This window comes from Salmo salar, chromosome ssa26, assembly GCF_905237065.1.
Source record: "Salmo salar chromosome ssa26, Ssal_v3.1, whole genome shotgun sequence".
Lineage (NCBI taxonomy): Eukaryota > Metazoa > Chordata > Actinopteri > Salmoniformes > Salmonidae > Salmo > Salmo salar.
The window spans coordinates 42,206,894-42,276,654 of record NC_059467.1 but is presented as its reverse complement, the minus strand read 5'-3'; positions in this window follow the sequence as shown (position 1 = coordinate 42,276,654).

The following is a 69,761-nucleotide window of genomic DNA, read 5'->3' as shown; positions in this document are numbered from 1 at the left end:
CAGAAGAGAAGAGGGAGACTGGGCTTTAAGGTTAGTTACAGCCAGACCAGAAGAGAAGAGGGAGACTGGGCTTTAAGGTTAGTTACAGCCAGACCAGAAGAGAAGAGGGAGACTGGGCTTTAAGGTTAGTTACAGCCAGAAGAGAAGAGGGAGACTGGGTTATAAGGTTAGTTACAGCCAGACCAGAAGAAAAGAGGGAGACTGGGCTTTAAGGTTAGTTACAGCCAGACCAGAAGAGAAGAGGGAGACTGGGTTATAAGGTTAGTTACAGCCAGACCAGAAGAGAAGAGGGAGACTGGGTTATAAGGTTAGTTACAGCCAGAAGAGAAGAGAAGAGGGAGACTGGGTTATAAGGTTAGTTACAACCAGACCAGAAGAGAAGAGGGAGACTGGGCTTTAAGGTTAGTTACAACCAGAAGAGAAGAGGGAGACTGGGCTTTAAGGTTAGTTACAACCAGAAGAGAAGAGGGAGACTGGGCTTTAAGGTTAGTTACAGCCAGAAGAGAAGAGGGAGACTGGGTTATAAGGTTAGTTACAACCAGAAGAGAAGAGGGAGACTGGGCTTTAAGGTTAGTTACAGCCAGACCAGAAGAGAAGAGGGAGACTGTGTTATAAGGTTAGTTACAGCCAAACCAGAAGAGAAGAGGGAGACTGGGCTTTAAGGTTAGTTACAACCAGAAGAGAAGATGGAGACTGGGTTATAAGGTTAGTTACAGCCAGACCAGAAGAGAAGAGGGAGACTGGGTTATAAGGTTAGTTACAGCCAGACCAAAAGAGAAGAGGGAGACTGGGCTTTAAGGTTAGTTACAGCCAGACCAAAAGAGAAGAGGGAGACTGGGTTATAAGGTTAGTTACAGCCAGACCAGAAGAGAAGAAGGAGACTGGGCTTTAAGGTTAGTTACAACCAGAGGAGAAGAGGGAGACTGGGTTATAAGGTTAGTTACAGCCAGACCAGAAGAGAAGAGGGAGACTGGGTTATAAGGTTAGTTACAGCCAGACCAGAAGAGAAGATGGAGACTGGGCTTTAAGGATAGTTACAACCAGAAGAGAAGAGAAGAGGGAGACTGGTTTATAAGGTTAGTTACAACCAGACCAGAAGAGAAGAGGGAGACTGGGTTATAAGGTTAGTTACAGCCAGACCAGAAGAGAAGAAGGAGACTGGGCTTTAAGGTTAGTTACAGCCAGACCAGAAGAGAAGAGGGAGACTGGGCTTTAAGGTTAGTTACAACCAGAAGAGAAGAGAAGAGGGAGACTGGTTTATAAGGTTAGTTACAGCCAGAAGAGAAGAGGGAGACTGGGTTATAAGGTTAGTTACAGCCAGAAGAGAAGAGAAGATGGAGACTGGGCTTTAAGGTTAGTTACAACCAGAAGAGAAGAGGGAGACTGGGCTTTAAGGTTAGTTACAACCAGAAGAGAAGATGGAGACTGGGCTTTAAGGTTAGTTACAGCCAAACCAGAAGAGAAGAGGGAGACTGGGCTTTAAGGTTAGTTACAACCAGAAGAGAAGAGGGAGACTGGGCTTTAAGGTTAGTTACAGCCAAACCAGAAGAGAAGAGGGAGACTGGGCTTTAAGGTTAGTTACAGCCAGACCAGAAGAGAAGAGGGAGACTGGGTTATAAGGTTAGTTACAGCCAGAGGAGAAGAGAAGATGGAGACTGGGCTTTAAGGTTAGTTACAGCCAGACCAGAAGAGAAGAGGGAGACTGGGCTTTAAGGTTAGTTACAACCAGACCAAAAGAGAAGAGGGAGACTGGGCTTTAAGGTTAGTTACAACCAGACCAGAAGAGAAGAGGGAGACTGGGTTATAAGGTTAGTTACAGCCAGACCAGAAGAGAAGAGGGAGACTGGGTTATAAGGTTAGTTACAACCAGAAGAGAAGAGGGAGACTGGGCTTTAAGGTTAGTTACAGCCAGACCAGAAGAGAAGAGGGAGACTGGGTTATAAGGTTAGTTACAGCCAGAAGAGAAGAGGGAGACTGGGTTATAAGGTTAGTTACAACCAGAAGAGAAGAGAAGAGGGAGACTGGGTTATAAAGTTAGTTACAGCCAGACCAGAAGAGAAGAGGGAGACTGGGTTATAAGGTTAGTTACAACCAGACCAGAAGAGAAGAGGGAGACTGGGCTTTAAGGTTAGTTACAACCAGACCAGAAGAGAAGAGGGAGACTGGGTTATAAGGTTAGTTACAGCCAGACCAGAAGAGAAGAGGGAGACTGGGCTTTAAGTTTAGTTACAGCCAGACCAGTAGAGAAGAGGGAGACTGGGCTTTAAGGTTAGTTACAGCCAGACCAGAAGAGAAGAGGGAGACTGGGTTATAAGGTTAGTTACAGCCAGACCAGAAGAGAAGAGGGAGACTGGGTTATAAGGTTAGTTACAGCCAGACCAGAAGAGAAGAGGGAGACTGGGCTTTAAGGTTAGTTACAGCCAGAAGAGAAGAGGGAGACTGGGCTTTAAGGTTAGTTACAACCAGAGGAGAAGAGAAGAGGGAGACTGGGTTATAAGGTTAGTTACAGCCAGAAGAGAAGAGGGAGACTGGGTTATAAGGTTAGTTACAGCCAGACCAGAAGAGAAGAGGGAGACTGGGTTATAAGGTTAGTTACAGCCAGACCAGAAGAGAAGAGGGAGACTGGGCTTTAAGGTTAGTTACAACCAGAAGAGAAGAGGGAGACTGGGCTTTAAGGTTAGTTACAGCCAGACAAGAAGAGAAGAGGGAGACTGGGCTTTAAGGTTAGTTACAACCAGAAGAGAAGAGGGAGACTGGGCTTTAAGGTTAGTTACAGCCAGACCAGAAGAGAAGAGGGAGACTGGGCTTTAAGGTTAGTTACAGCCAGACCAGAAGAGAAGAGGGAGACTGGGCTTTAAGGTTAGTTACAGCCAGACCAGAAGAGAAGAGGGAGACTGGGCTTTAAGGTTAGTTACAGCCAGACCAGAAGAGAAGAGGGAGACTGGGTTATAAGGTTAGTTACAACCAGACAAGAAGAGAAGAGGGAGACTGGGTTATAAGGTTAGTTACAACCAGACCAGAAGAGAAGAGGGAGACTGGGTTATAAGGTTAGTTACAGCCAGACCAGAAGAGAAGAGGGAGACTGGGTTATAAGGTTAGTTACAGCCAGACCAGAAGAGAAGAGGGAGACTGGGCTTTAAGGTTAGTTACAGCCAGACCAGAAGAGAAGAGGGAGACTGGGTTATAAGGTTAGTTACAGCCAGACCAGAAGAGAAGAGGGAGACTGGGTTATAAGGTTAGTTACAGCCAGACCAGAAGAGAAGAGGGAGACTGGGTTATAAGGTTAGTTACAGCCAGACCAGAAGAGAAGAGGGAGACTGGGCTTTAAGGTTAGTTACAGCCAGACCAGAGGAGAAGAGGGAGACTGGGTTATAAGGTTAGTTACAACCAGACAAGAAGAGAAGAGGGAGACTGGGTTTTAAGGTTAGTTACAGCCAGACCAGAAGAGAAGAGGGAGACTGGGTTATAAGGTTAGTTACAGCCAGACCAGAAGAGAAGAGGGAGACTGGGCTTTAAGGTTAGTTACAACCAGACCAGAAGAGAAGAGGGAGACTGGGCTTTAAGGTTAGTTACAGCCAGACCAGAAGAGAAGAGGGAGACTGGGTTATAAGGTTAGTTACAGCCAGACCAGAAGAGAAGAGTGAGACTGGGCTTTAAGGTTAGTTACAACCAGAAGAGAAGAGGGAGACTGGGCTTTAAGGTTAGTTACAGCCAGAGGAGAAGAGGGAGACTGGGTTATAAGGTTAGTTACAACCAGACAAGAAGAGAAGAGGGAGACTGGGCTTTAAGGTTAGTTACAACCAGACAAGAAGAGAAGAGGGAGACTGGGTTATAAGGTTAGTTACAACCAGACCAGAAGAGAAGAGGGAGACTGGGTTATAAGGTTAGTTACAGCCAGACCAGAAGAGAAGAGGGAGACTGGGTTATAAGGTTAGTTACAGCCAGACCAGAAGAGAAGAGGGAGACTGGGCTTTAAGGTTAGTTACAGCCAGACCAGAAGAGAAGAGGGAGACTGGGTTATAAGGTTAGTTACAGCCAGACCAGAAGAGAAGAGGGAGACTGGGTTATAAGGTTAGTTACAGCCAGACCAGAAGAGAAGAGGGAGACTGGGTTATAAGGTTAGTTACAGCCAGACCAGAAGAGAAGAGGGAGACTGGGCTTTAAGGTTAGTTACAGCCAGACCAGAGGAGAAGAGGGAGACTGGGTTATAAGGTTAGTTACAGCCAGACCAGAAGAGAAGAGGGAGACTGGGTTTTAAGGTTAGTTACAGCCAGACCAGAAGAGAAGAGGGAGACTGGGTTATAAGGTTAGTTACAGCCAGACCAGAAGAGAAGAGGGAGACTGGGCTTTAAGGTTAGTTACAACCAGACCAGAAGAGAAGAGGGAGACTGGGCTTTAAGGTTAGTTACAGCCAGACCAGAAGAGAAGAGGGAGACTGGGTTATAAGGTTAGTTACAGCCAGACCAGAAGAGAAGAGTGAGACTGGGCTTTAAGGTTAGTTACAACCAGAAGAGAAGAGGGAGACTGGGCTTTAAGGTTAGTTACAGCCAGAGGAGAAGAGGGAGACTGGGTTATAAGGTTAGTTACAACCAGACAAGAAGAGAAGAGGGAGACTGGGCTTTAAGGTTAGTTACAACCAGAAGAGAAGAGGGAGACTGGGCTTTAAGGTTAGTTACAGCCAGACCAGAAGAGAAGAGGGAGACTGGGCTTTAAGGTTAGTTACAACCAGAAGAGAAGAGGGAGACTGGGCTTTAAGGTTAGTTACAGCCAGAAGAGAAGAGGGAGACTGGGTTATAAGGTTAGTTACAACCAGAAGAGAAGAGGGAGACTGGGCTTTAAGGTTAGTTACAGCCAGAGGAGAAGAGAAGATGGAGACTGGGCTTTAAGGTTAGTTACAGCCAGACCAGAAGAGAAGAGGGAGACTGGGCTTTAAGGTTAGTTACAACCAGACCAGAAGAGAAGAGGGAGACTGGGCTTTAAGGTTAGTTACAGCCAGACCAGAAGAGAAGAGGGAGACTGGGTTATAAGGTTAGTTACAGCCAGAAGAGAAGAGGGAGACTGGGTTATAAGGTTAGTTACAACCAGAAGAGAAGAGAAGAGGGAGACTGGGTTATAAAGTTAGTTACAGCCAGACCAGAAGAGAAGAGGGAGACTGGGTTATAAGGTTAGTTACAACCAGACCAGAAGAGAAGAGGGAGACTGGGCTTTAAGGTTAGTTACAACCAGACCAGAAGAGAAGAGGGAGACTGGGTTATAAGGTTAGTTACAGCCAGACCAGAAGAGAAGAGGGAGACTGGGCTTTAAGTTTAGTTACAGCCAGACCAGTAGAGAAGAGGGAGACTGGGCTTTAAGGTTAGTTACAGCCAGACCAGAAGAGAAGAGGGAGACTGTGTTATAAGGTTAGTTACAGCCAGACCAGAAGAGAAGAGGGAGACTGGGTTATAAGGTTAGTTACAACCAGAGGAGAAGAGAAGAGGGAGACTGGGTTATAAGGTTAGTTACAGCCAGACCAGAAGAGAAGAGGGAGACTGGGTTATAAGGTTAGTTACAGCCAGACCAGAAGAGAAGAGGGAGACTGGGCTTTAAGGTTAGTTACAGCCAGACCAGAAGAGAAGAGGGAGACTGGGTTATAAGGTTAGTTACAGCCAGAAGAGAAGAGGGAGACTGGGCTTTAAGGTTAGTTACAGCCAGACCAGAAGAGAAGAGGGAGACTGGGTTATAAGGTTAGTTACAGCCAGACCAGAAGAGAAGAGGGAGACTGGGCTTTAAGGTTAGTTACAACCAGACCAGAAGAGAAGAGGGAGACTGGGCTTTAAGGTTAGTTACAGCCAGACCAGAAGAGAAGAGGGAGACTGGGCTTTAAGGTTAGTTACAGCCAGACCAGAAGAGAAGAGGGAGACTGGGCTTTAAGGTTAGTTACAGCCAGACCAGAAGAGAAGAGGGAGACTGGGCTTTAAGGTTAGTTACAACCAGAGGAGAAGAGAAGAGGGAGACTGGGTTATAAGGTTAGTTACAGCCAGAAGAGAAGAGGGAGACTGGGTTATAAGGTTAGTTACAGCCAGACCAGAAGAGAAGAGGGAGACTGGGTTATAAGGTTAGTTACAGCCAGACCAGAAGAGAAGAGGGAGACTGGGCTTTAAGGTTAGTTACAACCAGAAGAGAAGAGGGAGACTGGGCTTTAAGGTTAGTTACAGCCAGACAAGAAGAGAAGAGGGAGACTGGACTTTAAGGTTAGTTACAACCAGAAGAGAAGAGGGAGACTGGGCTTTAAGGTTAGTTACAGCCAGACCAGAAGAGAAGAGGGAGACTGGGCTTTAAGGTTAGTTACAGCCAGACCAGAAGAGAAGAGGGAGACTGGGCTTTAAGGTTAGTTACAGCCAGACCAGAAGAGAAGAGGGAGACTGGGCTTTAAGGTTAGTTACAGCCAGACCAGAAGAGAAGAGGGAGACTGGGTTATAAGGTTAGTTACAACCAGACAAGAAGAGAAGAGGGAGACTGGGTTATAAGGTTAGTTACAACCAGACCAGAAGAGAAGAGGGAGACTGGGTTATAAGGTTAGTTACAGCCAGACCAGAAGAGAAGAGGGAGACTGGGCTATAAGGTTAGTTACAGCCAGACCAGAAGAGAAGAGGGAGACTGGGCTTTAAGGTTAGTTACAGCCAGAAGAGAAGAGGGAGACTGGGCTTTAAGGTTAGTTACAGCCAGACCAGAAGAGAAGAGGGAGACTGGGTTATAAGGTTAGTTACAGCCAGACCAGAAGAGAAGAGGGAGACTGGGTTATAAGGTTAGTTACAGCCAGACCAGAAGAGAAGAGGGAGACTGGGTTATAAGGTTAGTTACAGCCAGACCAGAAGAGAAGAGGGAGACTGGGCTTTAAGGTTAGTTACAGCCAGACCAGAGGAGAAGAGGGAGACTGGGTTATAAGGTTAGTTACAGCCAGACAAGAAGAGAAGAGGGAGACTGGGTTTTAAGGTTAGTTACAGCCAGACCAGAAGAGAAGAGGGAGACTGGGTTATAAGGTTAGTTACAGCCAGACCAGAAGAGAAGAGGGAGACTGGGCTTTAAGGTTAGTTACAGCCAGACCAGAAGAGAAGAGGGAGACTGGGCTTTAAGGTTAGTTACAGCCAGACCAGAAGAGAAGAGGGAGACTGGGTTATAAGGTTAGTTACAGCCAGACCAGAAGAGAAGAGGGAGACTGGGCTTTAAGGTTAGTTACAACCAGAAGAGAAGAGGGAGACTGGGCTTTAAGGTTAGTTACAGCCAGAGGAGAAGAGGGAGACTGGGTTATAAGGTTAGTTACAACCAGACAAGAAGAGAAGAGGGAGACTGGGCTTTAAGGTTAGTTACAACCAGAAGAGAAGAGGGAGACTGGGCTTTAAGGTTAGTTACAGCCAGACCAGAAGAGAAGAGGGAGACTGGGCTTTAAGGTTAGTTACAACCAGAAGAGAAGAGGGAGACTGGGCTTTAAGGTTAGTTACAGCCAGACCAGAAGAGAAGAGGGAGACTGTGTTATAAGGTTACTTACAGCCAGAAGAGAAGAGGGAGACTGGGCTTTAAGGTTAGTTACAGCCAGAGGAGAAGAGAAGATGGAGACTGGGCTTTAAGGTTAGTTACAGCCAGACCAGAAGAGAAGAGGGAGACTGGGCTTTAAGGTTAGTTACAACCAGACCAGAAGAGAAGAGGGAGACTGGGCTTTAAGGTTAGTTACAACCAGAAGACAAGAGGGAGACTGGGCTTTAAGGTTAGTTACAGCCAGACCAGAAGAGAAGAGGGAGACTGGGTTATAAGGTTAGTTACAACCAGAAGAGAAGAGAAGAGGGAGACTGGGTTATAAAGTTAGTTACAGCCAGACCAGAAGAGAAGAGGGAGACTGGGTTATAAGGTTAGTTACAACCAGACCAGAAGAGAAGAGGGAGACTGGGCTTTAAGGTTAGTTACAACCAGACCAGAAGAGAAGAGGGAGACTGGGTTATAAGGTTAGTTACAGCCAGACCAGAAGAGAAGAGGGAGACTGGGCTTTAAGGTTAGTTACAGCCAGACCAGTAGAGAAGAGGGAGACTGGGCTTTAAGGTTAGTTACAACCAGACCAGAAGAGAAGAGGGAGACTGGGTTATAAGGTTAGTTACAGCCAGACCAGAAGAGAAGAGGGAGACTGGGTTATAAGGTTAGTTACAGCCAGACGAGAAGAGAAGAGGGAGACTGGGTTATAAGGTTAGTTACAGCCAGACCAGAAGAGAAGAGGGAGACTGGGTTATAAGGTTAGTTACAGCCAGACCAGAAGAGAAGAGGGAGACTGGGCTTTAAGGTTAGTTACAGCCAGACCAGAAGAGAAGAGGGAGACTGGGTTATAAGGTTAGTTACCAGACCAGAAGAGAAGAGGGAGACTGGGCTTTAAGGTTAGTTACAGCCAGACCAGAAGAGAAGAGGGAGACTGGGTTATAAGGTTAGTTACAGCCAGAAGAGAAGAGGGAGACTGGGCTTTAAGGTTAGTTACAGCCAGACCAGAAGAGAAGAGGGAGACTGGGCTTTAAGGTTAGTTACAGCCAGACCAGAAGAGAAGAGGGAGACTGGGCTTTAAGGTTAGTTACAGCCAGACCAGAAGAGAAGAGGGAGACTGGGCTTTAAGGTTAGTTACAGCCAGACCAGAAGAGAAGAGGGAGACTGGGCTTTAAGGTTAGTTACAACCAGAGGAGAAGAGAAGAGGGAGACTGGGTTATAAGGTTAGTTACAGCCAGAAGAGAAGAGGGAGACTGGGCTTTAAGGTTAGTTACAGCCAGACAAGAAGAGAAGAGGGAGACTGGACTTTAAGGTTAGTTACAACCAGAAGAGAAGAGGGAGACTGGGCTTTAAGGTTAGTTACAGCCAGACCAGAAGAGAAGAGGGAGACTGGGCTTTAAGGTTAGTTACAGCCAGACCAGAAGAGAAGATGGAGACTGGGCTTTAAGGTTAGTTACAGCCAGACCAGAAGAGAAGAGGGAGACTGGGCTTTAAGGTTAGTTACAGCCAGAAGAGAAGAGGGAGACTGGGCTTTAAGGTTAGTTACAGCCAGAAGAGAAGAGGGAGACTGGGTTATAAGGTTAGTTACAACCAGAAGAGAAGAGGGAGACTGGGCTTTAAGGTTAGTTACAGCCAGACCAGAAGAGAAGAGGGAGACTGTGTTATAAGGTTACTTACAGCCAGAAGAGAAGAGGGAGACTGGGCTTTAAGGTTAGTTACAGCCAGAGGAGAAGAGAAGATGGAGACTGGGCTTTAAGGTTAGTTACAGCCAGACCAGAAGAGAAGAGGGAGACTGGGCTTTAAGGTTAGTTACAACCAGACCAGAAGAGAAGAGGGAGACTGGGCTTTAAGGTTAGTTACAACCAGAAGAGAAGAGGGAGACTGGGCTTTAAGGTTAGTTACAGCCAGACCAGAAGAGAAGAGGGAGACTGGGTTATAAGGTTAGTTACAGCCAGAAGAGAAGAGGGAGACTGGGTTATAAGGTTAGTTACAGCCAGAACAGAAGAGAAGAGGGAGACTGGGTTATAAGGTTAGTTACAGCCAGACCAGAAGAGAAGAGGGAGACTGGGTTATAAGGTTAGTTACAGCCAGACCAGAAGAGAAGAGGGAGACTGGGCTTTAAGGTTAGTTACAACCAGACCAGAAGAGAAGAGGGAGACTGGGTTATAAGGTTAGTTACAGCCAGACCAGAAGAGAAGAGGGAGACTGGGCTTTAAGTTTAGTTACAGCCAGACCAGTAGAGAAGAGGGAGACTGGGCTTTAAGGTTAGTTACAGCCAGACCAGAAGAGAAGAGGGAGACTGGGTTATAAGGTTAGTTACAGCCAGACCAGAAGAGAAGAGGGAGACTGGGTTATAAGGTTAGTTACAACCAGAGGAGAAGAGAAGAGGGAGACTGGGTTATAAGGTTAGTTACAGCCAGACCAGAAGAGAAGAGGGAGACTGGGTTATAAGGTTAGTTACAGCCAGACCAGAAGAGAAGAGGGAGACTGGGCTTTAAGGTTAGTTACAGCCAGACCAGAAGAGAAGAGGGAGACTGGGTTATAAGGTTAGTTACAGCCAGACCAGAAGAGAAGAGGGAGACTGGGCTTTAAGGTTAGTTACAGCCAGACCAGAAGAGAAGAGGGAGACTGGGTTATAAGGTTAGTTACAGCCAGACCAGAAGAGAAGAGGGAGACTGGGTTATAAGGTTAGTTACAGCCAGAAGAGAAGAGGGAGACTGGGCTTTAAGGTTAGTTACAGCCAGACCAGAAGAGAAGAGGGAGACTGGGTTATAAGGTTAGTTACAGCCAGAAGAGAAGAGGGAGACTGGGCTTTAAGGTTAGTTACAACCAGACCAGAAGAGAAGAGGGAGACTGGGCTTTAAGGTTAGTTACAGCCAGACCAGAAGAGAAGAGGGAGACTGGGCTTTAAGGTTAGTTACAGCCAGACCAGAAGAGAAGAGGGAGACTGGGCTTTAAGGTTAGTTACAGCCAGACCAGAAGAGAAGAGGGAGACTGGGTTATAAGGTTAGTTACAACCAGAGGAGAAGAGAAGAGGGAGACTGGGTTATAAGGTTAGTTACAGCCAGACCAGAAGAGAAGAGGGAGACTGGGTTATAAGGTTAGTTACAGCCAGACCAGAAGAGAAGAGGGAGACTGGGCTTTAAGGTTAGTTACAGCCAGACCAGAAGAGAAGAGGGAGACTGGGTTATAAGGTTAGTTACAGCCAGAAGAGAAGAGGGAGACTGGGCTTTAAGGTTAGTTACAGCCAGACCAGAAGAGAAGAGGGAGACTGGGTTATAAGGTTAGTTACAGCCAGAAGAGAAGAGGGAGACTGGGCTTTAAGGTTAGTTACAACCAGACCAGAAGAGAAGAGGGAGACTGGGCTTTAAGGTTAGTTACAGCCAGACCAGAAGAGAAGAGGGAGACTGGGCTTTAAGGTTAGTTACAGCCAGACCAGAAGAGAAGAGGGAGACTGGGCTTTAAGGTTAGTTACAACCAGAGGAGAAGAGAAGAGGGAGACTGGGTTATAAGGTTAGTTACAGCCAGACAAGAAGAGAAGAGGGAGACTGGACTTTAAGGTTAGTTACAACCAGAAGAGAAGAGGGAGACTGGGCTTTAAGGTTAGTTACAGCCAGACCAGAAGAGAAGAGGGAGACTGGGCTTTAAGGTTAGTTACAGCCAGACCAGAAGAGAAGAGGGAGACTGGGCTTTAAGGTTAGTTACAACCAGAAGAGAAGAGGGAGACTGGGCTTTAAGGTTAGTTACAGCCAGACCAGAAGAGAAGAGGGAGACTGGGCTTTAAGGTTAGTTACAGCCAGACCAGAAGAGAAGATGGAGACTGGGCTTTAAGGTTAGTTACAGCCAGACCAGAAGAGAAGAGGGAGACTGGGCTTTAAGGTTAGTTACAGCCAGAAGAGAAGAGGGAGACTGGGCTTTAAGGTTAGTTACAGCCAGAAGAGAAGAGGGAGACTGGGTTATAAGGTTAGTTACAACCAGAAGAGAAGAGGGAGACTGGGCTTTAAGGTTAGTTACAGCCAGACCAGAAGAGAAGAGGGAGACTGTGTTATAAGGTTACTTACAGCCAGAAGAGAAGAGGGAGACTGGGTTATAAGGTTAGTTACAGCCAGACCAGAAGAGAAGAGGGAGACTGGGTTATAAGGTTAGTTACAGCCAGACCAGAAGAGAAGAGGGAGACTGGGCTTTAAGGTTAGTTACAGCCAGACCAGAAGAGAAGAGGGAGACTGGGTTATAAGGTTAGTTACAGCCAGAAGAGAAGAGGGAGACTGGGCTTTAAGGTTAGTTACAGCCAGACCAGAAGAGAAGAGGGAGACTGGGTTATAAGGTTAGTTACAGCCAGAAGAGAAGAGGGAGACTGGGCTTTAAGGTTAGTTACAGCCAGACCAGAAGAGAAGAGGGAGACTGGGCTTTAAGGTTAGTTACAGCCAGACCAGAAGAGAAGAGGGAGACTGGGCTTTAAGGTTAGTTACAGCCAGACCAGAAGAGAAGAGGGAGACTGGGCTTTAAGGTTAGTTACAGCCAGACCAGAAGAGAAGAGGGAGACTGGGCTTTAAGGTTAGTTACAACCAGAGGAGAAGAGAAGAGGGAGACTGGGTTATAAGGTTAGTTACAGCCAGAAGAGAAGAGGGAGACTGGGCTTTAAGGTTAGTTACAGCCAGACAAGAAGAGAAGAGGGAGACTGGGCTTTAAGGTTAGTTACAGCAGACCAGAAGAGAAGAGGGAGACTGGGCTTTAAGGTTAGTTACAGCCAGACCAGAAGAGAAGAGGGAGCCTGGGCTTTAAGGTTAGTTACAGCCAGACCAGAAGAGAAGAGGGAGACTGGGCTTTAAGGTTAGTTACAGCCAGACCAGAAGAGAAGAGGGAGACTGGGCTTTAAGGTTAGTTACAGCCACCAGAAGAGAAGAGGGAGACTGGGTTTTAAGGTTAGTTACAGCCAGACCAGAAGAGAAGAGGGAGACTGGGCTTTAAGGTTAGTTACAGCCAGACCAGAAGAGAAGAGGGAGACTGGGTTATAAGGTTACTTACAGACCAGAAGAGAAGAGGGAGACTGGGCTTTAAGGTTAGTTACAGCCAGACGAGAAGAGAAGATGGAGACTGGGCTTTAAGGTTAGTTACAGCCAGACCAGAAGAGAAGAGGGAGACTGGGCTTTAAGGTTAGTTACAACCAGACCAGAAGAGAAGAGGGAGACTGGGCTTTAAGGTTAGTTACAACCAGAAGAGAAGAGGGAGACTGGGCTTTAAGGTTAGTTACAGCCAGACCAGAAGAGAAGAGGGAGACTGGGCTATAAGGTTAGTTACAGCCAGAAGAGAAGAGGGAGACTGGGTTATAAGGTTAGTTACAACCAGAAGAGAAGAGAAGAGGGAGACTGGGTTATAAGGTTAGTTACAGCCAGACCAGAAGAGAAGAGGGAGACTGGGTTATAAGGTTAGTTACAGCCAGACCAGAAGAGAAGAGGGAGACTGGGCTTTAAGGTTAGTTACAGCCAGACCAGAAGAGAAGAGGGAGACTGGGTTATAAGGTTAGTTACAGCCAGACCAGAAGAGAAGAGGGAGACTGGGCTTTAAGGTTAGTTACAGCCAGACCAGAAGAGAAGAGGGAGACTGGGCTTTAAGGTTAGTTACAGCCAGACCAGAAGAGAAGAGGGAGACTGTGTTATAAGGTTAGTTACAGCCAGACCAGAAGAGAAGAGGGAGACTGGGTTATAAGGTTAGTTACAACCAGAGGAGAAGAGAAGAGGGAGACTGGGTTATAAGGTTAGTTACAGCCAGACCAGAAGAGAAGAGGGAGACTGGGTTATAAGGTTAGTTACAGCCAGACCAGAAGAGAAGAGGGAGACTGGGCTTTAAGGTTAGTTACAGCCAGACCAGAAGAGAAGAGGGAGACTGGGTTATAAGGTTAGTTACAGCCAGACCAGAAGAGAAGAGGGAGACTGGGCTTTAAGGTTAGTTACAGCCAGACCAGAAGAGAAGAGGGAGACTGGGTTATAAGGTTAGTTACAGCCAGACCAGAAGAGAAGAGGGAGACTGGGTTATAAGGTTAGTTACAGAGCCAGAAGAGAAGAGGGAGACTGGGCTTTAAGGTTAGTTACAGCCAGACCAGAAGAGAAGAGGGAGACTGGGCTATAAGGTTAGTTACAGACCAGAAGAGAAGAGGGAGACTGGGCTTTAAGGTTAGTTACAGCCAGACCAGAAGAGAAGAGGGAGACTGGGCTTTAAGGTTAGTTACAGCCAGACCAGAAGAGAAGAGGGAGACTGGGCTTTAAGGTTAGTTACAGCCAGACCAGAAGAGAAGAGGGAGACTGGGCTTTAAGGTTAGTTACAGCCAGACAAGAAGAGAAGAGGGAGACTGGGCTTTAAGGTTAGTTACAGCCAGACAAGAAGAGAAGAGGGAGACTGGACTTTAAGGTTAGTTACAACCAGAAGAGAAGAGGGAGACTGGGCTTTAAGGTTAGTTACAGCCAGACCAGAAGAGAAGAGGGAGACTGGGCTTTAAGGTTAGTTACAGCCAGACCAGAAGAGAAGAGGGAGACTGGGCTTTAAGGTTAGTTACAGCCAGACCAGAAGAGAAGAGGGAGACTGGGCTTTAAGGTTAGTTACAGCCAGACCAGAAGAGAAGAGGGAGACTGGGTTATAAGGTTAGTTACAACCAGACAAGAAGAGAAGAGGGAGACTGGGTTATAAGGTTAGTTACAGCCAGACCAGAAGAGAAGAGGGAGACTGGGTTATAAGGTTAGTTACAGCCAGACCAGAAGAGAAGAGGGAGACTGGGTTATAAGGTTAGTTACAGCCAGACCAGAAGAGAAGAGGGAGACTGGGCTTTAAGGTTAGTTACAGCCAGACCAGAAGAGAAGAGGGAGACTGGGCTTTAAGGTTAGTTACAGCCAGACCAGAAGAGAAGAGGGAGACTGGGTTATAAGGTTAGTTACAGCCAGACCAGAAGAGAAGAGGGAGACTGGGTTATAAGGTTAGTTACAGCCAGACCAGAAGAGAAGAGGGAGACTGGGCTTTAAGGTTAGTTACAGCCAGACCAGAGGAGAAGAGGGAGACTGGGTTATAAGGTTAGTTACAGCCAGACAAGAAGAGAAGAGGGAGACTGGGCTTTAAGGTTAGTTACAGCCAGACCAGAAGAGAAGAGGGAGACTGGGCTTTAAGGTTAGTTACAACCAGACCAGAAGAGAAGAGGGAGACTGGGCTTTAAGGTTAGTTACAGCCAGACCAGAAGAGAAGAGGGAGACTGGGTTATAAGGTTAGTTACAGCCAGACCAGAAGAGAAGAGTGAGACTGGGCTTTAAGGTTAGTTACAACCAGAAGAGAAGAGGGAGACTGGGCTTTAAGGTTAGTTACAGCCAGAGGAGAAGAGGGAGACTGGGTTATAAGGTTAGTTACAACCAGACCAGAAGAGAAGAGTGAGACTGGGCTTTAAGGTTAGTTACAGCCAGACCAGAAGAGAAGAGGGAGACTGGGTTATAAGGTTAGTTACAGCCAGACCAGAAGAGAAGAGGGAGACTGGTCTTTAAGGTTAGTTACAACCAGAAGAGAAGAGGGAGACTGGGCTTTAAGGTTAGTTACAACCAGAAGAGAAGAGGGAGACTGGGCTTTAAGGTTAGTTACAGCCAGACCAGAAGAGAAGAGGGAGACTGGGTTATAAGGTTAGTTACAGCCAGACCAGAAGAGAAGAGGGAGACTGGGCTTTAAGGTTAGTTACAGCCAGACCAGAAGAGAAGAGGGAGACTGGGCTTTAAGGTTAGTTACAGCCAGACCAGAAGAGAAGAGGGAGACTGGGTTATAAGGTTAGTTACAGCCAGACCAGAAGAGAAGAGGGAGACTGGGTTATAAGGTTAGTTACAGCCAGACCAGAAGAGAAGAGGGAGACTGGTCTTTAAGGTTAGTTACAGCCAGACCAGAAGAGAAGAGGGAGACTGGGCTTTAAGGTTAGTTACAGCCAGACCAGAAGAGAAGAGGGAGACTGGGTTATAAGGTTAGTTACAGCCAGACCAGAAGAGAAGAGGGAGACTGGGTTATAAGGTTAGTTACAGCCAGACCAGAAGAGAAGAGGGAGACTGGGCTTTAAGGTTAGTTACAACCAGAGGAGAAGAGAAGAGGGAGACTGGGTTATAAGGTTAGTTACAGCCAGACCAGAAGAGAAGATGGAGACTGGGCTTTAAGGTTAGTTACAACCAGAAGAGAAGAGGGAGACTGGGCTTTAAGGTTAGTTACAGCCAGACCAGAAGAGAAGAGGGAGACTGGGTTATAAGGTTAGTTACAGCCAGACCAGAAGAGAAGAGGGAGACTGGGCTTTAAGGTTAGTTACAGCCAGACCAGAAGAGAAGAGGGAGACTGGGTTATAAGGTTAGTTACAGCCAGACCAGAAGAGAAGAGGGAGACTGGGTTATAAGGTTAGTTACAGCCAGAAGAGAAGAGGGAGACTGGGCTTTAAGGTTAGTTACAGCCAGACCAGAAGAGAAGAGGGAGACTGGGCTTTAAGGTTAGTTACAGCCAGACCAGAAGAGAAGAGGGAGACTGGGTTATAAGGTCAGTTACAGCCAGAGGAGAAGAGGGAGACTGGGTTATAAGGTTAGTTACAGCCAGAAGAGAAGAGGGAGACTGGGCTTTAAGGTTAGTTACAGCCAGACCAGAAGAGAAGAGGGAGACTGGGTTATAAGGTTAGTTACAACCAGACAAGAAGAGAAGAGGGAGACTGGGTTTTAAGGTTAGTTACAGCCAGACCAGAAGAGAAGAGGGAGACTGGGCTTTAAGGTTAGTTACAACCAGACCAGAAGAGAAGAGGGAGACTGGGCTTTAAGGTTAGTTACAGCCAGACCAGAAGAGAAGAGGGAGACTGGGTTATAAGGTTAGTTACAGCCAGACCAGAAGAGAAGAGTGAGACTGGGCTTTAAGGTTAGTTACAACCAGAAGAGAAGAGGGAGACTGGGCTTTAAGGTTAGTTACAGCCAGAGGAGAAGAGGGAGACTGGGTTATAAGGTTAGTTACAACCAGACAAGAAGAGAAGAGGGAGACTGGGCTTTAAGGTTAGTTACAACCAGAAGAGAAGAGGGAGACTGGGTTATAAGGTTAGTTACAGCCAGACCAGAAGAGAAGAGGGAGACTGGGTTATAAGGTTAGTTACAGCCAGACCAGAAGAGAAGAGGGAGACTGGGCTTTAAGGTTAGTTACAGCCAGACCAGAAGAGAAGAGGGAGACTGGGCTTTAAGGTTAGTTACAGCCAGAGGAGAAGAGGGAGACTGGGTTATAAGGTTAGTTACAACCAGACCAGAAGAGAAGGGGGAGACTGGGTTATAAGGTTAGTTACAGCCAGACCAGAAGAGAAGAGAAGAGGGAGACTGGGCTTTAAGGTTAGTTACAGCCAGACGAGAAGAGAAGAGGGAGACTGGGTTATAAGGTTAGTTACAACCAGAGGAGAAGAGAAGAGGGAGACTGGGTTATAAGGTTAGTTACAGCCAGACCAGAAGAGAAGAGGGAGACTGGGTTATAAGGTTAGTTACAGCCAGACCAGAAGAGAAGAGGGAGACTGGGCTTTAAGGTTAGTTACAGCCAGACCAGAAGAGAAGAGGGAGACTGGGTTATAAGGTTAGTTACAGCCAGACCAGAAGAGAAGAGGGAGACTGGGTTATAAGGTTAGTTACAGCCAGAAGAGAAGAGGGAGACTGGGCTTTAAGGTTAGTTACAGCCAGACCAGAAGAGAAGAGGGAGACTGGGCTTTAAGGTTAGTTACAGCCAGACCAGAAGAGAAGAGGGAGACTGGGCTTTAAGGTTAGTTACAGCCAGACCAGAAGAGAAGAGGGAGACTGGGTTATAAGGTTAGTTACAGCCAGACCAGAAGAGAAGAGGGAGACTGGGTTATAAGGTTAGTTACAGCCAGACCAGAAGAGAAGAGGGAGACTGGGTTATAAGGTTAGTTACAACCAGACGAGAAGAGAAGAGGGAGACTGGGTTATAAGGTTAGTTACAACCAGAAGAGAAGAGGGAGACTGGGCTTTAAGGTTAGTTACAACCAGAGGAGAAGAGAAGAGGGAGACTGGGTTATAAGGTTAGTTACAACCAGAGGAGAAGAGGGAGACTGGGTTATAAGGTTAGTTACAGCCAGACCAGAAGAGAAGAGGGAGACTGGGCTTTAAGGTTAGTTACAGCCAGACCAGAAGAGAAGAGGGAGACTGGGCTTTAAGGTTAGTTACAACCAGACCAGAAGAGAAGAGGGAGACTGGGCTTTAAGGTTAGTTACAGCCAGACCAGAAGAGAAGAGGGAGACTGGGCTTTAAGGTTAGTTACAGCCAGACCAGAAGAGAAGAGGGAGACTGGGTTATAAGGTTAGTTACAGCCAGACCAGAAGAGAAGAGGGAGACTGGGCTTTAAGGTTAGTTACAGCCAGACCAGAAGAGAAGAGGGAGACTGGGCTTTAAGGTTAGTTACAGCCAGAGGAGAAGAGGGAGACTGGGTTATAAGGTTAGTTACAACCAGACCAGAAGAGAAGGGGGAGACTGGGTTATAAGGTTAGTTACAGCCAGACCAGAAGAGAAGAGAAGAGGGAGACTGGGCTTTAAGGTTAGTTACAGCCAGAGGAGAAGAGAAGAGGGAGACTGGGTTATAAGGTTAGTTACAACCAGAGGAGAAGAGAAGAGGGAGACTGGGTTATAAGGTTAGTTACAGCCAGACCAGAAGAGAAGAGGGAGACTGGGCTTTAAGGTTAGTTACAGCCAGACCAGAAGAGAAGAGGGAGACTGGGCTTTAAGGTTAGTTACAGCCAGACCAGAAGAGAAGAGGGAGACTGGGCTTTAAGGTTAGTTACAGCCAGACCAGAAGAGAAGAGGGAGACTGGGTTATAAGGTTAGTTACAGCCAGACCAGAAGAGAAGAGGGAGACTGGGCTTTAAGGTTAGTTACAGCCAGAGGAGAAGAGGGAGACTGGGTTATAAGGTTAGTTACAGCCAGACCAGAAGAGAAGAGGGAGACTGGGTTATAAGGTTAGTTACAGCCAGACCAGAAGAGAAGAGAAGAGGGAGACTGGGCTTTAAGGTTAGTTACAGCCAGACCAGAAGAGAAGAGGGAGACTGGGCTTTAAGGTTAGTTACAGCCAGAAGAGAAGAGGGAGACTGGGTTATAAGGTTAGTTACAGCCAGACCAGAAGAGAAGAGGGAGACTGGGTTATAAGGTTAGTTACAGCCAGACCAGAAGAGAAGAGGGAGACTGGGTTATAAGGTTAGTTACAGCCAGACCAGAAGAGAAGAGGGAGACTGGGTTATAAGGTTAGTTACAACCAGACCAGAAGAGAAGAGGGAGACTGGGCTTTAAGGTTAGTTACAGCCAGAGGAGAAGAGGGAGACTGGGCTTTAAGGTTAGTTACAGCCAGACCAGAAGAGAAGAGGGAGACTGGGCTTTAAGGTTAGTTACAGCCAGACCAGAAGAGAAGATGGGACTGGGCTTTAAGGTTAGTTACAGCCAGACCAGAGGAGAAGAGGGAGACTGGGCTTTAAGGTTAGTTACAGCCAGAGGAGAAGAGAAGAGGGAGACTGGGCTTTAAGGTTAGTTACAGCCAGACCAGAAGAGAAGAGGGAGACTGGGCTTTAAGGTTAGTTACAGCCAGACCAGAAGAGAAGAGGGAGACTGGGCTTTAAGGTTAGTTACAGCCAGACCAGAAGAGAAGAGGGAGACTGGGCTTTAAGGTTAGTTACAGCCAGACCAGAAGAGAAGAGGGAGACTGGGCTTTAAGGTTAGTTACAGCCAGAGGAGAAGAGGGAGACTGGGTTATAAGGTTAGTTACAACCAGACCAGAAGAGAAGAGGGAGACTGGGCTTTAAGGTTAGTTACAACCAGAGGAGAAGAGGGAGACTGGGCTTTAAGGTTAGTTACAGCCAGACCAGAAGAGAAGAGGGAGACTGGGCTTTAAGGTTAGTTACAGCCAGAGGAGAAGAGGGAGACTGGGCTTTAAGGTTAGTTACAGCCAGACCAGAAGAGAAGATGGAGACTGGGCTTTAAGGTTAGTTACAGCCAGACCAGAAGAGAAGAGGGAGACTGGGCTTTAAGGTTAGTTACAGCCAGACCAGAAGAGAAGAGGGAGACTGGGTTATAAGGTTAGTTACAGCCAGACCAGAAGAGAAGAGGGAGACTGGGTTATAAGGTTAGTTACAGCCAGACCAGAAGAGAAGAGGGAGACTGGGCTTTAAGGTTAGTTACAGCCAGAGGAGAAGAGGGAGACTGGGCTTTAAGGTTAGTTACAGCCAGACCAGAAGAGAAGATGGAGACTGGGTTATAAGGTTAGTTACAGCCAGACCAGAAGAGAAGAGGGAGACTGGGCTTTAAGGTTAGTTACAGCCAGACCAGAAGAGAAGAGGGAGACTGGGCTTTAAGGTTAGTTACAGCCAGACCAGAAGAGAAGAGGGAGACTGGGTTATAAGGTTAGTTACAGCCAGACCAGAAGAGAAGAGGGAGACTGGGTTATAAGGTTAGTTACAGCCAGACCAGAAGAGAAGAGGGAGACTGGGTTATAAGGTTAGTTACAGCCAGACCAGAAGAGAAGAGGGAGACTGGGTTATAAGGTTAGTTACAGCCAGACCAGAAGAGAAGAGGGAGACTGGGCTTTAAGGTTAGTTACAGCCAGAGGAGAAGAGGGAGACTGGGCTTTAAGGTTAGTTACAGCCAGACCAGAAGAGAAGATGGAGACTGGGTTATAAGGTTAGTTACAGCCAGACCAGAAGAGAAGAGGGAGACTGGGCTTTAAGGTTAGTTACAGCCAGACCAGAAGAGAAGAGGGAGACTGGGCTTTAAGGTTAGTTACAGCCAGACCAGAAGAGAAGAGGGAGACTGGGTTATAAGGTTAGTTACAGCCAGACCAGAAGAGAAGAGGGAGACTGGGTTATAAGGTTAGTTACAGCCAGACCAGAAGAGAAGAGGGAGACTGGGTTTTAAGGTTAGTTACAGCCAGACCAGAAGAGAAGAGGGAGACTGGGTTATAAGGTTAGTTACAGCCAGACCAGAAGAGAAGAGGGAGACTGGGCTATAAGGTTAGTTACAGCCAGACCAGAAGAGAAGAGGGAGACTGGGTTATAAGGTTAGTTACAGCCAGACCAGAAGAGAAGAGGGAGACTGGGCTTTAAGGTTAGTTACAGCCAGACCAGAAGAGAAGAGGGAGACTGGGCTTTAAGGTTAGTTACAGCCAGAGGAGAAGAGGGAGACTGGGTTATAAGGTTAGTTACAACCAGACCAGAAGAGAAGAGGGAGACTGGGCTTTAAGGTTAGTTACAGCCAGAGGAGAAGAGGGAGACTGGGCTTTAAGGTTAGTTACAGCCAGACCAGAAGAGGGAGACTGGGCTTTAAGGTTAGTTACAGCCAGAGGAGAAGAGAAGAGGGAGACTGGGCTTTAAGGTTAGTTACAGCCAGACCAGAAGAGAAGAGGGAGACTGGGCTTTAAGGTTAGTTACAACCAGACCAGAAGAGAAGAGTGAGACTGGGCTTTAAGGTTAGTTACAACCAGAAGAGAAGAGGGAGACTGGGCTTTAAGGTTAGTTACAGCCAGAGGAGAAGAGGGAGACTGCGTTATAAGGTTAGTTACAACCAGACAAGAAGAGAAGAGGGAGACTGGGTTATAAGGTTAGTTACAGCCAGAGGAGAAGAGGGAGACTGGGTTATAAGGTTAGTTACAACCAGACCAGAAGAGAAGAGGGAGACTGGGCTTTAAGGTTAGTTACAGCCAGAGGAGAAGAGGGAGACTGGGCTTTAAGGTTAGTTACAGCCAGACCAGAAGAGAAGAGGGAGACTGGGCTTTAAGGTTAGTTACAGCCAGAGGAGAAGAGAAGAGGGAGACTGGGCTTTAAGGTTAGTTACAGCCAGACCAGAAGAGAAGAGGGAGACTGGGTTATAAGGTTAGTTACAGCCAGACCAGAAGAGAAGAGGGAGACTGGGCTTTAAGGTTAGTTACAGCCAGAGGAGAAGAGGGAGACTGGGTTATAAGGTTAGTTACAGCCAGACCAGAAGAGAAGAGGGAGACTGGGCTTTAAGGTTAGTTACAGCCAGAGGAGAAGAGGGAGACTGCGTTATAAGGTTAGTTACAACCAGACAAGAAGAGAAGAGGGAGACTGGGCTTTAAGGTTAGTTACAACCAGAAGAGAAGAGGGAGACTGGGCTTTAAGGTTAGTTACAGCCAGACCAGAAGAGAAGAGGGAGACTGGGTTATAAGGTTAGTTACAGCCAGACCAGAAGAGAAGAGGGAGACTGGGCTTTAAGGTTAGTTACAGCCAGACCAGAAGAGAAGAGGGAGACTGGGCTTTAAGGTTAGTTACAGCCAGACCAGAAGAGAAGAGGGAGACTGGGTTATAAGGTTAGTTACAGCCAGACCAGAAGAGAAGAGGGAGACTGGGTTATAAGGTTAGTTACAGCCAGACCAGAAGAGAAGAGGGAGACTGGGCTTTAAGGTTAGTTACAGCCAGACCAGAAGAGAAGAGGGAGACTGGGTTATAAGGTTAGTTACAGCCAGACCAGAAGAGAAGAGGGAGACTGGGCTATAAGGTTAGTTACAGCCAGACCAGAAGAGAAGAGGGAGACTGGGCTTTAAGGTTAGTTACAACCAGAGGAGAAGAGAAGAGGGAGACTGGGTTATAAGGTTAGTTACAGCCAGACCAGAAGAGAAGAGGGAGACTGGGCTTTAAGGTTAGTTACAACCAGAAGAGAAGAGGGAGACTGGGCTTTAAGGTTAGTTACAGCCAGACCAGAAGAGAAGAGGGAGACTGGGTTATAAGGTTAGTTACAGCCAGACCAGAAGAGAAGAGGGAGACTGGGCTTTAAGGTTAGTTACAGCCAGACCAGAAGAGAAGAGGGAGACTGGGTTATAAGGTTAGTTACAACCAGACCAGAAGAGAAGAGGGAGACTGGGTTATAAGGTTAGTTACAGCCAGAAGAGAAGAGGGAGACTGGGCTTTAAGGTTAGTTACAGCCAGACCAGAAGAGAAGAGGGAGACTGGGCTTTAAGGTTAGTTACAGCCAGACCAGAAGAGAAGAGGGAGACTGGGTTATAAGGTCAGTTACAGCCAGAGGAGAAGAGGGAGACTGGGTTATAAGGTTAGTTACAGCCAGACCAGAAGAGAAGAGGGAGACTGGGTTATAAGGTTAGTTACAACCAGAGGAGAAGAGAAGAGGGAGACTGGGTTATAAGGTTAGTTACAACCAGAAGAGAAGAGGGAGACTGGGTTATAAGGTTAGTTACAGCCAGACCAGAAGAGAAGAGGGAGACTGGGCTTTAAGGTTAGTTACAGCCAGACCAGAAGAGAAGAGGGAGACTGGGCTTTAAGGTTAGTTACAACCAGACCAGAAGAGAAGAGGGAGACTGGGCTTTAAGGTTAGTTACAGCCAGACCAGAAGAGAAGAGGGAGACTGGGTTATAAGGTTAGTTACAACCAGAGGAGAAGAGGGAGACTGGGTTATAAGGTTAGTTACAGCCAGACCAGAAGAGAAGAGGGAGACTGGGCTTTAAGGTTAGTTACAACCAGAGGAGAAGAGAAGAGGGAGACTGGGTTATAAGGTTAGTTACAGCCAGACCAGAAGAGAAGAGGGAGACTGGGTTATAAGGTTAGTTACAACCAGACCAGAAGAGAAGAGGGAGACTGGGTTATAAGGTTAGTTACAACCAGAAGAGAAGAGGGAGACTGGGCTTTAAGGTTAGTTACAGCCAGACCAGAAGAGAAGAGGGAGACTGGGTTATAAGGTTAGTTACAGCCAGACCAGAAGAGAAGAGGGAGACTGGGCTTTAAGGTTAGTTACAGCCAGACCAGAAGAGAAGAGGGAGACTGGGCTTTAAGGTTAGTTACAGCCAGACCAGAAGAGAAGAGGGAGACTGGGTTATAAGGTTAGTTACAGCCAGACCAGAAGAGAAGAGGGAGACTGGGCTTTAAGGTTAGTTACAGCCAGACCAGAAGAGAAGAGGGAGACTGGGTTATAAGGTTAGTTACAGCCAGACCAGAAGAGAAGAGGGAGACTGGGTTATAAGGTTAGTTACAGGACCAGAAGAGAAGAGGGAGACTGGGCTTTAAGGTTAGTTACAGCCAGACCAGAAGAGAAGAGGGAGACTGGGCTTTAAGGTTAGTTACAGCCAGACCAGAAGAGAAGAGGGAGACTGGGTTATAAGGTCAGTTACAGCCAGAGGAGAAGAGGGAGACTGGGTTATAAGGTTAGTTACAGCCAGACCAGAAGAGAAGAGGGAGACTGGGTTATAAGGTTAGTTACAACCAGAGGAGAAGAGAAGAGGGAGACTGGGTTATAAGGTTAGTTACAACCAGAAGAGAAGAGGGAGACTGGGTTATAAGGTTAGTTACAGCCAGACCAGAAGAGAAGAGGGAGACTGGGCTTTAAGGTTAGTTACAGCCAGACCAGAAGAGAAGAGGGAGACTGGGCTTTAAGGTTAGTTACAACCAGACCAGAAGAGAAGAGGGAGACTGGGCTTTAAGGTTAGTTACAGCCAGACCAGAAGAGAAGAGGGAGACTGGGTTATAAGGTTAGTTACAACCAGAGGAGAAGAGGGAGACTGGGTTATAAGGTTAGTTACAGCCAGACCAGAAGAGAAGAGGGAGACTGGGCTTTAAGGTTAGTTACAGCCAGACCAGAAGAGAAGAGGGAGACTGGGTTATAAGGTTAGTTACAGCCAGACCAGAAGAGAAGAGGGAGACTGGGCTTTAAGGTTAGTTACAGCCAGACCAGAAGAGAAGAGGGAGACTGGGCTTTAAGGTTAGTTACAGCCAGAGGAGAAGAGGGAGACTGGGTTATAAGGTTAGTTACAACCAGACCAGAAGAGAAGGGGGAGACTGGGTTATAAGGTTAGTTACAGCCAGACCAGAAGAGAAGAGAAGAGGGAGACTGGGCTTTAAGGTTAGTTACAGCCAGACCAGAAGAGAAGAGGGAGACTGGGCTTTAAGGTTAGTTACAACCAGAAGAGAAGAGGGAGACTGGGCTTTAAGGTTAGTTACAACCAGAGGAGAAGAGAAGAGGGAGACTGGGTTATAAGGTTAGTTACAACCAGAGGAGAAGAGAAGAGGGAGACTGGGTTATAAGGTTAGTTACAGCCAGACCAGAAGAGAAGAGGGAGACTGGGTTATAAGGTTAGTTACAGCCAGACCAGAAGAGAAGAGGGAGACTGGGCTTTAAGGTTAGTTACAGCCAGACCAGAAGAGAAGAGGGAGACTGGGCTTTAAGGTTAGTTACAGCCAGAGGAGAAGAGGGAGACTGGGCTTTAAGGTTAGTTACAGCCAGACCAGAAGAGAAGAGGGAGACTGGGTTATAAGGTTAGTTACAGCCAGACCAGAAGAGAAGAGGGAGACTGGGTTATAAGGTTAGTTACAGCCAGACCAGAAGAGAAGAGGGAGACTGGGTTATAAGGTTAGTTACAACCAGACCAGAAGAGAAGAGGGAGACTGGGTTATAAGGTTAGTTACAGCCAGACCAGAAGAGAAGAGGGAGACTGGGCTTTAAGGTTAGTTACAGCCAGACCAGAAGAGAAGAGGGAGACTGGGCTTTAAGGTTAGTTACAGCCAGACCAGAAGAGAAGAGGGAGACTGGGCTATAAGGTTAGTTACAGCCAGACCAGAAGAGAAGAGGGAGACTGGGTTATAAGGTTAGTTACAGCCAGACCAGAAGAGAAGAGGGAGACTGGGCTTTAAGGTTAGTTACAGCCAGACCAGAAGAGAAGAGGGAGACTGGGTTATAAGGTTAGTTACAGCCAGACCAGAAGAGAAGAGGGAGACTGGGCTTTAAGGTTAGTTACAGCCAGAGAGAGAAGAGGGAGACTGGGTTATAAGGTTAGTTACAGCCAGACCAGAAGAGAAGAGGGAGACTGGGCTTTAAGGTTAGTTACAGCCAGAGGAGAAGAGGGAGACTGGGCTTTAAGGTTAGTTACAGCCAGACCAGAAGAGAAGAGGGAGACTGGGCTTTAAGGTTAGTTACAGCCAGAGGAGAAGAGGGAGACTGCGTTATAAGGTTAGTTACAACCAGACAAGAAGAGAAGAGGGAGACTGGGCTTTAAGGTTAGTTACAACCAGAAGAGAAGAGGGAGACTGGGCTTTAAGGTTAGTTACAGCCAGACCAGAAGAGAAGAGGGAGACTGGGTTATAAGGTTAGTTACAGCCAGACCAGAAGAGAAGAGGGAGACTGGGCTTTAAGGTTAGTTACAGCCAGACCAGAAGAGAAGAGGGAGACTGGGCTTTAAGGTTAGTTACAACCAGAAGAGAAGAGAAGAGGGAGACTGGGTTATAAGGTTAGTTACAGCCAGACCAGAAGAGAAGAGGGAGACTGGGCTTTAAGGTTAGTTACAACCAGACCAGAAGAGAAGAGGGAGACTGGGCTTTAAGGTTAGTTACAGCCAGACCAGAAGAGAAGAGGGAGACTGGGTTATAAGGTTAGTTACAACCAGAGGAGAAGAGGGAGACTGGGTTATAAGGTTAGTTACAGCCAGACCAGAAGAGAAGAGGGAGAATGGGTTATAAGGTTAGTTACAGCCAGACCAGAAAAGAAGAGGGAGACTGGGCTTTAAGGTTAGTTACAACCAGAGGAGAAGAGAAGAGGGAGACTGGGTTATAAGGTTAGTTACAGCCAGACCAGAAGAGAAGATGGAGACTGGGCTTTAAGGTTAGTTACAACCAGAAGAGAAGAGGGAGACTGGGCTTTAAGGTTAGTTACAGCCAGACCAGAAGAGAAGAGGGAGACTGGGTTATAAGGTTAGTTACAGCCAGACCAGAAGAGAAGAGGGAGACTGGGTTATAAGGTTAGTTACAACCAGACCAGAAGAGAAGAGGGAGACTGGGTTATAAGGTTAGTTACAGCCAGAAGAGAAGAGGGAGACTGGGCTTTAAGGTTAGTTACAGCCAGACCAGAAGAGAAGAGGGAGACTGGGCTTTAAGGTTAGTTACAGCCAGACCAGAAGAGAAGAGGGAGACTGGGTTATAAGGTCAGTTACAGCCAGAGGAGAAGAGGGAGACTGGGTTATAAGGTTAGTTACAGCCAGACCAGAAGAGAAGAGGGAGACTGGGTTATAAGGTTAGTTACAACCAGAGGAGAAGAGAAGAGGGAGACTGGGTTATAAGGTTAGTTACAGCCAGACCAGAAGAGAAGAGGGAGACTGGGTTATAAGGTTAGTTACAGCCAGACCAGAAGAGAAGAGGGAGACTGGGCTTTAAGGTTAGTTACAGCCAGACCAGAAGAGAAGAGGGAGACTGGGCTTTAAGGTTAGTTACAACCAGACCAGAAGAGAAGAGGGAGACTGGGCTTTAAGGTTAGTTACAGCCAGACCAGAAGAGAAGAGGGAGACTGGGTTATAAGGTTAGTTACAACCAGAGGAGAAGAGGGATACTGGGTTATAAGGTTAGTTACAGCCAGACCAGAAGAGAAGAGGGAGACTGGGCTTTAAGGTTAGTTACAGCAAGACCAGAAGAGAAGAGGGAGACTGGGCTTTAAGGTTAGTTACAACCAGACCAGAAGAGAAGAGGGAGACTGGGCTTTAAGGTTAGTTACAGCCAGACCAGAAGAGAAGAGGGAGACTGGGTTATAAGGTTAGTTACAGCCAGACCAGAAGAGAAGAGGGAGACTGGGCTTTAAGGTTAGTTACAGCCAGACCAGAAGAGAAGAGGGAGACTGGGCTTTAAGGTTAGTTACAGCCAGAGGAGAAGAGGGAGACTGGGTTATAAGGTTAGTTACAACCAGACCAGAAGAGAAGGGGGAGACTGGGTTATAAGGTTAGTTACAGCCAGACCAGAAGAGAAGAGAAGAGGGAGACTGGGCTTTAAGGTTAGTTACAGCCAGACCAGAAGAGAAGAGGGAGACTGGGCTTTAAGGTTAGTTACAGCCAGACCAGAAGAGAAGAGGGAGACTGGGCTTTAAGGTTAGTTACAGCCAGAGGAGAAGAGAAGAGGGAGACTGGGTTATAAGGTTAGTTACAACCAGAGGAGAAGAGAAGAGGGAGACTGGGTTATAAGGTTAGTTACAGCCAGACCAGAAGAGAAGAGGGAGACTGGGCTTTAAGGTTAGTTACAGCCAGACCAGAAGAGAAGAGGGAGACTGGGCTTTAAGGTTAGTTACAGCCAGACCAGAAGAGAAGAGGGAGACTGGGCTTTAAGGTTAGTTACAGCCAGACCAGAAGAGAAGAGGGAGACTGGGTTATAAGGTTAGTTACAGCCAGACCAGAAGAGAAGAGGGAGACTGGGCTTTAAGGTTAGTTACAGCCAGACCAGAAGAGAAGAGGGAGACTGGGTTATAAGGTTAGTTACAACCAGACCAGAAGAGAAGAGGGAGACTGGGTTATAAGGTTAGTTACAGCCAGAAGAGAAGAGGGAGACTGGGCTTTAAGGTTAGTTACAGCCAGACCAGAAGAGAAGAGGGAGACTGGGCTTTAAGGTTAGTTACAGCCAGACCAGAAGAGAAGAGGGAGACTGGGTTATAAGGTTAGTTACAACCAGACCAGAAGAGAAGAGGGAGACTGGGTTATAAGGTCAGTTACAGCCAGAGGAGAAGAGGGAGACTGGGTTATAAGGTTAGTTACAGCCAGACCAGAAGAGAAGAGGGAGACTGGGCTTTAAGGTTAGTTACAACCAGACCAGAAGAGAAGAGGGAGACTGGGTTATAAGGTTAGTTACAACCAGAAGAGAAGAGGGAGACTGGGTTATAAGGTTAGTTACAGCCAGACCAGAAGAGAAGAGGGAGACTGGGCTTTAAGGTTAGTTACAGCCAGACCAGAAGAGAAGAGGGAGACTGGGCTTTAAGGTTAGTTACAACCAGACCAGAAGAGAAGAGGGAGACTGGGCTTTAAGGTTAGTTACAGCCAGACCAGAAGAGAAGAGGGAGACTGGGTTATAAGGTTAGTTACAACCAGAGGAGAAGAGGGAGACTGGGTTATAAGGTTAGTTACAGCCAGACCAGAAGAGAAGAGGGAGACTGGGCTTTAAGGTTAGTTACAGCCAGACCAGAAGAGAAGAGGGAGACTGGGTTATAAGGTTAGTTACAGCCAGACCAGAAGAGAAGAGGGAGACTGGGCTTTAAGGTTAGTTACAGCCAGACCAGAAGAGAAGAGGGAGACTGGGCTTTAAGGTTAGTTACAGCCAGACCAGAAGAGAAGAGGGAGACTGGGTTATAAGGTTAGTTACAGCCAGACCAGAAGAGAAGAGGGAGACTGGGCTTTAAGGTTAGTTACAGCCAGACCAGAAGAGAAGAGGGAGACTGGGCTTTAAGGTTAGTTACAGCCAGAGGAGAAGAGGGAGACTGGGTTATAAGGTTAGTTACAACCAGACCAGAAGAGAAGGGGGAGACTGGGTTATAAGGTTAGTTACAGCCAGACCAGAAGAGAAGAGAAGAGGGAGACTGGGCTTTAAGGTTAGTTACAGCCAGACCAGAAGAGAAGAGGGAGACTGGGCTTTAAGGTTAGTTACAACCAGAAGAGAAGAGGGAGACTGGGCTTTAAGGTTAGTTACAGCCAGAGGAGAAGAGAAGAGGGAGACTGGGTTATAAGGTTAGTTACAACCAGAGGAGAAGAGAAGAGGGAGACTGGGTTATAAGGTTAGTTACAGCCAGACCAGAAGAGAAGAGGGAGACTGGGTTATAAGGTTAGTTACAGCCAGACCAGAAGAGAAGAGGGAGACTGGGCTTTAAGGTTAGTTACAGCCAGACCAGAAGAGAAGATGGAGAATGGGCTTTAAGGTTAGTTACAGCCAGAGGAGAAGAGGGAGACTGGGCTTTAAGGTTAGTTACAGCCAGACCAGAAGAGAAGATGGAGACTGGGTTATAAGGTTAGTTACAGCCAGACCAGAAGAGAAGAGGGAGACTGGGCTTTAAGGTTAGTTACAGCCAGACCAGAAGAGAAGAGGGAGACTGGGCTTTAAGGTTAGTTACAGCCAGACCAGAAGAGAAGAGGGAGACTGGGTTATAAGGTTAGTTACAGCCAGACCAGAAGAGAAGAGGGAGACTGGGTTATAAGGTTAGTTACAGCCAGACCAGAAGAGAAGAGGGAGACTGGGTTATAAGGTTAGTTACAGCCAGACCAGAAGAGAAGAGGGAGACTGGGCTTTAAGGTTAGTTACAGCCAGACCAGAAGAGAAGAGGGAGACTGGGTTATAAGGTTAGTTACAGCCAGACCAGAAGAGAAGAGGGAGACTGGGCTTTAAGGTTAGTTACAGCCAGAGGAGAAGAGGGAGACTGGGTTATAAGGTTAGTTACAACCAGACCAGAAGAGAAGAGGGAGACTGGGCTTTAAGGTTAGTTACAACCAGACCAGAAGAGAAGAGGGAGACTGGGCTTTAAGGTTAGTTACAGCCAGAGGAGAAGAGGGAGACTGGGCTTTAAGGTTAGTTACAGCCAGACCAGAAGAGAAGAGGGAGACTGGGCTTTAAGGTTAGTTACAGCCAGAGGAGAAGAGGGAGACTGGGTTATAAGGTTAGTTACAGCCAGACCAGAAGAGAAGAGGGAGACTGGGTTATAAGGTTAGTTACAGCCAGACCAGAAGAGAAGAGTGAGACTGGGCTTTAAGGTTAGTTACAACCAGAAGAGAAGAGGGAGACTGGGCTTTAAGGTTAGTTACAGCCAGACAAGAAGAGAAGAGGGAGACTGGGTTATAAGGTTAGTTACAGCCAGACAAGAAGAGAAGATGGAGACTGGGCTTTAAGGTTAGTTACAGCCAGAGGAGAAGAGGGAGACTGCGTTATAAGGTTAGTTACAACCAGACAAGAAGAGAAGAGGGAGACTGGGCTTTAAGGTTAGTTACAACCAGAAGAGAAGAGGGAGACTGGGCTTTAAGGTTAGTTACAGCCAGACCAGAAGAGAAGAGGGAGACTGGGTTATAAGGTTAGTTACAGCCAGACCAGAAGAGAAGAGGGAGACTGGGCTTTAAGGTTAGTTACAGCCAGACCAGAAGAGAAGAGGGAGACTGGGCTTTAAGGTTAGTTACAGCCAGACCAGAAGAGAAGAGGGAGACTGGGTTATAAGGTTAGTTACAACCAGAGGAGAAGAGAAGAGGGAGACTGGGTTATAAGGTTAGTTACAGCCAGACCAGAAGAGAAGATGGAGACTGGGCTTTAAGGTTAGTTACAGCCAGACCAGAAGAGAAGAGGGAGACTGGGCTTTAAGGTTAGTTACAGCCAGACCAGAAGAGAAGAGGGAGACTGGGTTATAAGGTTAGTTACAGCCAGACCAGAAGAGAAGAGGGAGACTGGGTTATAAGGTTAGTTACAGCCAGACCAGAAGAGAAGAGGGAGACTGGGTTATAAGGTTAGTTACAGCCAGAAGAGAAGAGGGAGACTGGGCTTTAAGGTTAGTTACAGCCAGACCAGAAGAGAAGAGGGAGACTGGGCTTTAAGGTTAGTTACAGCCAGACCAGAAGAGAAGAGGGAGACTGGGTTATAAGGTCAGTTACAGCCAGAGGAGAAGAGGGAGACTGGGTTATAAGGTTAGTTACAGCCAGACCAGAAGAGAAGAGGGAGACTGGGTTATAAGGTTAGTTACAACCAGAGGAGAAGAGAAGAGGGAGACTGGGTTATAAGGTTAGTTACAGCCAGAAGAGAAGAGGGAGACTGGGTTATAAGGTTAGTTACAGCCAGACCAGAAGAGAAGAGGGAGACTGGGCTTTAAGGTTAGTTACAGCCAGACCAGAAGAGAAGAGGGAGACTGGGCTTTAAGGTTAGTTACAGCCAGACCAGAAGAGAAGAGGGAGACTGGGCTTTAAGGTTAGTTACAGCCAGACCAGAAGAGAAGAGGGAGACTGGGTTATAAGGTTAGTTACAGCAGACCAGAGGAGAAGAGGGAGACTGGGTTATAAGGTTAGTTACAGCCAGACCAGAAGAGAAGAGGGAGACTGGGCTTTAAGGTTAGTTACAGCAAGACCAGAAGAGAAGAGGGAGACTGGGCTTTAAGGTTAGTTACAACCAGACCAGAAGAGAAGAGGGAGACTGGGCTTTAAGGTTAGTTACAGCCAGACCAGAAGAGAAGAGGGAGACTGGGTTATAAGGTTAGTTACAGCCAGACCAGAAGAGAAGAGGGAGACTGGGCTTTAAGGTTAGTTACAGCCAGACCAGAAGAGAAGAGGGAGACTGGGCTTTAAGGTTAGTTACAGCCAGAGGAGAAGAGGGAGACTGGGTTATAAGGTTAGTTACAACCAGACCAGAAGAGAAGAGGGAGACTGGGTTATAAGGTTAGTTACAGCCAGACCAGAAGAGAAGAGAAGAGGGAGACTGGGCTTTAAGGTTAGTTACAGCCAGACCAGAAGAGAAGAGGGAGACTGGGCTTTAAGGTTAGTTACAACCAGAAGAGAAGAGGGAGACTGGGCTTTAAGGTTAGTTACAACCAGAGGAGAAGAGAAGAGGGAGACTGGGTTATAAGGTTAGTTACAACCAGACGAGAAGAGAAGAGGGAGACTGGGTTATAAGGTTAGTTACAGCCAGACCAGAAGAGAAGAGGGAGACTGGGCTTTAAGGTTAGTTACAGCCAGACCAGAAGAGAAGAGGGAGACTGGGCTTTAAGGTTAGTTACAGCCAGACCAGAAGAGAAGAGGGAGACTGGGCTTTAAGGTTAGTTACAGCCAGACCAGAAGAGAAGAGGGAGACTGGGTTATAAGGTTAGTTACAGCCAGACCAGAAGAGAAGAGGGAGACTGGGCTTTAAGGTTAGTTACAGCCAGACCAGAAGAGAAGAGGGAGACTGGGCTTTAAGGTTAGTTACAGCCAGACCAGAAGAGAAGAGGGAGACTGGGCTTTAAGGTTAGTTACAGCCAGAAGAGAAGAGGGAGACTGGGTTATAAGGTTAGTTACAGCCAGACCAGAAGAGAAGAGGGAGACTGGGCTTTAAGGTTAGTTACAGCCAGACCAGAAGAGAAGAGGGAGACTGGGCTTTAAGGTTAGTTACAGCCAGACCAGAAGAGAAGAGGGAGACTGGGTTATAAGGTTAGTTACAGCCAGACCAGAAGAGAAGAGGGAGACTGGGTTATAAGGTTAGTTACAGCCAGACCAGAAGAGAAGAGGGAGACTGGGCTTTAAGGTTAGTTACAGCCAGACCAGAAGAGAAGAGGGAGACTGGGTTATAAGGTTAGTTACAACCAGACCAGAAGAGAAGAGGGAGACTGGGTTATAAGGTTAGTTACAGCCAGACCAGAAGAGAAGAGTGAGACTGGGCTTTAAGGTTAGTTACAACCAGAAGAGAAGAGGGAGACTGGGCTTTAAGGTTAGTTACAGCCAGACCAGAAGAGAAGAGGGAGACTGGGTTATAAGGTTAGTTACAGCCAGACCAGAAGAGAAGAGGGAGACTGGGTTATAAGGTTAGTTACAGCCAGAGGAGAAGAGGGAGACTGCGTTATAAGGTTAGTTACAACCAGACAAGAAGAGAAGAGGGAGACTGGGCTTTAAGGTTAGTTACAACCAGAAGAGAAGAGGGAGACTGGGCTTTAAGGTTAGTTACAGCCAGACCAGAAGAGAAGAGGGAGACTGGGTTATAAGGTTAGTTACAGCCAGACCAGAAGAGAAGAGGGAGACTGGGCTTTAAGGTTAGTTACAGCCAGACCAGAAGAGAAGAGGGAGACTGGGCTTTAAGGTTAGTTACAGCCAGACCAGAAGAGAAGAGGGAGACTGGGTTTTAAGGTTAGTTACAGCCAGACCAGAAGAGAAGAGGGAGACTGGGTTATAAGGTTAGTTACAGCCAGACCAGAAGAGAAGAGGGAGACTGGGCTTTAAGGTTAGTTACAGCCAGACCAGAAGAGAAGAGGGAGACTGGGTTATAAGGTTAGTTACAGCCAGACCAGAAGAGAAGAGGGAGACTGGGTTATAAGGTTAGTTACAGCCAGACCAGAAGAGAAGAGGGAGACTGGGCTTTAAGGTTAGTTACAACCAGAGGAGAAGAGAAGAGGGAGACTGGGTTATAAGGTTAGTTACAGCCAGACCAGAAGAGAAGAGGGAGACTGGGCTTTAAGGTTAGTTACAGACCAGAAGAGAAGAGGGAGACTGGGCTTTAAGGTTAGTTACAGCCAGACCAGAAGAGAAGAGGGAGACTGGGTTATAAGGTTAGTTACAGCCAGACCAGAAGAGAAGAGGGAGACTGGGTTATAAGGTTAGTTACAGCCAGACCAGAAGAGAAGAGGGAGACTGGGTTATAAGGTTAGTTACAGCCAGAAGAGAAGAGGGAGACTGGGCTTTAAGGTTAGTTACAGCCAGACCAGAAGAGAAGAGGGAGACTGGGCTTTAAGGTTAGTTACAGCCAGACCAGAAGAGAAGAGGGAGACTGGGTTATAAGGTCAGTTACAGCCAGAGGAGAAGAGGGAGACTGGGTTATAAGGTTAGTTACAGCCAGACCAGAAGAGAAGAGGGAGACTGGGTTATAAGGTTAGTTACAACCAGAGGAGAAGAGAAGAGGGAGACTGGGTTATAAGGTTAGTTACAACCAGAAGAGAAGAGGGAGACTGGGTTATAAGGTTAGTTACAGCCAGACCAGAAGAGAAGAGGGAGACTGGGCTTTAAGGTTAGTTACAGCCAGACCAGAAGAGAAGAGGGAGACTGGGCTTTAAGGTTAGTTACAGCCAGAGGAGAAGAGGGAGACTGGGTTATAAGGTTAGTTACAACCAGACCAGAAGAGAAGAGGGAGACTGGGTTATAAGGTTAGTTACAGCCAGACCAGAAGAGAAGAGAAGAGGGAGACTGGGCTTTAAGGTTAGTTACAGCCAGACCAGAAGAGAAGAGGGAGACTGGGCTTTAAGGTTAGTTACAGCCAGAAGAGAAGAGGGAGACTGGGTTATAAGGTTAGTTACAGCCAGACCAGAAGAGAAGAGGGAGACTGGGTTATAAGGTTAGTTACAGCCAGACCAGAAGAGAAGAGGGAGACTGGGTTATAAGGTTAGTTACAGCCAGACCAGAAGAGAAGAGGGAGACTGGGTTATAAGGTTAGTTACAGCCAGACCAGAAGAGAAGAGGGAGACTGGGCTTTAAGGTTAGTTACAGCCAGAAGAGAAGAGGGAGACTGGGCTTTAAGGTTAGTTACAGCCAGAGGAGAAGAGGGAGACTGGGTTATAAGGTTAGTTACAACCAGACCAGAAGAGAAGAGGGAGACTGGGCTTTAAGGTTAGTTACAGCCAGAGGAGAAGAGGGAGACTGGGCTTTAAGGTTAGTTACAGCCAGAGGAGAAGAGAAGAGGGAGACTGGGCTTTAAGGTTAGTTACAGCCAGACCAGAAGAGAAGAGGGAGACTGGGCTTTAAGGTTAGTTACAGCCAGACCAGAAGAGAAGAGGGAGACTGGGCTTTAAGGTTAGTTACAGCCAGAGGAGAAGAGGGAGACTGGGTTATAAGGTTAGTTACAACCAGACCAGAAGAGAAGAGGGAGACTGGGCTTTAAGGTTAGTTACAGCCAGAGGAGAAGAGGGAGACTGGGCTTTAAGGTTAGTTACAGCCAGACCAGAAGAGAAGAGGGAGACTGGGCTTTAAGGTTAGTTACAGCCAGAGGAGAAGAGGGAGACTGGGCTTTAAGGTTAGTTACAGCCAGAGGAGAAGAGAAGAGGGAGACTGGGCTTTAAGGTTAGTTACAGCCAGACCAGAAGAGAAGAGGGAGACTGGGCTTTAAGGTTAGTTACAGCCAGAGGAGAAGAGGGAGACTGGGCTTTAAGGTTAGTTACAGCCAGAGGAGAAGAGAAGAGGGAGACTGGGCTTTAAGGTTAGTTACAGCCAGACCAGAAGAGAAGATGGAGACTGGGCTTTAAGGTTAGTTACAGCCAGACCAGAAGAGAAGAGGGAGACTGGGCTTTAAGGTTAGTTACAGCCAGAGGAGAAGAGGGAGACTGGGTTATAAGGTTAGTTACAACCAGACCAGAAGAGAAGAGGGAGACTGGGCTTTAAGGTTAGTTACAGCCAGAGGAGAAGAGGGAGACTGGGCTTTAAGGTTAGTTACAGCCAGACCAGAAGAGAAGAGGGAGACTGGGCTTTAAGGTTAGTTACAGCCAGAGGAGAAGAGGGAGACTGGGCTTTAAGGTTAGTTACAGCCAGAGGAGAAGAGAAGAGGGAGACTGGGCTTTAAGGTTAGTTACAGCCAGACCAGAAGAGAAGAGGGAGACTGGGCTTTAAGGTTAGTTACAGCCAGACCAGAAGAGAAGAGGGAGACTGGGCTTTAAGGTTAGTTACAGCCAGACCAGAAGAGAAGAGGGAGACTGGGCTTTAAGGTTAGTTACAGCCAGACCAGAAGAGAAGAGGGAGACTGGGTTATAAGGTTAGTTACAGCCAGACCAGAAGAGAAGAGGGAGACTGGGTTATAAGGTTAGTTACAGCCAGACCAGAAGAGAAGAGGGAGACTGGGCTTTAAGGTTAGTTACAGCCAGACCAGAAGAGAAGATGGAGACTGGGCTTTAAGGTTAGTTACAGCCAGACCAGAAGAGAAGAGGGAGACTGGGTAATAAGGTTAGTTACAGCCAGACCAGAAGAGAAGAGGGAGACTGGGCTTTAAGGTTAGTTACAGCCAGAAGAGAAGAGGGAGACTGGGCTTTAAGGTTAGTTACAACCAGAAGAGAAGAGGGAGACTGGGCTTTAAGGTTAGTTACAGCCAGACCAGAAGAGAAGAGGGAGACTGGGTTATAAGGTTAGTTACAGCCAGACCAGAAGAGAAGAGGGAGACTGGGCTTTAAGGTTAGTTACAGCCAGACCAGAAGAGAAGATGGAGACTGGGCTTTAAGGTTAGTTACAGCCAGAGGAGAAGAGGGAGACTGGGCTTTAAGGTTAGTTACAGCCAGACCAGAAGAGAAGATGGAGACTGGGTTATAAGGTTAGTTACAGCCAGACCAGAAGAGAAGAGGGAGACTGGGTTATAAGGTTAGTTACAACCAGAGGAGAAGAGAAGAGGGAGACTGGGTTATAAGGTTAGTTACAGCCAGACCAGAAGAGAAGAGGGAGACTGGGTTATAAGGTTAGTTACAGCCAGACCAGAAGAGAAGAGGGAGACTGGGTTATAAGGTTAGTTACAGCCAGACCAGAAGAGAAGAGGGAGACTGGGCTTTAAGGTTAGTTACAGCCAGACCAGAAGAGAAGAGGGAGACTGGGCTTTAAGGTTAGTTACAGCCAGAGGAGAAGAGGGAGACTGGGTTATAAGGTTAGTTACAACCAGACCAGAAGAGAAGAGGGAGACTGGGCTTTAAGGTTAGTTACAGCCAGAGGAGAAGAGGGAGACTGGGCTTTAAGGTTAGTTACAGCCAGACCAGAAGAGAAGAGGGAGACTGGGCTTTAAGGTTAGTTACAGCCAGACCAGAAGAGAAGAGGGAGACTGGGCTTTAAGGTTAGTTACAGCCAGAGGAGAAGAGGGAGACTGGGCTTTAAGGTTAGTTACAGCCAGAAGAGAAGAGGGAGACTGGGCTTTAAGGTTAGTTACAGCCAGACCAGAAGAGAAGAGGGAGACTGGGCTTTAAGGTTAGTTACAGCCAGACCAGAAGAGAAGAGGGAGACTGGGCTTTAAGGTTAGTTACAGCCAGACCAGAAGAGAAGAGGGAGACTGGGCTTTAAGGTTAGTTACAGCCAGAGGAGAAGAGGGAGACTGGGCTTTAAGGTTAGTTACAGCCAGAAGAGAAGAGGGAGACTGGGTTATAAGGTTAGTTACAGCCAGACCAGAGGAGAAGAGGGAGACTGGGTTATAAGGTTAGTTACAACCAGACCAGAAGAGAAGAGGGAGACTGGGCTTTAAGGTTAGTTACAGCCAGAGGAGAAGAGAAGAGGGAGACTGGGTTATAAGGTTAGTTACAGCCAGACCAAAAGAGAAGAGGGAGACTGGGTTATAAGGTTAGTTACAGCCAGACAAGAAGAGAAGAGGGAGACTGGGTTATAAGGTTAGTTACAGCCAGACCAGAAGAGAAGAGGGAGACTGGGCTTTAAGGTTAGTTACAGCCAGAGGAGAAGAGGGAGACTGGGCTTTAAGGTTAGTTACAGCCAGACCAGAAGAGAAGAGGGAGACTGGGTTATAAGGTTAGTTACAGCCAGAGGAGAAGAGAAGAGGGAGACTGGGCTTTAAGGTTAGTTACAGCCAGACCAGAAGAGAAGATGGAGACTGGGCTTTAAGGTTAGTTACAGCCAGACCAGAAGAGAAGAGGGAGACTGGGCTTTAAGGTTAGTTACAGCCAGACCAGAAGAGAAGAGGGAGACTGGGTTATAAGGTTAGTTACAGCCAGACCAGAAGAGAAGAGGGAGACTGGGTTATAAGGTTAGTTACAGCCAGACCAGAAGAGAAGAGGGAGACTGGGCTTTAAGGTTAGTTACAGCCAGAGGAGAAGAGGGAGACTGGGCTTTAAGGTTAGTTACAGCCAGACCAGAAGAGAAGAGGGAGACTGGGTTATAAGGTTAGTTACAGCCAGACCAAAAGAGAAGAGGGAGACTGGGTTATAAGGTTAGTTACAGCCAGACCAGAAGAGAAGAGGGAGACTGGGTTATAAGGTTAGTTACAGCCAGACCAGAAGAGAAGAGGGAGACTGGGTTATAAGGTTAGTTACAGCCAGACCAGAAGAGAAGAGGGAGACTGGGTTATAAGGTTAGTTACAGCCAGACCAGAAGAGAAGAGGGAGACTGGGCTTTAAGGTTAGTTACAGCCAGACCAGAAGAGAAGAGGGAGACTGGGTTATAAGGTTAGTTACAGCCAGACCAGAAGAGAAGAGGGAGACTGGGTTATAAGGTTAGTTACAGCCAGACCAGAAGAGAAGAGGGAGACTGGGCTTTAAGGTTAGTTACAACCAGAAGAGAAGAGGGAGACTGGGCTTTAAGGTTAGTTACAGCCAGACCAGAAGAGAAGAGGGAGACTGGGTTATAAGGTTAGTTACAGCCAGACCAGAAGAGAAGAGGGAGACTGGGCTTTAAGGTTAGTTACAGCCAGAGGAGAAGAGGGAGACTGGGCTTTAAGGTTAGTTACAGCCAGACCAGAAGAGAAGATGGAGACTGGGTTATAAGGTTAGTTACAGCCAGACCAGAAGAGAAGAGGGAGACTGGGTTATAAGGTTAGTTACAGCCAGACCAGAAGAGAAGAGGGAGACTGGGCTATAAGGTTAGTTACAACCAGAGGAGAAGAGAAGAGGGAGACTGGGTTATAAGGTTAGTTACAGCCAGACCAGAAGAGAAGAGGGAGACTGGGTTATAAGGTTAGTTACAGCCAGACCAGAAGAGAAGAGGGAGACTGGGTTACAAGGTTAGTTACAGCCAGACCAAAAGAGAAGAGGGAGACTGGGTTATAAGGTTAGTTACAACCAGACCAGAAGAGAAGAGGGAGACTGGGCTTTAAGGTTAGTTACAGCCAGACCAAAAGAGAAGAGGGAGACTGGGTTATAAGGTTAGTTACAACCAGACCAGAAGAGAAGAGGGAGACTGGGTTATAAGGTTAGTTACAGCCAGACCAGAAGAGAAGAGGGAGACTGGGTTATAAGGTTAGTTACAGCCAGACCAGAAGAGAAGAGGGAGACTGGGCTTTAAGGTTAGTTACAGCCAGACCAGAAGAGAAGAGGGAGACTGGGTTATAAGGTTAGTTACAACCAGACCAGAAAAAAGATGGAGACTGGGATTTAAGGTTAGTTACAGCCAGACCAGAAGAGAAGAGGGAGACTGGGCTTTAAGGTTAGTTACAACCAGAAGAGAAGAGGGAGACTGGGCTTTAAGGTTAGTTACAGCCAGACCAGAAGAGAAGAGGGAGACTGGGTTATAAGGTTAGTTACAGCCAGACCAGAAGAGAAGAGGGAGACTGGGTTATAAGGTTAGTTACAGCCAGACCAGAAGAGAAGAGGGAGACTGGGCTTTAAGGTTAGTTACAACCAGAAGAGAAGAGGGAGACTGGGCTTTAAGGTTAGTTACAGCCAGACCAGAAGAGAAGAGGGAGACTGGGTTATAAGGTTAGTTACAGCCAGACCAGAAGAGAAGAGGGAGACTGGGCTTTAAGGTTAGTTACAGCCAGACCAGAAGAGAAGAGGGAGACTGGGTTATAAGGTTAGTTACAGCCAGACCAGAAGAGAAGAGGGAGACTGGGTTATAAGGTTAGTTACAGCCAGACCAGAAGAGAAGAGGGAGACTGGGTTATAAGGTCAGTTACAGCCAGAGGAGAAGAGGGAGACTGGGTTATAAGGTTAGTTACAGCCAGACCAGAAGAGAAGAGGGAGACTGGGTTATAAGGTTAGTTACAACCAGAGGAGAAGAGAAGAGGGAGACTGGGTTATAAGGTTAGTTACAACCAGAAGAGAAGAGGGAGACTGGGCTTTAAGGTTAGTTACAACCAGAGGAGAAGAGAAGAGGGAGACTGGGTTTTAAGGTTAGTTACAACCAGAGGAGAAGAGAAGAGGGAGACTGGGCTTTAAGGTTAGTTACAACCAGACCAGAAGAGAAGAGGGAGACTGGGCTTTAAGGTTAGTTACAGCCAGACCAGAAGAGAAGAGGGAGACTGGGCTATAAGGTTAGTTACAGCCAGACCAGAAGAGAAGAGGGAGACTGGGCTTTAAGGTTAGTTACAGCCAGACCAGAAGAGAAGAGGGAGACTGGGCTTTAAGGTTAGTTACAGCCAGAGGAGAAGAGGGAGACTGGGTTATAAGGTTAGTTACAACCAGACCAGAAGAGAAGAGGGAGACTGGGTTATAAGGTTAGTTACAGCCAGACCAGAAGAGAAGAGGGAGACTGGGCTTTAAGGTTAGTTACAGCCAGACCAGAAGAGAAGAGGGAGACTGGGTTATAAGGTTAGTTACAGCCAGACCAGAAGAGAAGAGGGAGACTGGGCTTTAAGGTTAGTTACAGCCAGACCAGAAGAGAAGAGGGAGACTGGGCTTTAAGGTTAGTTACAGCCAGAGGAGAAGAGGGAGACTGGGTTATAAGGTTAGTTACAACCAGACCAGAAGAGAAGAGGGAGACTGGGTTATAAGGTTAGTTACAGCCAGACCAGAAGAGAAGAGGGAGACTGGGTTATAAGGTTAGTTACAGCCAGACCAGAAGAGAAGAGGGAGACTGGGTTATAAGGTTAGTTACAGCCAGACCAGAAGAGAAGAGGGAGACTGGGCTTTAAGGTTAGTTACAACCAGAAGAGAAGAGGGAGACTGGGCTTTAAGGTTAGTTACAGCCAGACCAGAAGAGAAGAGGGAGACTGGGTTATAAGGTTAGTTACAGCCAGACCAGAAGAGAAGAGGGAGACTGGGCTTTAAGGTTAGTTACAGCCAGACCAGAAGAGAAGAGGGAGACTGGGTTATAAGGTTAGTTACAGCCAGACCAGAAGAGAAGAGGGAGACTGGGTTATAAGGTTAGTTACAGCCAGACCAGAAGAGAAGAGGGAGACTGGGTTACAAGGTTAGTTACAGCCAGACCAAAAGAGAAGAGGGAGACTGGGTTATAAGGTTAGTTACAACCAGACCAGAAGAGAAGAGGGAGACTGGGCTTTAAGGTTAGTTACAACCAGAAGAGAAGAGGGAGACTGTGTTATAAGGTTAGTTACAGCCAGACCAGAAGAGAAGATGGAGACTGGGTTATAAGGTTAGTTACAACCAGACCAGAAGAGAAGAGGGAGACTGGGCTTTAAGGTTAGTTACAGCCAGACCAGAAGAGAAGAGGGAGACTGGGTTATAAGGTTAGTTACAGCCAGACCAGAAGAGAAGAGGGAGACTGGGTTATAAGGTTAGTTACAGCCAGACCAGAAGAGAAGAGGGAGACTGGGCTTTAAGGTTAGTTACAACCAGAAGAGAAGAGGGAGACTGGGCTTTAAGGTTAGTTACAGCCAGACCAGAAGAGAAGAGGGAGACTGGGTTATAAGGTTAGTTACAGCCAGACCAGAAGAGAAGACGGAGACTGGGCTTTAAGGTTAGTTACAGCCAGACCAGAAGAGAAGAGGGAGACTGGGCTTTAAGGTTAGTTACAGCCAGACCAGAAGAGAAGAGGGAGACTGGGTTATAAGGTTAGTTACAGCCAGACCAGAAGAGAAGAGGGAGACTGGGTTATAAGGTTAGTTACAGCCAGACCAGAAGAGAAGAGGGAGACTGGGTTATAAGGTCAGTTACAGCCAGAGGAGAAGAGGGAGACTGGGTTATAAGGTTAGTTACAGCCAGACCAGAAGAGAAGAGGGAGACTGGGTTATAAGGTTAGTTACAACCAGAGGAGAAGAGAAGAGGGAGACTGGGTTATAAGGTTAGTTACAACCAGAAGAGAAGAGGGAGACTGGGCTTTAAGGTTAGTTACAACCAGAGGAGAAGAGAAGAGGGAGACTGGGTTATAAGGTTAGTTACAACCAGAGGAGAAGAGAAGAGGGAGACTGGGCTTTAAGGTTAGTTACAACCAGACCAGAAGAGAAGAGGGAGACTGGGCTTTAAGGTTAGTTACAGCCAGACCAGAAGAGAAGAGGGAGACTGGGCTTTAAGGTTAGTTACAGCCAGAGGAGAAGAGGGAGACTGGGTTATAAGGTTAGTTACAACCAGACCAGAAGAGAAGGGGGAGACTGGGTTATAATGTTAGTTACAGCCAGACCAGAAGAGAAGAGGGAGACTGGGCTTTAAGGTTAGTTACAGCCAGACCAGAAGAGAAGAGGGAGACTGGGTTATAAGGTTAGTTACAACCAGACCAGAAGAGAAGAGGGAGACTGGGTTATAAGGTTAGTTACAGCCAGACCAGAAGAGAAGAGGGAGACTGGGTTATAAGGTTAGTTACAGCCAGACCAGAAGAGAAGAGGGAGACTGGGTTATAAGGTTAGTTACAGCCAGACCAGAAGAGAAGAGGGAGACTGGGCTTTAAGGTTAGTTACAACCAGAAGAGAAGAGGGAGACTGGGCTTTAAGGTTAGTTACAGCCAGACCAGAAGAGAAGAGGGAGACTGGGTTATAAGGTTAGTTACAGCCAGACCAGAAGAGAAGAGGGAGACTGGGCTATAAGGTTAGTTACAGCCAGACCAGAAGAGAAGAGGGAGACTGGGTTATAAGGTTAGTTACAGCCAGACCAGAAGAGAAGAGGGAGACTGGGTTATAAGGTTAGTTACAGCCAGAGGAGAAGAGGGAGACTGGGTTATAAGGTTAGTTACAGCCAGACCAGAAGAGAAGAGGGAGACTGGGTTATAAGGTTAGTTACAACCAGAGGAGAAGAGAAGAGGGAGACTGGGTTATAAGGTTAGTTACAACCAGAAGAGAAGAGGGAGACTGGGCTTTAAGGTTAGTTACAACCAGAGGAGAAGAGAAGAGGGAGACTGGGTTATAAGGTTAGTTACAACCAGAGGAGAAGAGAAGAGGGAGACTGGGCTTTAAGGTTAGTTACAACCAGACCAGAAGAGAAGAGGGAGACTGGGCTTTAAGGTTAGTTACAGCCAGACCAGAAGAGAAGAGGGAGACTGGGTTATAAGGTTAGTTACAGCCAGACCAGAAGAGAAGAGGGAGACTGGGCTTTAAGGTTAGTTACAGCCAGACCAGAAGAGAAGAGGGAGACTGGGCTTTAAGGTTAGTTACAGCCAGAGGAGAAGAGGGAGACTGGGTTATAAGGTTAGTTACAACCAGACCAGAAGAGAAGGGGGAGACTGGGTTATAATGTTAGTTACAGCCAGACCAGAAGAGAAGAGAAGAGGGAGACTGGGCTTTAAGGTTAGTTACAACCAGACCAGAAGAGAAGAGGGAGACTGGGCTTTAAGGTTAGTTACAACCAGAAGAGAAGAGGGAGACTGGGCTTTAAGGTTAGTTACAACCAGAGGAGAAGAGGGAGACTGGGCTTTAAGGTTAGTTACAACCAGACCAGAAGAGAAGAGAAGAGGGAGACTGGGCTTTAAGGTTAGTTACAACCAGACCAGAAGAGAAGAGGGAGACTGGGTTATAAGGTTAGTTACAACCAGAAGAGAAGAGGGAGACTGGGCTTTAAGGTTAGTTACAACCAGAGGAGAAGAGAAGAGGGAGACTGGGCTTTAAGGTTAGTTACAACCAGAGGAGAAGAGAAGAGGGAGACTGGGCTTTAAGGTTAGTTACAACCAGAGGAGAAGAGAAGAGGGAGACTGGGTTATAAGGTTAGTTACAACCAGAGGAGAAGAGAAGAGGGAGACTGGGCTTTAAGGTTAGTTACAGCCAGACCAGAAGAGAAGAGGGAGACTGGGTTATAAGGTTAGTTACAGCCAGACCAGAAGAGAAGAGGGAGACTGGGTTATAAGGTTAGTTACAGCCAGACCAGAAGAGAAGAGGGAGACTGGGTTATAAGGTTAGTTACAGCCAGAGGAGAAGAGGGAGACTGGGTTATAAGGTTAGTTACAGCCAGACCAGAAGAGAAGAGGGAGACTGGGTTATAAGGTTAGTTACAGCCAGAAGAGAAGAGAAGAGGGAGACTGGGCTTTAAGGTTAGTTACAGCCAGACCAGAAGAGAAGAGGGAGACTGGGCTTTAAGGTTAGTTACAGCCAGAGGAGAAGAGGGAGACTGGGTTATAAGGTTAGTTACAACCAGACCAGAAGAGAAGAGGGAGACTGGGCTTTAAGGTTAGTTACAGCCAGACCAGAAGAGAAGAGGGAGACTGGGTTATAAGGTTAGTTACAGCCAGAGGAGAAGAGGGAGACTGGGTTATAAGGTTAGTTACAGCCAGACCAGAAGAGAAGAGGGAGACTGGGTTATAAGGTTAGTTACAGCCAGACCAGAAGAGAAGAGGGAGACTGGGCTTTAAGGTTAGTTACAGCCAGACCAGAAGAGAAGAGGGAGACTGGGCTTTAAGGTTAGTTACAGCCAGAGGAGAAGAGGGAGACTGGGTTATAAGGTTAGTTACAACCAGACCAGAAGAGAAGAGGGAGACTGGGTTATAAGGTTAGTTACAGCCAGACCAGAAGAGAAGAGAAGAGGGAGACTGGGCTTTAAGGTTAGTTACAGCCAGACCAGAAGAGAAGAGGGAGACTGGGCTTTAAGGTTAGTTACAGCCAGAAGAGAAGAGAAGAGGGAGACTGGGCTATAAGGTTAGTTACAGCCAGACCAGAAGAGAAGAGGGAGACTGGGCTTTAAGGTTAGTTACAGCCAGAGAGAGAAGAGGGAGACTGGGTTATAAGGTTAGTTACAACCAGACCAGAAGAGAAGAGGGAGACTGGGCTTTAAGGTTAGTTACAGCCAGACCAGAAGAGAAGAGGGAGACTGGGCTTTAAGGTTAGTTACAGCCAGAGGAGAAGAGGGAGACTGGGTTATAAGGTTAGTTACAACCAGACCAGAAGAGAAGAGGGAGACTGGGCTTTAAGGTTAGTTACAGCCAGACCAGAAGAGAAGAGGGAGACTGGGTTATAAGGTTAGTTACAGCCAGAGGAGAAGAGGGAGACTGGGTTATAAGGTTAGTTACAGCCAGACCAGAAGAGAAGAGGGAGACTGGGTTATAAGGTTAGTTACAGCCAGACCAGAAGAGAAGAGGGAGACTGGGCTTTAAGGTTAGTTACAGCCAGACCAGAAGAGAAGAGGGAGACTGGGCTTTAAGGTTAGTTACAGCCAGAGGAGAAGAGGGAGACTGGGTTATAAGGTTAGTTACAACCAGACCAGAAGAGAAGAGGGAGACTGGGTTATAAGGTTAGTTACAGCCAGACCAGAAGAGAAGAGAAGAGGGAGACTGGGCTTTAAGGTTAGTTACAGCCAGACCAGAAGAGAAGAGGGAGACTGGGCTTTAAGGTTAGTTACAGCCAGAAGAGAAGAGAAGAGGGAGACTGGGCTTTAAGGTTAGTTACAGCCAGACCAGAAGAGAAGAGGGAGACTGGGCTTTAAGGTTAGTTACAGCCAGAGGAGAAGAGGGAGACTGGGTTATAAGGTTAGTTACAACCAGACCAGAAGAGAAGAGGGAGACTGGGCTTTAAGGTTAGTTACAGCCAGACCAGAAGAGAAGAGGGAGACTGGGTTATAAGGTTAGTTACAACCAGACCAGAAGAGAAGAGGGAGACTGGGTTATAAGGTTAGTTACAGCCAGACCAGAAGAGAAGAGGGAGACTGGGCTTTAAGGTTAGTTACAGCCAGAAGAGAAGAGGGAGACTGGGTTATAAGGTTAGTTACAGCCAGACCAGAAGAGAAGAGGGAGACTGGGCTTTAAGGTTAGTTACAGCCAGACCAGAAGAGAAGAGGGAGACTGGGCTTTAAGGTTAGTTACAGCCAGAGGAGAAGAGGGAGACTGGGTTATAAGGTTAGTTACAACCAGAAGAGAAGAGGGAGACTGGGTTATAAGGTTAGTTACAACCAGACCAGAAGAGAAGAGGGAGACTGGGCTTTAAGGTTAGTTACAGCCAGAGGAGAAGAGGGAGACTGGGCTTTAAGGTTAGTTACAGCCAGACCAGAAGAGAAGAGGGAGACTGGGCTTTAAGGTTAGTTACAACCAGAAGAGAAGAGGGAGACTGGGCTTTAAGGTTAGTTACAGCCAGACCAGAAGAGAAGATGGAGACTGGGTTATAAGGTTAGTTACAGCCAGAGGAGAAGAGGGAGACTGGGCTTTAAGGTTAGTTACAGCCAGAGGAGAAGAGGGAGACTGGGCTTTAAGGTTAGTTACAGCCAGACCAGAAGAGAAGATGGAGACTGGGTTATAAGGTTAGTTACAGCCAGACCAAAAGAGAAGAGGGAGACTGGGTTATAAGGTTAGTTACAACCAGACCAGAAGAAAAGATGGAGACTGGGATTTAAGGTTAGTTACAGCCAGAAGAGAAGAGGGAGACTGGGCTTTAAGGTTAGTTACAGCCAGACCAGAAGAGAAGAGGGAGACTGGGTTATAAGGTTAGTTACAGCCAGACCAGAAGAGAAGAGGGAGACTGGGCTTTAAGGTTAGTTACAGCCAGACCAGAAGAGAAGAGGGAGACTGGGCTTTAAGGTTAGTTACAGCCAGACCAGAAGAGAAGAGGGAGACTGGGCTTTAAGGTTAGTTACAACCAGAAGAGAAGAGGGAGACTGGGCTTTAAGGTTAGTTACAACCAGACCAGAAGAGAAGAGGGAGACTGTGTTATAAGGTTAGTTACAGCCAGACCAGAAGAGAAGAGTGAGACTGGGCTTTAAGGTTAGTTACAGCCAGAAGAGAAGAGGGAGACTGGGTTATAAGGTTAGTTACAACCAGACCAGAAGAGAAGAGGGAGACTGGGCTTTAAGGTTAGTTACAACCAGACCAGAAGAGAAGAGGGAGACTGGGTTATAAGGTTAGTTACAGCCAGACCAGAAGAGAAGAAGGAGACTGGGTTATAAGGTTAGTTACAGCCCGACCAGAAGAGAAGAGGGAGACTGGGTTATAAGGTTAGTTACAGCCAGACCAGAAGAGAAGAGGGAGACTGGGTTATAAGGTTAGTTACAGCCAGACCAGAAGAGAAGAGGGAGACTGGGTTATAAGGTTAGTTACAGCCAGACCAGAGAGAAGAGGGAGACTGGGTTATAAGGTTAGTTACAGCCAGACCAGAAGAGAAGAGGGAGACTGGGTTATAAGGTTAGTTACAGCCAGACCAGAAGAGAAGAGGGAGACTGGGTTATAAGGTTAGTTACGCCAGACCAGAAGAGAAGAGGGAGACTGGGTTATAAGGTTAGTTACAGCCAGACCAGAAGAGAAGAGGGAGACTGGGTTATAAGGTTAGTTACAGCCAGACCAGAAGAGAAGAGGGAGACTGGGCTTTAAGGTTAGTTACAGCCAGACCAGAAGAGAAGAGGGAGACTGGGCTTTAAGGTTAGTTACAGCCAGACCAGAAGAGAAGAGGGAGACTGGGCTTTAAGGTTAGTTACAGCCAGACCAGAAGAGAAGAGGGAGACTGGGCTTTAAGGTTAGTTACAGCCAGACCAGAAGAGAAGAGGGAGACTGGGTTATAAGGTTAGTTACAGCCAGACCAGAAGAGAAGAGGGAGACTGGGTTATAAGGTTAGTTACAGCCAGACCAGAAGAGAAGAGGGAGACTGGGTTATAAGGTTAGTTACAGCCAGACCAGAAGAGAAGAGGGAGACTGGGTTTTAAGGTTAGTTACAGCCAGACCAGAAGAGAAGAGGGAGACTGGGTTATAAGGTTAGTTACAGCCAGACCAGAAGAGAAGAGGGAGACTGGGCTTTAAGGTTAGTTACAGCCAGACCAGAAGAGAAGAGGGAGACTGGGCTATAAGGTTAGTTACAGCCAGACCAGAAGAGAAGAGGGAGACTGGGCTTTAAGGTTAGTTACAGCCAGACCAGAAGAGAAGAGGGAGACTGGGCTTTAAGGTTAGTTACAGCCAGACCAGAAGAGAAGAGGGAGACTGGGCTTTAAGGTTAGTTACAGCCAGACCAGAAGAGAAGAGGGAGACTGGGCTTTAAGGTTAGTTACAGCCAGACGAGAAGAGAAGAGGGAGACTGGGTTATAAGGTTAGTTACAGCCAGACCAGAAGAGAAGAGGGAGACTGGGCTTTAAGGTTAGTTACAAACCAGAAGAGAAGAGGGAGACTGGGTTATAAGGTTAGTTACAGCCAGACCAGAAGAGAAGAGGGAGACTGGGCTTTAAGGTTAGTTACAGCCAGACCAGAAGAGAAGAGGGAGACTGGGCTTTAAGGTTAGTTACAGCCAGACCAGAAGAGAAGAGGGAGACTGGGCTTTAAGGTTAGTTACAGCCAGACCAGAAGAGAAGAGGGAGACTGGGCTTTAAGGTTAGTTACAGCCAGACCAGAAGAGAAGAGGGAGACTGGGCTTTAAGGTTAGTTACAGCCAGACCAGAAGAGAAGAGGGAGACTGGGCTTTAAGGTTAGTTACAGCCAGACCAGAAGAGAAGAGGGAGACTGGGCTTTAAGGTTAGTTACAACCAGACCAGAAGAGAAGAGGGAGACTGGGCTTTAAGGTTAGTTACAGCCAGACCAGAAGAGAAGAGGGAGACTGGGTTATAAGGTTAGTTACAGCCAGACCAGAAGAGAAGAGGGAGACTGGGCTTTAAGGTTAGTTACAGCCAGACCAGAAGAGAAGAGGGAGACTGGGTTATAAGGTTAGTTACAGCCAGACCAGAAGAGAAGAGGGAGACTGGGTTATAAGGTTAGTTACAGCCAGACCAGAAGAGAAGAGGGAGACTGGGTTATAAGGTTAGTTACAGCCAGACCAGAAGAGAAGAGGGAGACTGGGTTATAAGGTTAGTTACAGCCAGACCAGAAGAGAAGAGGGAGACTGGGCTATAAGGTTAGTTACAGCCAGACCAGAAGAGAAGAGGGAGACTGGGTTTTAAGGTTAGTTACAGCCAGACCAGAAGAGAAGAGGGAGACTGGGTTATAAGGTTAGTTACAGCCAGACCAGAAGAGAAGAGGGAGACTGGGTTATAAGGTTAGTTACAGCCAGACCAGAAGAGAAGAGGGAGACTGGGCTTTAAGGTTAGTTACAGCCAGACCAGAAGAGAAGAGGGAGACTGGGCTTTAAGGTTAGTTACAGCCAGACCAGAAGAGAAGAGGGAGACTGGGTTATAAGGTTAGTTACAGCCAGACCAGAAGAGAAGAGGGAGACTGGGTTATAAGGTTAGTTCAGCCAGACCAGAAGAGAAGAGGGAGACTGGGCTTTAAGGTTAGTTACAGCCAGACCAGAAGAGAAGAGGGAGACTGGGTTATAAGGTTAGTTACAGCCAGACCAGAAGAGAAGAGGGAGACTGGGTTTTAAGGTTAGTTACAGCCAGACCAGAAGAGAAGAGGGAGACTGGGTTATAAGGTTAGTTACAGCCAGACCAGAAGAGAAGAGGGAGACTGGGTTATAAGGTTAGTTACAGAACCAGAAGAGAAGAGGGAGACTGGGCTTTAAGGTTAGTTACAGCCAGACCAGAAGAGAAGAGGGAGACTGGGTTATAAGGTTAGTTACAGCCAGACCAGAAGAGAAGAGGGAGACTGGGTTATAAGGTTAGTTACAGCCAGACCAGAAGAGAAGAGGGAGACTGGGTTATAAGGTTAGTTACAACCAGACCAGAAGAGAAGAGGGAGACTGGGCTTTAAGGTTAGTTACAGCCAGACCAGAAGAGAAGAGGGAGACTGGGCTTTAAGGTTAGTTACAACCAGACGAGAAGAGAAGAGGGAGACTGGGTTATAAGGTTAGTTACAGCCAGACCAGAAGAGAAGAGGGAGACTGGGCTTTAAGGTTAGTTACAGCCAGACCAGAAGAGAAGAGGGAGACTGGGTTATAAGGTTAGTTACAGCCAGACCAGAAGAGAAGAGGGAGACTGGGTTATAAGGTTAGTTACAGCCAGACCAGAAGAGAAGAGGGAGACTGGGTTATAAGGTTAGTTACAGCCAGACCAGAAGAGAAGAGGGAGACTGGGCTATAAGGTTAGTTACAGCCAGACCAGAAGAGAAGAGGGAGACTGGGCTTTAAGGTTAGTTACAGCCAGACCAGAAGAGAAGAGGGAGACTGGGTTATAAGGTTAGTTACAGCCAGACCAGAAGAGAAGAGGGAGACTGGGTTATAAGGTTAGTTACAGCCAGACCAGAAGAGAAGAGGGAGACTGGGTTATAAGGTTAGTTACAACCAGAGGAGAAGAGAAGAGGGAGACTGGGTTATAAGGTTAGTTACACAGACCAGAAGAGAAGAGGGAGACTGGGCTTTAAGGTTAGTTACAGCCAGAGGAGAAGAGAAGAGGGAGACTGGGTTATAAGGTTAGTTACAACCAGACCAGAAGAGAAGAGGGAGACTGGGCTTTAAGGTTAGTTACAACCATACCAGAAGAGAAGAGGGAGACTGGGCTTTAAGGTTAGTTACAGCCAGACCAGAAGAGAAGAGGGAGACTGGGTTAAGGTTAGTTACAGCCAGACCAGAAGAGAAGAGGGAGACTGGGTTTTAAGGTTAGTTACAGCCAGACCAGAAGAGAAGAGGGAGACTGGGCTTTAAGGTTAGTTACAACCATACCAGAAGAGAAGAGGGAGACTGGGCTTTAAGGTTAGTTACAACCAGACCAGAAGAGAAGAGGGAGACTGTGTTATAAGGTTAGTTACAGCCAGACCAGAAGAGAAGAGGGAGACTGGGTTTTAAGGTTAGTTACAGCCAGACCAGAAGAGAAGAGGGAGACTGGGCTTTAAGGTTAGTTACAGGACCAGAAGAGAAGAGGGAGACTGGGCTTTAAGGTTAGTTACAGAGACCAGAAGAGAAGAGGGAGACTGGGTTTTAAGGTTAGTTACAACCAGACCAGAAGAGAAGAGGGAGACTGGGCTTTAAGGTTAGTTACAGCCAGACCAGAAGAGAAGAGGGAGACTGGGCTATAAGGTTAGTTACAGCCAGACCAGAAGAGAAGAGGGAGACTGGGCTTTAAGGTTAGTTACAGCCAGACCAGAAGAGAAGAGGGAGACTGGGCTTTAAGGTTAGTTACAGCCAGACGAGAAGAGAAGAGGGAGACTGGGCTTTAAGGTTAGTTACAACCAGACGAGAAGAGAAGAGGGAGACTGGGTTATAAGGTTAGTTACAGCCAGACGAGAAGAGAAGAGGGAGACTGGGCTTTAAGGTTAGTTACAGCCAGACCAGAAGAGAAGAGGGAGACTGGGCTTTAAGGTTAGTTACAGCCAGACCAGAAGAGAAGAGGGAGACTGGGTTATAAGGTTAGTTACAGCCAGACCAGAAGAGAAGAGGGAGACTGGGTTATAAGGTTAGTTACAGCCAGACCAGAAGAGAAGAGGGAGACTGGGCTTTAAGGTTAGTTACAGCCAGACCAGAAGAGAAGAGGGAGACTGGGCTTTAAGGTTAGTTACAGCCAGACCAGAAGAGAAGAGGGAGACTGGGTTTTAAGGTTAGTTACAGCCAGACCAGAAGAGAAGAGGGAGACTGGGTTTTAAGGTTAGTTACAGCCAGACCAGAAGAGAAGAGGGAGACTGGGCTTTAAGGTTAGTTACAGCCAGACCAGAAGAGAAGAGGGAGACTGGGCTTTAAGGTTAGTTACAGCCAGACCAGAAGAGAAGAGGGAGACTGGGTTTTAAGGTTAGTTACAGCCAGACCAGAAGAGAAGAGGGAGACTGGGCTTTAAGGTTAGTTACAGCCAGACCAGAAGAGAAGAGGGAGACTGGGCTTTAAGGTTAGTTACAGCCAGACCAGAAGAGAAGAGGGAGACTGGGCTTTAAGGTTAGTTACAACCAGACCAGAAGAGAAGAGGGAGACTGGGTTATAAGGTTAGTTACAGCCAGACCAGAAGAGAAGAGGGAGACTGGGCTTTAAGGTTAGTTACAGCCAGACCAGAAGAGAAGAGGGAGACTGGGTTATAAGGTTAGTTACAGCCAGACCAGAAGAGAAGAGGGAGACTGGGCTTTAAGGTTAGTTACAGCCAGACCAGAAGAGAAGAGGGAGACTGGGTTATAAGGTTAGTTACAGCCAGCAGGAGAAGAGGGAGACTGGGTTATAAGGTTAGTTACAGCCAGACCAGAAGAGAAGAGGGAGACTGGGTTATAAGGTTAGTTACAGCCAGACCAGAAGAGAAGAGGGAGACTGGGTTATAAGGTTAGTTACAGCCAGACCAGAAGAGAAGAAGGAGACTGGGCTTTAAGGTTAGTTACAGCCAGACCAGAAGAGAAGAGGGAGACTGGGTTTTAAGGTTAGTTACAGCCAGACAGAAGAGAAGAGGGAGACTGGGTTATAAGGTTAGTTACAGCCAGACCAGAAGAGAAGAGGGAGACTGGGTTATAAGGTTAGTTACAGCCAGACCAGAAGAGAAGAGGGAGACTGGGTTATAAGGTTAGTTACAGCCAGACCAGAAGAGAAGAGGGAGACTGGGCTTTAAGGTTAGTTACAGCCAGACCAGAAGAGAAGAGGGAGACTGGGTTATAAGGTTAGTTACAGCCAGAAGAAGAGAAGAGGGAGACTGGGTTATAAGGTTAGTTACAACCAGACCAGAAGAGAAGAGGGAGACTGGGTTATAAGGTTAGTTACAGCCAGACCAGAAGAGAAGAGAAGAGGGAGACTGGGCTTTAAGGTTAGTTACAGCCAGACCAGAAGAGAAGAGGGAGACTGGGCTTTAAGGTTAGTTACAGCCAGACCAGAAGAGAAGAGGGAGACTGGGCTTTAAGGTTAGTTACAGCCAGACCAGAAGAGAAGAGGGAGACTGGGTTATAAGGTTAGTTACAGCCAGACCAGAAGAGAAGAGGGAGACTGGGTTATAAGGTTAGTTACAGCCAGACCAGAAGAGAAGAGGGAGACTGGGTTATAAGGTTAGTTACAGCCAGACCAGAAGAGAAGAGGGAGACTGGGCTTTAAGGTTAGTTACAGCCAGACCAGAAGAGAAGAGGGAGACTGGGTTATAAGGTTAGTTACAGCCAGACCAGAAGAGAAGAGGGAGACTGGGCTTTAAGGTTAGTTACAGCCAGACCAGAAGAGAAGAGGGAGACTGGGCTTTAAGGTTAGTTACAGCCAGACCAGAAGAGAAGAGGGAGACTGGGCTTTAAGGTTAGTTACAGCCAGACCAGAAGAGAAGAGGGAGACTGGGCTTTAAGGTTAGTTACAGCCAGACCAGAAGAGAAGAGGGAGACTGGGCTTAAGGTTAGTTACAGAGACCAGAAGAGAAGAGGGAGACTGGGCTTTAAGGTTAGTTACAGCCAGACCAGAAGAGAAGAGGGAGACTGGGCTTTAAGGTTAGTTACAGCCAGAGGAGAGAAGAGGGAGACTGGGTTATAAGGTTAGTTACAGCCAGACCAGAAGAGAAGAGGGAGACTGGGCTATAAGGTTAGTTACAGCCAGACCAGAAGAGAAGAGGGAGACTGGGCTTTAAGGTTAGTTACAGCCAGACCAGAAGAGAAGAGGGAGACTGGGTTATAAGGTTAGTTACAGCCAGACCAGAAGAGAAGAGGGAGACTGGGCTTTAAGGTTAGTTACAGCCAGACCAGAAGAGAAGAGGGAGACTGGGCTTTAAGGTTAGTTACAGCCAGACCAGAAGAGAAGAGGGAGACTGGGTTATAAGGTTAGTTACAGCCAGACCAGAAGAGAAGAGGGAGACTGGGTTATAAGGTTAGTTACAGCCAGACCAGAAGAGAAGAGGGAGACTGGGCTTTAAGGTTAGTTACAGCCAGACCAGAAGAGAAGAGGGAGACTGGGCTTTAAGGTTAGTTACAGCCAGACCAGAAGAGAAGAGGGAGACTGGGTTATAAGGTTAGTTACAGCCAGACCAGAAGAGAAGAGGGAGACTGGGCTTTAAGGTTAGTTACAGCCAGACCAGAAGAGAAGAGGGAGACTGGGCTTTAAGGTTAGTTACAGCCAGACCAGAAGAGAAGAGGGAGACTGGGCTTTAAGGTTAGTTACAGCCAGACCAGAAGAGAAGAGGGAGACTGGGCTTTAAGGTTAGTTACAACCAGACCAGAAGAGAAGAGGGAGACTGGGTTATAAGGTTAGTTACAGCCAGACCAGAAGAGAAGAGTGAGACTGGGCTTTAAGGTTAGTTACAGCCAGAAGAGAAGAGGGAGACTGGGTTATAAGGTTAGTTACAACCAGACCAGAAGAGAAGAGGGAGACTGGGCTTTAAGGTTAGTTACAACCAGACCAGAAGAGAAGAGGGAGACTGGGTTATAAGGTTAGTTACAGCCAGACCAGAAGAGAAGAGGGAGACTGGGCTTTAAGGTTAGTTACAGCCAGACCAGAAGAGAAGAGGGAGACTGGGTTATAAGGTTAGTTACAGCCAGACCAGAAGAGAAGAGGGAGACTGGGTTATAAGGTTAGTTACAGCCAGACCAGAAGAGAAGAGGGAGACTGGGTTATAAGGTTAGTTACAGCCAGACCAGAAGAGAAGAGGGAGACTGGGCTTTAAGGTTAGTTACAGCCAGAGGAGAAGAGGGAGACTGGGTTATAAGGTTAGTTACAGCCAGACCAGAAGAGAAGAGGGAGACTGGGTTATAAGGTTAGTTACAGCCAGACCAGAAGAGAAGAGGGAGACTGGGTTATAAGGTTAGTTACAGCCAGACCAGAAGAGAAGAGGGAGACTGGGCTTTAAGGTTAGTTACAGCCAGACCAGAAGAGAAGAGGGAGACTGGGTTATAAGGTTAGTTACAGCCAGACCAGAAGAGAAGAGGGAGACTGGGTTATAAGGTTAGTTACAGCCAGACCAGAAGAGAAGAGGGAGACTGGGTTATAAGGTTAGTTACAGCCAGACCAGAAGAGAAGAGGGAGACTGGGTTATAAGGTTAGTTACAGCCAGAGGAGAAGAGGGAGACTGGGCTTTAAGGTTAGTTACAGCCAGACCAGAAGAGAAGAGGGAGACTGGGTTATAAGGTTAGTTACAGCCAGACCAGAAGAGAAGAGGGAGACTGGGTTATAAGGTTAGTTACAGCCAGACCAGAAGAGAAGAGGGAGACTGGGTTATAAGGTTAGTTACAGCCAGACCAGAAGAGAAGAGGGAGACTGGGTTATAAGGTTAGTTACAGCCAGACCAGAAGAGAAGAGGGAGACTGGGCTTTAAGGTTAGTTACAGCCAGACCAGAAGAGAAGAGGGAGACTGGGTTATAAGGTTAGTTAGCAGACCAGAAGAGAAGAGGGAGACTGGGTTATAAGGTTAGTTACAGCCAGACCAGAAGAGAAGAGGGAGACTGGGCTTTAAGGTTAGTTACAGCCAGACCAGAAGAGAAGAGGGAGACTGGGCTTTAAGGTTAGTTACAGCCAGACCAGAAGAGAAGAGTGAGACTGGGCTTTAAGGTTAGTTACAGCCAGACCAGAAGAGAAGAGGGAGACTGGGTTATAAGGTTAGTTACAGCCAGACCAGAAGAGAAGAGGGAGACTGGGTTATAAGGTTAGTTACAGCCAGACCAGAAGAGAAGAGGGAGACTGGGCTTTAAGGTTAGTTACAGCCAGACCAGAAGAGAAGAGGGAGACTGGGCTTTAAGGTTAGTTACAGCCAGACCAGAAGAGAAGAGGGAGACTGGGCTTATAAGGTTAGTTACAGCCAGACCAGAAGAGAAGAGGGAGACTGGGTTATAAGGTTAGTTACAGCCAGACCAGAAGAGAAGAGGGAGACTGGGTTATAAGGTTAGTTACAGCCAGACCAGAAGAGAAGAGGGAGACTGGGCTTTAAGGTTAGTTACAGCCAGACCAGAAGAGAAGAGGGAGACTGGGCTTTAAGGTTAGTTACAGCCAGACCAGAAGAGAAGAGGGAGACTGGGCTTTAAGGTTAGTTACAGCCAGACCAGAAGAGAAGAGGGAGACTGGGCTTATAAGGTTAGTTACAGCCAGACCAGAAGAGAAGAGGGAGACTGGGTTATAAGGTTAGTTACAGCCAGACCAGAAGAGAAGAGGGAGACTGGGTTATAAGGTTAGTTACAGCCAGACCAGAAGAGAAGAGGGAGACTGGGCTTTAAGGTTAGTTACAGCCAGACCAGAAGAGAAGAGGGAGACTGGGTTATAAGGTTAGTTACAGCCAGACCAGAAGAGAAGAGGGAGACTGGGCTTTAAGGTTAGTTACAGCCAGACCAGAAGAGAAGAGGGAGACTGGGCTTTAAGGTTAGTTACAGCCAGACCAGAAGAGAAGAGGGAGACTGGGTTATAAGGTTAGTTACAGCCAGAAGAGAAGAGGGAGACTGGGCTTTAAGGTTAGTTACAGCCAGACCAGAAGAGAAGAGGGAGACTGGGTTATAAGGTTAGTTACAGCCAGACCAGAAGAGAAGAGGGAGACTGGGCTTTAAGGTTAGTTACAGCCAGACCAGAAGAGAAGAGGGAGACTGGGCTTATAAGGTTAGTTACAGCCAGACCAGAAGAGAAGAGGGAGACTGGGTTATAAGGTTAGTTACAGCCAGACCAGAAGAGAAGAGGGAGACTGGGCTTTAAGGTTAGTTACAGCCAGACCAGAAGAGAAGAGGGAGACTGGGCTTTAAGGTTAGTTACAGCCAGACCAGAAGAGAAGAGGGAGACTGGGTTATAAGGTTAGTTACAGCCAGACCAGAAGAGAAGAGGGAGACTGGGTTATAAGGTTAGTTACAGCCAGACCAGAAGAGAAGAGGGAGACTGGGTTTTAAGGTTAGTTACAGCCAGACCAGAAGAGAAGAGGGAGACTGGGCTTTAAGGTTAGTTACAGCCAGACCGAGAAGAGAAGAGGGAGACTGGGCTTTAAGGTTAGTTACAGCCAGACCAGAAGAGAAGAGGGAGACTGGGTTATAAGGTTAGTTACAGCCAGACCAGAAGAGAAGAGGGAGACTGGGCTTTAAGGTTAGTTACAGCCAGACCAGAAGAGAAGAGGGAGACTGGGTTATAAGGTTAGTTACAGCCAGACCAGAAGAGAAGAGGGAGACTGGGCTTTAAGGTTAGTTACAGCCAGACCAGAAGAGAAGAGGGAGACTGGGCTTTAAGGTTAGTTACAGCCAGACCAGAAGAGAAGAGGGAGACTGGGCTTTAAGGTTAGTTACAGCCAGACCAGAAGAGAAGAGGGAGACTGGGTTATAAGGTTAGTTACAGCCAGACCAGAAGAGAAGAGGGAGACTGGGCTTTAAGGTTAGTTACAGCCAGACCAGAAGAGAAGAGGGAGACTGGGTTATAAGGTTAGTTACAGCCAGACCAGAAGAGAAGAGGGAGACTGGGTTATAAGGTTAGTTACAGCCAGACCAGAAGAGAAGAGGGAGACTGGGCTTTAAGGTTAGTTACAGCCAGACCAGAAGAGAAGAGGGAGACTGGGCTTTAAGGTTAGTTACAGCCAGACCAGAAGAGAAGAGGGAGACTGGGTTATAAGGTTAGTTACAGCCAGACCAGAAGAGAAGAGGGAGACTGGGTTATAAGGTTAGTTACAGCCAGACCAGAAGAGAAGAGGGAGACTGGGTTATAAGGTTAGTTACAGCCAGACCAGAAGAGAAGAGGGAGACTGGGCTTTAAGGTTAGTTACAGCCAGACCAGAAGAGAAGAGGGAGACTGGGTTATAAGGTTAGTTACAGCCAGACCAGAAGAGAAGAGGGAGACTGGGTTATAAGGTTAGTTACAGCCAGACCAGAAGAGAAGAGGGAGACTGGGCTTTAAGGTTAGTTACAGCCAGACCAGAAGAGAAGAGGGAGACTGGGTTATAAGGTTAGTTACAGCCAGACCAGAAGAGAAGAGGGAGACTGGGTTATAAGGTTAGTTACAGCCAGACCAGAAGAGAAGAGGGAGACTGGGTTTTAAGGTTAGTTACAGCCAGACCAGAAGAGAAGAGGGAGACTGGGTTATAAGGTTAGTTACAGCCAGACCAGAAGAGAAGAGGGAGACTGGGTTATAAGGTTAGTTACAGCCAGACCAGAAGAGAAGAGGGAGACTGGGTTTTAAGGTTAGTTACAGCCAGACCAGAAGAGAAGAGGGAGACTGGGTTATAAGGTTAGTTACAGCCAGACCAGAAGAGAAGAGGGAGACTGGGTTTTAAGGTTAGTTACAGCCAGACCAGAAGAGAAGAGGGAGACTGGGTTTTAAGGTTAGTTACAGCCAGACCAGAAGAGAAGAGGGAGACTGGGCTTTAAGGTTAGTTACAGCCAGACCAGAAGAGAAGAGGGAGACTGGGTTATAAGGTTAGTTACAGCCAGACCAGAAGAGAAGAGGGAGACTGGGTTTAAGGTTAGTTACAGCCAGACCAGAAGAGAAGAGGGAGACTGGGTTATAAGGTTAGTTACAGCCAGACCAGAAGAGAAGAGGGAGACTGGGTTTTAAGGTTAGTTACAGCCAGACCAGAAGAGAAGAGGGAGACTGGGTTATAAGGTTAGTTACAGCCAGACCAGAAGAGAAGAGGGAGACTGGGCTTTAAGGTTAGTTACAGCCAGACCAGAAGAGAAGAGGGAGACTGGGCTTTAAGGTTAGTTACAGCCAGACCAGAAGAGAAGAGGGAGACTGGGTTATAAGGTTAGTTACAGCCAGACCAGAAGAGAAGAGGGAGACTGGGTTATAAGGTTAGTTACAGCCAGACCAGAAGAGAAGAGGGAGACTGGGTTATAAGGTTAGTTACAGCCAGACCAGAAGAGAAGAGGGAGACTGGGTTATAAGGTTAGTTACAGCCAGACCAGAAGAGAAGATGGAGACTGGGCTTTAAGGTTAGTTACAGCCAGACCAGAAGAGAAGAGGGAGACTGGGCTTTAAGGTTAGTTACAGCCAGACCAGAAGAGAAGAGGGAGACTGGGTTATAAGGTTAGTTACAGCCAGACCAGAAGAGAAGAGGGAGACTGGGCTTTAAGGTTAGTTACAGCCAGACCAGAAGAGAAGAGGGAGACTGGGTTATAAGGTTAGTTACAACCAGAGGAGAAGAGAAGAGGGAGACTGGGCTTTAAGGTTAGTTACAACCAGACCAGAAGAGAAGAGGGAGACTGGGCTTTAAGGTTAGTTACAGCCAGACCAGAAGAGAAGAGGGAGACTGGGTTATAAGGTTAGTTACAGCCAGACCAGAAGAGAAGAGGGAGACTGGGCTTTAAGGTTAGTTACAGCCAGACCAGAAGAGAAGAGGGAGACTGGGCTTTAAGGTTAGTTACAGCCAGACCAGAAGAGAAGAGGGAGACTGGGTTATAAGGTTAGTTACAGCCAGACCAGAAGAGAAGAGGGAGACTGGGTTTTAAGGTTAGTTACAGCCAGACCAGAAGAGAAGAGGGAGACTGGGCTTTAAGGTTAGTTACAACCAGACCAGAAGAGAAGAGGGAGACTGGGCTTTAAGGTTAGTTACAACCAGACCAGAAGAGAAGAGGGAGACTGGGTTTTAAGGTTAGTTACAGCCAGACCAGAAGAGAAGAGGGAGACTGGGTTATAAGGTTAGTTACAGCCAGACCAGAAGAGAAGAGGGAGACTGGGCTTTAAGGTTAGTTACAGCCAGACCAGAAGAGAAGAGGGAGACTGGGCTTTAAGGTTAGTTACAGCCAGACCAGAAGAGAAGAGGGAGACTGGGCTATAAGGTTAGTTACAGCCAGACCAGAAGAGAAGAGGGAGACTGGGCTTTAAGGTTAGTTACAGCCAGACCAGAAGAGAAGAGGGAGACTGGGCTTTAAGGTTAGTTACAGCCAGACCAGAAGAGAAGAGGGAGACTGGGCTTTAAGGTTAGTTACAGCCAGACCAGAAGAGAAGAGGGAGACTGGGCTTTAAGGTTAGTTACAGCCAGACCAGAAGAGAAGAGGGAGACTGGGTTATAAGGTTAGTTACAGCCAGACCAGAAGAGAAGAGGGAGACTGGGCTTTAAGGTTAGTTACAGCCAGACCAGAAGAGAAGAGGGAGACTGGGCTTTAAGGTTAGTTACAGCCAGACCAGAAGAGAAGAGGGAGACTGGGCTTTAAGGTTAGTTACAGCCAGACCAGAAGAGAAGAGGGAGACTGGGCTTTAAGGTTAGTTACAGCCAGACCAGAAGAGAAGAGGGAGACTGGGCTTTAAGGTTAGTTACAGCCAGACCAGAAGAGAAGAGGGAGACTGGGCTTTAAGGTTAGTTACAGCCAGACCAGAAGAGAAGAGGGAGACTGGGCTTTAAGGTTAGTTACAGCCAGACCAGAAGAGAAGAGGGAGACTGGGCTTTAAGGTTAGTTACAGCCAGACCAGAAGAGAAGAGGGAGACTGGGTTTTAAGGTTAGTTACAGCCAGACCAGAAGAGAAGAGGGAGACTGGGCTTTAAGGTTAGTTACAGCCAGACCAGAAGAGAAGAGGGAGACTGGGTTTAAGGTTAGTTACAGCCAGACCAGAAGAGAAGAGGGAGACTGGGCTTTAAGGTTAGTTACAGCCAGACCAGAAGAGAAGAGGGAGACTGGGCTTTAAGGTTAGTTACAGCCAGACCAGAAGAGAAGAGGGAGACTGGGCTTTAAGGTTAGTTACAGCCAGACCAGAAGAGAAGAGGGAGACTGGGCTTTAAGGTTAGTTACAGCCAGACCAGAAGAGAAGAGGGAGACTGGGCTTTAAGGTTAGTTACAGCACCAGAAGAGAAGAGGGAGACTGGGCTTTAAGGTTAGTTACAGCCAGACCAGAAGAGAAGAGGGAGACTGGGCTTTAAGGTTAGTTACAGCCAGACCAGAAGAGAAGAGGGAGACTGGGTTATAAGGTTAGTTACAGCCAGACCAGAAGAGAAGAGGGAGACTGGGCTTTAAGGTTAGTTACAGCCAGACCAGAAGAGAAGAGGGAGACTGGGCTTTAAGGTTAGTTACAGCCAGACCAGAAGAGAAGAGGGAGACTGGGCTTTAAGGTTAGTTACAGCCAGACCAGAAGAGAAGAGGGAGACTGGGTTATAAGGTTAGTTACAGCCAGACCAGAAGAGAAGAGGGAGACTGGGCTTTAAGGTTAGTTACAGCCAGACCAGAAGAGAAGAGGGAGACTGGGTTTTAAGGTTAGTTACAGCCAGACCAGAAGAGAAGAGGGAGACTGGGCTTTAAGGTTAGTTACAGCCAGACCAGAAGAGAAGAGGGAGACTGGGCTTTAAGGTTAGTTACAGCCAGACCAGAAGAGAAGAGGGAGACTGGGCTTTAAGGTTAGTTACAGCCAGACCAGAAGAGAAGAGGGAGACTGGGTTATAAGGTTAGTTACAGCCAGACCAGAAGAGAAGAGGGAGACTGGGCTTTAAGGTTAGTTACAGCCAGACCAGAAGAGAAGAGGGAGACTGGGCTTTAAGGTTAGTTACAGCCAGACCAGAAGAGAAGAGGGAGACTGGGCTTTAAGGTTAGTTACAGCCAGACCAGAAGAGAAGAGGGAGACTGGGTTATAAGGTTAGTTACAGCCAGACCAGAAGAGAAGAGGGAGACTGGGTTATAAGGTTAGTTACAGCCAGACCAGAAGAGAAGAGGGAGACTGGGTTTTAAGGTTAGTTACAGCCAGACCAGAAGAGAAGAGGGAGACTGGGTTTTAAGGTTAGTTACAGCCAGACCAGAAGAGAAGAGGGAGACTGGGCTTTAAGGTTAGTTACAGCCAGACCAGAAGAGAAGAGGGAGACTGGGTTATAAGGTTAGTTACAGCCAGACCAGAAGAGAAGAGGGAGACTGGGTTATAAGGTTAGTTACAGCCAGACCAGAAGAGAAGAGGGAGACTGGGCTTTAAGGTTAGTTACAGCCAGACCAGAAGAGAAGAGGGAGACTGGGCTTTAAGGTTAGTTACAGCCAGACCAGAAGAGAAGAGGGAGACTGGGCTTTAAGGTTAGTTACAGCCAGACCAGAAGAGAAGAGGGAGACTGGGTTTTAAGGTTAGTTACAGCCAGACCAGAAGAGAAGAGGGAGACTGGGTTATAAGGTTAGTTACAGCCAGACCAGAAGAGAAGAGGGAGACTGGGTTATAAGGTTAGTTACAGCCAGACCAGAAGAGAAGAGGGAGACTGGGCTTTAAGGTTAGTTACAGCCAGACCAGAAGAGAAGAGGGAGACTGGGCTTTAAGGTTAGTTACAGCCAGACCAGAAGAGAAGAGGGAGACTGGGTTATAAGGTTAGTTACAGCCAGACCAGAAGAGAAGAGGGAGACTGGGCTTTAAGGTTAGTTACAGCCAGACCAGAAGAGAAGAGGGAGACTGGGTTATAAGGTTAGTTACAGCCAGACCAGAAGAGAAGAGGGAGACTGGGCTTTAAGGTTAGTTACAGCCAGACCAGAAGAGAAGAGGGAGACTGGGCTTTAAGGTTAGTTACAGCCAGACCAGAAGAGAAGAGGGAGACTGGGCTTTAAGGTTAGTTACAGCCAGACCAGAAGAGAAGAGGGAGACTGGGTTATAAGGTTAGTTACAGCCAGACCAGAAGAGAAGAGGGAGACTGGGCTTTAAGGTTAGTTACAGCCAGACCAGAAGAGAAGAGGGAGACTGGGCTTTAAGGTTAGTTACAGCCAGACCAGAAGAGAAGAGGGAGACTGGGCTTTAAGGTTAGTTACAGCCAGACCAGAAGAGAAGAGGGAGACTGGGTTATAAGGTTAGTTACAGCCAGACCAGAAGAGAAGAGGGAGACTGGGCTTTAAGGTTAGTTACAGCCAGACCAGAAGAGAAGAGGGAGACTGGGTTTTAAGGTTAGTTACAGCCAGACCAGAAGAGAAGAGGGAGACTGGGTTATAAGGTTAGTTACAGCCAGACCAGAAGAGAAGAGGGAGACTGGGCTATAAGGTTAGTTACAGCCAGACCAGAAGAGAAGAGGGAGACTGGGCTTTAAGGTTAGTTACAGCCAGACCAGAAGAGAAGAGGGAGACTGGGTTTTAAGGTTAGTTACAGCCAGACCAGAAGAGAAGAGGGAGACTGGGTTTTAAGGTTAGTTACAGCCAGACCAGAAGAGAAGAGGGAGACTGGGCTTTAAGGTTAGTTACAGCCAGAGAGAGAAGAGGGAGACTGGGCTTTAAGGTTAGTTACAGCCAGACCAGAAGAGAAGAGGGAGACTGGGTTTTAAGGTTAGTTACAGCCAGACCAGAAGAGAAGAGGGAGACTGGGCTTTAAGGTTAGTTACAGCCAGACCAGAAGAGAAGAGGGAGACTGGGCTTTAAGGTTAGTTACAGCCAGACCAGAAGAGAAGAGGGAGACTGGGCTTTAAGGTTAGTTACAGCCAGACGAGAAGAGAAGAGGGAGACTGGGTTATAAGGTTAGTTACAGCCAGACCAGAAGAGAAGAGGGAGACTGGGCTTTAAGGTTAGTTACAGCCAGACCAGAAGAGAAGAGGGAGACTGGGTTATAAGGTTAGTTACAGCCAGACCAGAAGAGAAGAGGGAGACTGGGCTTTAAGGTTAGTTACAGCCAGACCAGAAGAGAAGAGGGAGACTGGGCTTTAAGGTTAGTTACAGCCAGACCAGAAGAGAAGAGGGAGACTGGGTTATAAGGTTAGTTACAGCCAGACCAGAAGAGAAGAGGGAGACTGGGTTATAAGGTTAGTTACAGCCAGACCAGAAGAGAAGAGGGAGACTGGGCTTTAAGGTTAGTTACAGCCAGACCAGAAGAGAAGAGGGAGACTGGGCTTTAAGGTTAGTTACAGCCAGACCAGAAGAGAAGAGGGAGACTGGGTTATAAGGTTAGTTACAGCCAGACCAGAAGAGAAGAGGGAGACTGGGTTTTAAGGTTAGTTACAGCCAGACCAGAAGAGAAGAGGGAGACTGGGCTTTAAGGTTAGTTACAGCCAGACCAGAAGAGAAGAGGGAGACTGGGCTTTAAGGTTAGTTACAGCCAGACCAGAAGAGAAGAGGGAGACTGGGTTATAAGGTTAGTTACAGCCAGACCAGAAGAGAAGAGGGAGACTGGGCTTTAAGGTTAGTTACAGCCAGACCAGAAGAGAAGAGGGAGACTGGGCTTTAAGGTTAGTTACAGCCAGACCAGAAGAGAAGAGGGAGACTGGGCTTTAAGGTTAGTTACAGCCAGACCAGAAGAGAAGAGGGAGACTGGGTTATAAGGTTAGTTACAGCCAGACCAGAAGAGAAGAGGGAGACTGGGCTTTAAGGTTAGTTACAGCCAGACCAGAAGAGAAGAGGGAGACTGGGTTATAAGGTTAGTTACAGCCAGACCAGAAGAGAAGAGGGAGACTGGGCTTTAAGGTTAGTTACAGCCAGACCAGAAGAGAAGAGGGAGACTGGGTTATAAGGTTAGTTACAGCCAGACCAGAAGAGAAGAGGGAGACTGGGCTTTAAGGTTAGTTACAGCCAGACCAGAAGAGAAGAGGGAGACTGGGCTATAAGGTTAGTTACAGCCAGACCAGAAGAGAAGAGGGAGACTGGGCTTTAAGGTTAGTTACAGCCAGACCAGAAGAGAAGAGGGAGACTGGGTTATAAGGTTAGTTACAGCCAGACCAGAAGAGAAGAGGGAGACTGGGTTTTAAGGTTAGTTACAGCCAGACCAGAAGAGAAGAGGGAGACTGGGTTATAAGGTTAGTTACAGCCAGACCAGAAGAGAAGAGGGAGACTGGGTTATAAGGTTAGTTACAGCCAGACCAGAAGAGAAGAGGGAGACTGGGTTATAAGGTTAGTTACAGCCAGACCAGAAGAGAAGAGGGAGACTGGGTTATAAGGTTAGTTACAGCCAGACCAGAAGAGAAGAGGGAGACTGGGTTATAAGGTTAGTTACAGCCAGACCAGAAGAGAAGAGGGAGACTGGGTTATAAGGTTAGTTACAGCCAGACCAGAAGAGAAGAGGGAGACTGGGTTATAAGGTTAGTTACAGCCAGACCAGAAGAGAAGAGGGAGACTGGGTTATAAGGTTAGTTACAGCCAGACCAGAAGAGAAGAGGGAGACTGGGTTTTAAGGTTAGTTACAGCCAGACCAGAAGAGAAGAGGGAGACTGGGTTATAAGGTTAGTTACAGCCAGACCAGAAGAGAAGAGGGAGACTGGGCTTTAAGGTTAGTTACAGCCAGACCAGAAGAGAAGAGGGAGACTGGGCTTTAAGGTTAGTTACAGCCAGACCAGAAGAGAAGAGGGAGACTGGGTTATAAGGTTAGTTACAGCCAGACCAGAAGAGAAGAGGGAGACTGGGTTATAAGGTTAGTTACAGCCAGACCAGAAGAGAAGAGGGAGACTGGGTTATAAGGTTAGTTACAGCCAGACCAGAAGAGAAGAGGGAGACTGGGCTTTAAGGTTAGTTACAGCCAGACCAGAAGAGAAGAGGGAGACTGGGCTTTAAGGTTAGTTACAGCCAGACCAGAAGAGAAGAGGGAGACTGGGTTATAAGGTTAGTTACAGCCAGACCAGAAGAGAAGAGGGAGACTGGGTTATAAGGTTAGTTACAGCCAGACCAGAAGAGAAGAGGGAGACTGGGCTTTAAGGTTAGTTACAGCCAGACCAGAAGAGAAGAGGGAGACTGGGTTTTAAGGTTAGTTACAGCCAGACCAGAAGAGAAGAGGGAGACTGGGTTTTAAGGTTAGTTACAGCCAGACCAGAAGAGAAGAGGGAGACTGGGTTATAAGGTTAGTTACAGCCAGACCAGAAGAGAAGAGGGAGACTGGGCTTTAAGGTTAGTTACAGCCAGACCAGAAGAGAAGAGGGAGACTGGGCTTTAAGGTTAGTTACAGCCAGACCAGAAGAGAAGAGGGAGACTGGGTTTTAAGGTTAGTTACAGCCAGACCAGAAGAGAAGAGGGAGACTGGGTTATAAGGTTAGTTACAGCCAGACCAGAAGAGAAGAGGGAGACTGGGTTTTAAGGTTAGTTACAGCCAGACCAGAAGAGAAGAGGGAGACTGGGCTTTAAGGTTAGTTACAGCCAGACCAGAAGAGAAGAGGGAGACTGGGCTTTAAGGTTAGTTACAGCCAGACCAGAAGAGAAGAGGGAGACTGGGTTATAAGGTTAGTTACAGCCAGACCAGAAGAGAAGAGGGAGACTGGGTTATAAGGTTAGTTACAGCCAGACCAGAAGAGAAGAGGGAGACTGGGTTTTAAGGTTAGTTACAGCCAGACCAGAAGAGAAGAGGGAGACTGGGTTATAAGGTTAGTTACAGCCAGACCAGAAGAGAAGAGGGAGACTGGGCTTTAAGGTTAGTTACAGCCAGACCAGAAGAGAAGAGGGAGACTGGGCTTTAAGGTTAGTTACAGCCAGACCAGAAGAGAAGAGGGAGACTGGGCTTTAAGGTTAGTTACAGCCAGACCAGAAGAGAAGAGGGAGACTGGGTTTTAAGGTTAGTTACAGCCAGACCAGAAGAGAAGAGGGAGACTGGGCTTTAAGGTTAGTTACAGCCAGACCAGAAGAGAAGAGGGAGACTGGGCTTTAAGGTTAGTTACAGCCAGACCAGAAGAGAAGAGGGAGACTGGGTTATAAGGTTAGTTACAGCCAGACCAGAAGAGAAGAGGGAGACTGGGCTTTAAGGTTAGTTACAGCCAGACCAGAAGAGAAGAGGGAGACTGGGCTTTAAGGTTAGTTACAGAGACCAGAAGAGAAGAGGGAGACTGGGCTTTAAGGTTAGTTACAGCCAGACCAGAAGAGAAGAGGGAGACTGGGCTTTAAGGTTAGTTACAGCCAGACCAGAAGAGAAGAGGGAGACTGGGCTTTAAGGTTAGTTACAGACCAGAAGAGAAGAGGGAGACTGGGCTTTAAGGTTAGTTACAGCCAGACCAGAAGAGAAGAGGGAGACTGGGCTTTAAGGTTAGTTACAGCCAGACCAGAAGAGAAGAGGGAGACTGGGCTTTAAGGTTAGTTACAGCCAGACCAGAAGAGAAGAGGGAGACTGGGTTTTAAGGTTAGTTACAGAACCAGAAGAGAAGAGGGAGACTGGGCTTTAAGGTTAGTTACAGCCAGACCAGAAGAGAAGAGGGAGACTGGGTTTTAAGGTTAGTTACAGCCAGACCAGAAGAGAAGAGGGAGACTGGGCTTTAAGGTTAGTTACAGCCAGACCAGAAGAGAAGAGGGAGACTGGGTTATAAGGTTAGTTACAGCCAGACCAGAAGAGAAGAGGGAGACTGGGTTATAAGGTTAGTTACAGCCAGACCAGAAGAGAAGAGGGAGACTGGGCTTTAAGGTTAGTTACAGCCAGACCAGAAGAGAAGAGGGAGACTGGGCTTTAAGGTTAGTTACAGCCAGACCAGAAGAGAAGAGGGAGACTGGGCTATAAGGTTAGTTACAGCCAGACCAGAAGAGAAGAGGGAGACTGGGCTTTAAGGTTAGTTACAGCCAGACCAGAAGAGAAGAGGGAGACTGGGCTTTAAGGTTAGTTACAGCCAGAAGAGAAGAGGGAGACTGGGCTTTAAGGTTAGTTACCAGACCAGAAGAGAAGAGGGAGACTGGGTTTTAAGGTTAGTTACAACCAGAAGAGAAGAGGGAGACTGGGCTTTAAGGTTAGTTACAGCCAGACCAGAAGAGAAGAGGGAGACTGGGCTATAAGGTTAGTTACAGCCAGACCAGAAGAGAAGAGGGAGACTGGGCTTTAAGGTTAGTTACAGCCAGACCAGAAGAGAAGAGGGAGACTGGGTTATAAGGTTAGTTACAGCCAGACCAGAAGAGAAGAGGGAGACTGGGTTATAAGGTTAGTTACAGCCAGACCAGAAGAGAAGAGGGAGACTGGGCTTTAAGGTTAGTTACAGCCAGACCAGAAGAGAAGATGGAGACTGGGTTATAAGGTTAGTTACAGCCAGACCAGAAGAGAAGAGGGAGACTGGGTTATAAGGTTAGTTACAGCCAGACCAGAAGAGAAGAGGGAGACTGGGTTATAAGGTTAGTTACAACCAGAGGAGAAGAGAAGAGGGAGACTGGGTTATAAGGTTAGTTACAGCCAGACCAGAAGAGAAGATGGAGACTGGGTTATAAGGTTAGTTACAACCAGACCAGAAGAAAAGATGGAGACTGGGATTTAAGGTTAGTTACAGCCAGACCAGAAGAGAAGAGGGAGACTGGGCTTTAAGGTTAGTTACAGAACCAGAAGAGAAGAGGGAGACTGGGCTTTAAGGTTAGTTACAGCCAGACCAGAAGAGAAGAGGGAGACTGGGCTTTAAGGTTAGTTACAGCCCAGAAGAGAAGAGGGAGACTGGGCTTTAAGGTTAGTTACAGCCAGACCAGAAGAGAAGATGGAGACTGGGCTTTAAGGTTAGTTACAGCCAGACCAGAAGAGAAGAGGGAGACTGGGCTTTAAGGTTAGTTACAGCCAGAGGAGAAGAGGGAGACTGGGCTTTAAGGTTAGTTACAGCCAGACCAGAAGAGAAGATGGAGACTGGGCTTTAAGGTTAGTTACAGCCAGACCAGAAGAGAAGAGGGAGACTGGGCTTTAAGGTTAGTTACAACCATACCAGAAGAGAAGAGGGAGACTGGGTTATAAGGTTAGTTACAGCCAGACCAGAAGAGAAGAGGGAGACTGGGTTATAAGGTTAGTTACAGCCAGACCAGAAGAGAAGAGGGAGACTGGGTTATAAGGTTAGTTACAGCAAGACCAAAAGAGAAGAGGGAGACTGGGTTATAAGGTTAGTTACAGCCAGACCAGAAGAGAAGAGGGAGACTGGGCTTTAAGGTTAGTTACAACCAGACCAGAAGAGAAGAGGGAGACTGGGCTTTAAGGTTAGTTACAACCAGACCAGAAGAGAAGAGGGAGACTGGGCTTTAAGGTTAGTTACAACCAGACCAGAAGAGAAGAGGGAGACTGGACTTTAAGGTTAGTTACAGCCAGACCAGAAGAGAAGAGGGAGACTGGGTTTAAGGTTAGTTACAGCCAGACCAGAAGAGAAGAGGGAGACTGGGCTTTAAGGTTAGTTACAACCAGAAGAGAAGAGGGAGACTGGGCTTTAAGGTTAGTTACAACCAGAAGAGAAGAGGGAGACTGGGCTTTAAGGTTAGTTACAACCAGACCAGAAGAGAAGAGGGAGACTGGGCTTTAAGGTTAGTTACAGCCAGACCAGAAGAGAAGAGGGAGACTGGGCTTTAAGGTTAGTTACAGCCAGAAGAGAAGAGGGAGACTGGGCTTTAAGGTTAGTTACAACCAGAAGAGAAGAGGGAGACTGGGCTATAAGACTTTACAGGACCATGCCTGGCTCCTAATGAGCCTGTTGTGGGCTGAGATCAATCCCAGTACTCTGTCAACACAAAGACACCATGGGCAGTTAAAAAATGAGAAGCGGGATTCACGAGGCCTAGCAAAACCACACCACTGACAGCTGCAGATAGTCCGGGCGCTTGCCAGGAACACGAGGAAAACATCCAACCCACTTTGGCTGCAACTGTTATCCCTCCACAATGCCTTCCAATATTTTCTGTGGAACCAAAACCCAGAGCATTCATTGTTCTTGGCAGGGACGGGCGCTTTTCAGAAAACAGCCCCGCTGGTGTTGACGAGGAACCGGCTTAACGACAATCGCTTGCAAATGTATTTATCTTTTATAGTTCATGATCGCCCTGCGCTTTTCGCCTGGGCGCCTTTTGTCATACCCGGGGACCGTGAAGCCATTAGGAGCAACTCTGCCACGATAACTACTAGGACAATGACTCCCATCTTTCCTGCGCTGTTTACTCACTAATATGGGGGGAGGCGGGCGGCGTGCCAGGCAACCTGCCCCGTTACAATGAGGCGTTTCACGGGCCCAGCGGAGCGCTCGTCCTCGGCACGGCGCTGAGATGACGAGGGGACCGCTGGCGAAAAACAAAAGCCTGGATTAACAACGTTTCCTCACTGTGTGCACACAGAGCTAGTCTTTGTGAGGATCAGGCCTAGTCCTTCTGTAATCTATTTACAGTAGTTACAATGTTTGTGCTGTGACAGACCATGTTAACCCACTCGGCGGTATAGTGGGGTAGAGTGGCATTGTTCACTGTGGAGTTCTATGGAGGATATGGATACCCTAGGCTCTGTGCCACACAGGGCCCAACACCATTCCAGAGCAGGCTCTATTTGGCATTGTTACCAAGCCGGTAGTGTGTAGTCTACTCTACATAGGGTAATGGAAGGATTATGGCTAGAGCTGAAGGGGTTCTGATTCATGCTTGTGGAAAATGGCTAATGAGCTTGTTTGTTGTCACAATGGGCCTTCCTCTGAGGTAACAGACTTCCAACACAGAGGACAGACAGAGGTACAGAGGGCGCACACACATGCACACACACGCACACACACGCACACACACGCACACACGCACACACACACACACACACACACACACACACACACACACACACACACACACACACACACACACACACA